Source organism: Mesoplodon bidens (genome assembly GCF_964165515.1).
Source record: "Mesoplodon bidens genome assembly, contig: HAP1_SCAFFOLD_1105, whole genome shotgun sequence".
In the NCBI taxonomy this organism is placed as follows: domain Eukaryota; kingdom Metazoa; phylum Chordata; class Mammalia; order Artiodactyla; family Ziphiidae; genus Mesoplodon; species Mesoplodon bidens.
In genome coordinates this window covers 2,308-74,396 of record NW_027672212.1, presented here as the reverse complement: position 1 = coordinate 74,396, position 72,089 = coordinate 2,308, and the positions used below count along the sequence as shown (strand labels likewise).

The 72,089-nt window shown below is 40.5% G+C and overlaps 1 protein-coding gene across 1 annotated transcript; it reads left to right on the top strand.

Moving 5' to 3' along the window:
- Nucleotides 1–14,498: 14,498 nt before the first annotated feature.
- LOC308610469 (dual specificity protein kinase CLK4-like) lies at nt 14,499–31,420 on the top strand. The gene is made up of 9 exons (XM_081259595.1): nt 14,499–14,552; nt 17,500–17,616; nt 17,709–17,875; nt 18,082–18,176; nt 18,427–18,556; nt 21,331–21,413; nt 30,297–30,376; nt 31,099–31,189; nt 31,270–31,420. Coding segments are annotated over exons 1-9 (906 nt in total). The 5' UTR covers nt 14,499–14,550; the 3' UTR covers nt 31,411–31,420.
- Nucleotides 31,421–72,089: the final 40,669 nt, after the last annotated feature.

Genomic DNA, 72,089 nt, shown 5'->3' with positions numbered 1-72,089 from the left:
ACTCCTGGCACCCCTCCATTCCCCACCTTTGATACACTGCAAAGTGCACTGTGTATCAGGGAATGTTTCTGGCACTGTTTGATGATTAGATCCTGCTTCATGGTGTGCTGTGTGACTCTCCTCACAACCAGTCTCAGGAAATATTGGAGAAACCTGGGATGTTATCCATCTTAGGCAGCATGGGATGCATGGGAGACCCTTTGTGACTTGCTGTTGAACAGTGAATAAGGCACCCTGGGACCTTTGATGACCTTGGTGTGCTGGAGATAAACTGAGTCATTGTTTCATCATGAGGAGCCCTTGATGATATATCACCTTGAAAAGTGCTTTTTTTAAGACGAACTCCTTTGATCTTGCTGAAAGATGAACTCAGCCTGGTTTCCCTAATGACTAAGTAAAGTAAGTTGCTTTGTACTTTGCTGTATGAGTTGAAGCAGCCAGTAGAACGGGTTAAACACAAGAGCTTTGGAGCAAGTAAGTCCTGAGATTGAATCTCGGTTCTGGTACTTGATAACTTGACTGCAAGCAAGTAACCAATGATCACTTTACAGTGTTGTTTAGATTATTAAATGAGATCATGTATACAAAGTAGTTAGCACATCATGAGTATTTAATTGATAGCTAAAAACACAAAAAATCTAATTAAATACAGATTGGTAATTATCAGTAATAGCAACTTAGAAATTATAAACCCATAAAGGTTTATACCTTTGTAAAGATTTCTCCATATAGCTGACAGTCTTTTGTTAAACGTAATTTACACAACAATTTAGACTTTTACTCTGGAACTCTGCTTTCAGAGATGACTGTTTCCTATATCTGAAGTTAAACTTGTAGAATGTCTGTGCTAGAATATATGATAAGAATATTCCTCTGGTTGCTCTTCAAAGCTAAGATTTTCTTTATATATGGTTTAACTTAAGGATTTCTTAGACATACTTGTTCTTGTGTTAAGACAAAGTTACCAGATTAGACAGTTTTTAGGGTGTTAGTAGTAGATTCTGAGAAATTAGACAGACTTTTTATTAAATCCTCTGATACAAGGTATTCATTTTCCAGGTAACTGACTTAATAGAAAGGGTTAAGGTGCCAGGTAAGATTATTAAGCCAACTGGCCCAGGGATTCTGGGAGTAAATTTCAACCTTTGATTTAATCCAACTTAACCCAACTGAGCAAAACAACCAAAAGCAGCTTCCATAAACAACCTACAAATATGTACTGGGTTGTACCACTGAGATACCAAAGAGAGTATAAATCAGGTCCTTGTCTCCAGTCAAAGCACATAAGCCACAGAGAGTAAATAGGAGCACCATACATGTCGACCTCCTCCTGATCATGACACACTTTCAAATATTAGACCTTAATATTTAAGTGGCAGACAAACTTGAATATTCAAAATGACACTAAAATAAGATAGCAGCAACTACAAAGCAGACTCCACTACTGGGTAACGTTGTTTTGTGATGTCTATAAATCCCTCTGTAGGGGGCCTTTCCACTTGGCTGTCTTTTAACTTTATATTGTTGTTTGAGCAAAACTGTGCACTGTCCTGACCACATTCTCTTTTAGCCTCACAAGACAAAGATCCTTCATGTGCCAGGAAAAAAGGGGAACTTTTCTTTGCTGCCAGCTTAATTTATGCCTCTATATGCCTCAAGCTGAGTCCCACTTTACCTCGCAAGATGGCCCAGTCTACTCAGATAAACATTCCAACTGATAGATGTCCCTGAAATAGTAGGTGTAATCAACTGTAGAACCAATACATTTCACACTATGGGCAAAATTGGTCATCATATTTTGGTGGTTCCAGGCACACCAGTGTGCCTTGGCCAACTGATTAAGGACCTCATCTCTAACCAGAGTAGTCAAGAGCAGGGAGATGGGTGGGAACTCATGTAGTCAGAGATAGCATCTTAGAGACAGACCTCAAAGGATGGGTAAGATTTACAATTGTAGATGCATAAATGGTGGCTATTCCAGGTGAGGAGAATAACGTCTGTTTCATTTACAGCATAAAGGATTTTCACTTCCAATTTTCCAATTATCTTTTCAACTTCACTTCTTCACTTCTTAACATGGGGTACAATCTCCATAACAATTCAATTTATCCAAAGTAGGTGGCACAAGTTTTCTACAATATTAGATCATGAAATGACAGGGCCCTCCTTTCACCTAACAAGGTACAAGGTACAAACCCACATGCTATTGGATTTATGCCTGCAAGAGTCCAACCGTGCCCTCCCAAATCTGATTTCTGACTTTCTCTTTTATCCATTGAATGTTTGTCAGAACACAAAATCCCCTTGACACTTTTCAGGACCAACCCTACCTGACTCCTTCCCAGCATTTGTCACTGTCAGCCTTTCCCTCATTTAAACCCTTCTCTCGCTTACTCTGACACCAAACTCTTGGTTCTCCTCTCCTTCTGATCATTCCTTCTCAGGCTCTTTTCCTCTGTCCCTTAAGTGCTCCCCAGGGCTCAGATTTTGGCCCTCTTCTCTCTTCTCACTCTACACGCTCACAAAGGGAAACTGTCTGGGGATCCTTAGAACTGTGAAATACCTTATTTGAGGTAAGCAAGCCCCTTAACGGGGCTCACTAGCTCTCAGACATTACTCTGCATTGGTTAAATAAAACTGACTCACAGGAATAAATAATGGGGAAAAGTTTGTTAGGGAAACTTCCAGCTACCGAATCTGCCCAGGAGGCAGGGACCACAACAGGAAAAATTTTGTAAGGAGTCTCAACTGAAACTTATTTTTTTGTTTTTATCAGGAACACAGGCCTTAAAAAGATAAGCACCTCTGAGCTTGTTTCCTAAGACATCTTATTTATCAGAATCCATTTTTAGACAGGACGTTCCAAGCGGGCTGGACTACACAATCGCGTTCACTGAGCTAACCCCAGCACCAGCCTGGGCATAGCACCGAGCCGGTTAGGGGTTTGTCTATTGCACGGTGGCTCTGCCTGACAGTTCAGCCGTGCTGCGGCCCACTGGGGCGGGAGAGCAGGGAACGGAGCTAAGGTTGGCTCTGCTGAGAGGTGCTGCATTCAGAGTAACTCCTCGAGTAGCAGCAGACACCTGCCACAGGCTTAAGTCGTCTCCTCCTGACTTCACCCAGGTTCTCCTGCAACGAAAACAATCTAAGGAGTCGCCTCAGCCACAGCACATCTCGGGGCCGGGACTGCTCTGCCCACGCAGCAGCGCGGTGGAGGGCCGGGTGCGGCCCTGACGTCACGCTTGACCCCGCCCCTTAGGGGAGGGGCGTGAGCGCGGGAGCTCTGTTACATAGGCGCCTTCGTCCTATATAAGTGGCGCTAGAGGCCGACGGTGGGGTTTTGGGGAGATGGTTTTGCCGCCATTTTGTAGGGTGTTTGTTGCAGCGACAGGGAGAGAAGACGGCGGTTTGGTGACAGTTTACCAAAGGGCCTTTTGCTTTTGAGGAGGTAAGGTTTCGGATAGGGTGTTCTGGGCTGGGCGGTTTCCCAGTCTTTTAGGTCTCGAAAGCTAGGTGTCAGAAAAACGACGGGATTCGGGGCCTCGGCGACCGGGGTTTCTTCGGGGCACAGCTCTGCTCGTGGCATTTGAAACCTAAAGTTGCCCCGGTGTCATGGTAGATTTAAAATCCAAGGGCGGAAAGGCCTCGGCTCTGCCGTTGACTCGTCTCAGAGAGGCCAGGCCACTCATATCACGGCTCCTTAGGCCCGTGACCCGTCCCGCCGATCAGAGTGAGACCCTGCAAGAGCCTCCTGGGGCAAGTGTTGTCCTAGATCAAGCCTTACTCTGGGTCCCTGGCCTCGGCCGTTTGTAGCATTCTGGGATTTTCCGAGGTCAGACTTCTGCCTCTGAGTGCGCCAAAGGCCCTGGCCAGGTGCCCTGGTGGAGAGGCAGGGGGTGGGGACTGGGCGTCTGAGGAACTGCTAGTTTGCAAGTCCAGGTGGTGGAATTTAGCTTGTGCTTGTGAGAGGTCAATACGGAGAGGCTCATCCTTTGTGCAAACTGTTTTTTTTCCTAAAGTGGAGCATAGTATTGTTGCATCAGATGTGCATTTCTGATACTTTTGGATCACCCTGTCCTTGATTACTTAAGTAACCATGAAATGCTTATACTATTCTTAGGAAACAGCGCTCCAAACTGACCACGTCAACCACCTGGTCTTATTTTATAGGTATCTTTGTATGATTGTGCTCCATACATACACCCACAGGCTTCTTGTTATCCATTACATACAGTACTCTTGGAGCCATCTAATCATAACTTTAACCTATATAGATATTTTTATATAGATAACGTCAAATTGTTGGGTAATATAGGATGTTAAAGGGCAGTAGAGAATCAGGTTTCTAAGATGGATATAAACATCTGATGTTTATTGTATCTGATGTTTTTATTGAAGGACGTCCAATGATTCTAACATGTAGGATTCTTTGTTACTAAGAAATAGTGTGATAATTCTAGATAGTTTTTCTTTTTTTTGTATGCGAAGGAACCTAATCTGTATAACCTGGATCTGGGATTCTTCTCTTGGCCCCCTGAGAAAATATCTCTGAACAGTAGTGGTGGTGGTGGGGGGACAGCTTCCTAACAGCTGAATTAAATTTAAAGTAATGAACTTGGCTAGAGAAATAAAAACCTTTGGCTCTCCCAAGATGCTTATTTTAATACTTGCATATTGATAACTGTGGTTATTTAAGAATTCTGCCTTGGTGAGCTAGTTATGGCCTACTGATAGTAGAAGGAAAAAAACAAAACTGAAGCAGACACACGTGTTTTGCAAGAAATGCATTATAATAATCATAGTAATAAACCTCAGTCATCAGATGTTGTAATTTTGCTTGCTATGATTTAAGAATGCTTAACTAAACATTTTTAAAGAGTTCCTATGTGGTTAAAATATAATTTGGGTAATTGAAGGGTTAGAAGAATTCCACTAGAAATATAATTTTTTTGATGGCTTTTCTGATGGTCTTTTGGCTCAGGTTAATTTGTAATGTCATTTATTTCAGTTTCCCATATTCAAATGACTATGTAAATCAGAATGCTCACTTATCAATTTCCAGTGAGAACCCTGACTAGAGTTTTAGGATTTTTGTTGGACCTAAGAATCAACAAGAGAAGTGAGTTAAAAGATCTAAATATTTGGTGGCTTCGGTCCCTGATGGCATGATACCTACATTTTCTTAGGGAATACCTCCCAGGAGATGCCTCATTTTAAAGTCTTTTAATTCATTTGAAATCTTTTAAATTTTTTACTTGAATTTGTTTGCTTGTTACTGAGTCATTTGGGCTAACTGAAGGAGGTTAACTAAGTTGGTTTTGCTCCATTTTACCTGTTTTCAGCTCCTTGCTGAGTTGTGAACCTCACCCTCTTCAACAGTTTGGACATCACTGTTAAAAACTTGACTGCTTTGTGAAAGAATTAAGATTTGAAGAGGCAGAATGGGATGACATTGTTAGAACACAGATCCTGATCCTGAATGGAACCTGTGAGGATGTAGTTGGAGCCAAGGAATTGTCACAATTATCTGATTTCAGTGTGACCATATTCATCCTTATAGGTTCATTTCTTCAGTCACCCCAGATCTACAACAAATATGTTTAATTTTAAGAATGGTTGCAGGATGATCTGAAAATAAACAGTCATCTCCTATATTATATCCCTAAGTGTTTCTCTGACTTCAGTTATTTGTATCACAGTATTTCAACAAAGCTGCATGACACTTGCGATATTTGTTTTAAATTAGTTCACATTTAAAGTTAACATCAATAACTTAATAATTTGACTATATCAATAACTTAAGAGATTAGTAATAATTTACCATAGAAAGAAGGTAATGATAAAAATAAAACCAAAAAAGTTATTAATTTCTAGCTAGATATTGTTGTCTACTGAAGGCTGTAAGCCTGAAACCTGACTCTTTTTTTAAAAATGGCAGTTAGCAAGTGTTAGTTGAAGATATGCACCAAGCTGAGAATTTATCCAGAAGAATGAAAAGAAAATGCATTAAGGTCTCACAGTGTTATCATTTAGTACTAGGTGTGTATGCCACTTAGAATCATCTGACATACCAGTGGGATAGTGCCTCCATGCCTTGGGAACCATTACCTATGAAGATTTTAGAACCTGTATGACCCCATGTGCTGGTTTTTTTCTATTTAATTAATATTAATGTGAAATATTTTATTTACTAAATATAACCATCTGTAAATTCCACAACTCACTTTTCATTTCCATTAACAGATGAGGCATTCCAGAAGAACTCACTGCCCTGACTGGGATAACAGAGAAAGCTGGGGACATGAAAGCTACAGTGGAAGTCACAAACGGAAAAGGAGATCCCACAGTAGTACACAAGAGAACAGACATTGTAAACCACATCACCAGCTTAAAGAATCTTATTGGTAAATTACGCTTGAACTAGTACCATTTTAACACTAATAGTTGTAATGACTTGTCATTAGCTTATATAGCTTTCATCTGTCAGATTGTTTTATAAATCAGTCAACAAATACTCATTCAGAAAATATTTACTGAGTGCCTCTTATATGCTAGACACTGCTGTGAATAGAACAGAGTTCCTACTCTCACATATCTGTGTACATTTGGGAGCTGTAGGAAACAGTTGCTGGAGTCCCAGCTGCCAGTAATATAGTTGTGGGAAATGAGACACACGAAAGTTAAGTAAGTGATTAAAGGACCAGTGTGTGCCTTTAACTTGTATGTAGTAGGGAGAGCTGTACATTGGGGCACTTATTTAGGGTTCCACAAATGAGAGCTAATGAAGGGTCAGGAGGAGTTCATCCAGATGGAAAAATAGCATGTGGTGTGTGAGAATGTTAAAGTGTGTTGGGGATTAGTTGCTTATACTGTATTCTACAGGTTATATTTGTAGATAAGGCCAGTGGATATGTTTGGGATTTTTAGAAGCTTGGCTGTTGTAAGAAGGACCTCATTAAAAATTTCCAATGGCATGTGTCCTGTTCTGTTGTATTCTTACCAGTGTAAAATTTGGAGGTACTACGTTTATATAGAATTGAAGGAATTTTTCAAGTTCCTAAATGATTAAACAAAGCCTAGGTGAATAGAGTTTCTTTCATTCTGTCCTCCGTTAATTTCCCTTTCTCATTTGTTTTTGGTGGTTCTATGTTTTCTCCTTGTTTTGTGCAGATGTTCCACTGGGACTGTTTGCCAGATTGCTTTCTAAATTAGCCAACTGGCGTTATTTAAAAAACAGTATGCAATTTTTTTCCTTCTCCATGCCAAAACAGACTTGTTCTGTAGAACAGTGAGCTTGTTGTTAATCAGTGCAGACTAATCATTCTTCACACACTATCATATGGAGGGAAGAGGGAGAATCTATGCCAGGATTTCAATGACCTGAGCTAATTAATGTATTATACAAGAATATCTGTACCCTATATTATGATAACTACAAAATACTCTGTAAGCCTTAACATATAGTACTAACCATTCATGGATTTATTATGCATTGTATGTGTCGAAAGGAAGTGATATGAATGATGAACAGTTATTCATATTCACAATTAACCACATCAAGATGATACTGAGTCAGTGCAATAACCACTAGGCCAATAGTTTCTTCTTTGATATTGGCACCAGAGATGTCTGGTGGTAATTGCTCTCCGTAATCTGGAGTAATCTAATAGTCTTTTTCAAGATTCAAATCTTCATAAGAGTTTTTCTTTTGTAAAATTATTGGAAAAAAAATGAAAAATACAGAAGCATATAAAGAAGGTACTCTTGGTAGGATGCTAGTCCCTCATTTGGATGTAAAGTTATTTCTTCTGAAAAATATCTTTGTATACAAATCTTTGCCTCTGAATATTTCCTGAAAATAGGTTCTAAGAAGGGACAGTTTCAAGTGAAAGGGTGTGACCTCTTATAAGGCTCTTGCTACATATTCACATATTTTTCCACATATTTTTCTAGAAAGTTTGTACCAAGTTACACTCCCTACGACATGCTGTCACTAGTCTTGTGTATTTTGAAATGCCAAGAATAGTGTTTTCTTTTCATTTGAATGTTTAAATTTCTGCTGAATTTGTCCTCTGTCATGTGCTTATTGAACACTTGAATATTTTTTTAATTGAAGTCTAGTTGATTGTGAACATTATTTTTGTATTCTTAGCCTATTTTTTCTATTAAAGCATATTTTTCTTATGATTTATCAGCGCTTTTATTGTATATCAATTATCTTACCTTTTTTCCTATATATTTCAGAGTGTCTTTTCTTTCTGATTTGTAAGTAGCCTGTGAATTGCTCCCTTCCTACAAGCTTAATCAATTAATTCTACACAGGAAGACTGATGTGGCTGTGAACACTGTGAACACATTTTATATCCTTAAATGTCTTGTTGTAACATAGAGTATCAAGCCTTAAACCGGTGATTCTCAAACTTTAGTGTGAATAGAATCACTTTGGAGGTATGTTTAAAATGCATATTACCAGATTATTCAGTGAGTCTGACCTGGGGTCCAGGGATCTTCATTTTTAAAAATTCAGTATTTCGATATTGTTAATAAACAGACCACCCTTTGAGAAACACTGTTTTAAGCCCTTTAGCCTGGCATGCAAGATTTTGGATGATCTGTTCCCAGCTTATTTATTTGCCTATGTTCCCCTATGTGAAAATTGCTCTTGCTGAAATTGTCTACTTACTATTTCCTAAGTAACATGTAGACAAACTCATCTCTAAACCATTCTGGCTAAAAGTACTCTATAAATGTAAGATGGTCATATGCCATTTTTCTTTCCTGGTACTTCTTCTACTTCCTACTTTATCCAAATCCTGATGTCCCTATAAGATGCAACTCTTCCCTTCTTTTTCACGAAATCTTCCCTGACCATTTTAAGCATTATGAGCTTTTTCTCCTAAGCACTCATATCCAGGCTTTCGGCATTTCCTGCATGGTTGAGTTTTGTTTTATTTTTGTGTGAGTAATCTCAAATTGAACAGTTATTTGTTGGCAGGGATTTTGCCTCATATATTTTTTATCTTCCACAGGACCTGTGTGGAAATAGAAACGAATGCCCATAGCCTCATTAGTCTTGGCTGTTTTAAAGAACTACAGTGAAATATTCACTGGACATTCAGTGACTATTTTTAGAAATTCAATCAGTCTGTTCATCCTATTCACTCTGTCCATATAGCCTTTATAATTCTGTAGACTTTGTTTATATAATCTCTAAGGCTCGGTTGTTGTAGGCTGAAGAGGTCCTCATCTTTTTAGTTTATCCTCATAGTATTACTTCACTCCATGTTTGTTATTCTATAGATTATTTATGGATTATCAGCAGCTCTAATTTCATGCACTAGTCCCGCTAAGGATTATTAGTGTTAGAGTTTTCCGATACATTTTAGACTTTTATGGGAAGGATGTCTTACAGAATTAAACAGATGCCCTTTAGAGTATGGTAATTTCTAGTTTGACGTATTGTAGGTCTCTCCCTTAACGGTTCCAAGCAACTGATCAGATCCCTGACTTAGACCCAGATTTAGACCCTAATATCCTGAGTTGTTTCTCCAATGGCTAGAACTTAAGGCTGACACTGGGGAAAGGGGGTTTCTGCATCTCCCCAGCCTGGATTTGATGCCAGCCCTGTTGAGTAGCAGTTTTAGAGATGCTTCTCCTTTATTTTTGCATAAACCAGCCTCCTGAGAAAAAAGAATGACAACATATTCTGGGAAAAAGAACGAGGTTAGTGAGGGCAGTCTAGTTAACATCTGTCACTCCATTACTTGTCAGGATTATTTTAGCTGGTGTGTGTGACTGGGCAGGTGTCCCCTCTCTCCCTCAGTGCTCCACGTGCATCCCTCTTGAAGCTTCCCACTGTTGGAAAGGATACTCATCCCAGGTAGAGAGGGGGACAGGAAACTGGGTCAGTTGACTCTGTCTTTTTCTTTCCATCAAATCAAGGCTGCTTAACTGGAATCCATTGACTTCCTGAGGTCCATGATCTCTGAAATTCCTTGCCAAGTTTTGTTTACGCATTTGTGTGTTTCTTAGGGAAGAGGGTCCATACCTCTCAATTAGATTTTCAAAGGGATCTGTAGATTCAGCAGTTAAGCACTATGGGGCTTACCTGGTGGTGCAGTGGTTGACAGTCCGCCTGCTGATGCAGGGGACACAGGTTCGTGTCCCGGTCCGGGAGGATCCCACATGCCACGGAGCGGCTAGGCCCATGAGCCATGGATGCTGGGCCTGCGCATCCGGAGCCTGTGCTCCACAACGGGAGAGGCCACAACTGTGAGAGGCCTGCGTACCGCAAAAAAATTAAAAAAAATAAAAAAAGAAGGTAAGCACTATGGCACCAGATGATGCTGTTTTCCCTGAATTCTTGTTTATTTCACAAGCAGGAGTGACAGGAAATTCAAAATGCAAAGGGAAGTAGGGGGTTGGGAAATCCTAAGCAAGCAATGACAAGAACCTTTTCTCATTTGAGGGGCATATATTTTGGATATTTTTGGCACATGAAGCAGCCTTCAAAAACTGTGTTGCCTATTTCTCAGAAAGATACAGGAAGCTCGAAATAGAGGAGAGGAGATGGAATAGGTGGTGTGTATAATAATACTGGCACATACAATAGGATTTAGAATGTGCTCTACAACCATGGCAAATCGTTTTCCTTCTAGGGATCTCAGTGTAGTCATCTGTAAAATGAAAGGCCTGAAATATATTTAAGATTCCTTTTAGCTCTAATACACCTTTTGTGAAAGAACTCTGTGTGCCAGAGATACCTAACTTACATTAAGAAGGAAAGGAATCCTGTTTTGCCTGCCTCATGTTGTGTGTGGCTCTGCAAAAAGGAAGAGAGCTTAGTTACAGATGCATATATCATAAGATTGATGAATTTCAGAAGAGCAGTTTTGTGAATTTTTGGTCTTAACTTTCACCAGAAGGTAAAGGGACACTTAATCAAGTAAACACTGAATATGTTGAATGATTTGACCCAAGGTTTGTTCCTTCATAGCAGTATATATTAATAGAGATATATGTACCCATTTGCTTGTTGGTTAAAGTAAAATTATTTAAGTTTTGTGAGTTAAGTATAAATTCTAATACATCAATTTGTATTTTTTTCTTTTATTGAGTTAGCTGTTGAAACCAGGAATTCTTGAGAGAATGTTTTATTTTAACCACATTAAAATGTGGTTAAACGTTAAAGCATTCTAGAATGAAAAGAGTAATTTTAAATCCTTTAATGTGTTTGCAGTCATTATTTAGAAGCAAGGTTCTTGATTGAGAGATATTATCGGGACCGGAGATACATTGATGAATACAGAACTGACTGCTGCAAAAGATACGTTCTTAACATTGATGAATACAGAAGTGACTGCTGCAAAGGATACCTTCCTAACATTGATGAATACAGAAGTGACTGCTGCAAAGGATACGTTCCTAACATTGATGAATACAGAAGTGACTGCTGCAAAGGATACGTTCCTAACATTGATGAATACAGAAGTGACTGCTGCAAAGGATACGTTCCTAACATTGATGAATACAGAAGTGACTGCTGCAAAGGATACGTTCCTAACATTGATGAATACAGAAGTGACTGCTGCAAAGGATACGTTCCTAACATTGATGAATACAGAAGTGACTGCTGCAAAGGATACGTTCCTAACATTGATGAATACAGAAGTGACTGCTGCAAAGGATACGTTCCTAACATTGATGAATACAGAAGTGACTGCTGCAAAGGATACGTTCCTAACATTGATGAATACAGAAGTGACTGCTGCAAAGGATACGTTCCTAACATTGATGAATACAGAAGTGACTGCTGCAAAGGATACGTTCCTAACATTGATGAATACAGAAGTGACTGCTGCAAAGGATACGTTCCTAACATTGATGAATACAGAAGTGACTGCTGCAAAGGATACGTTCCTAACATTGATGAATACAGAAGTGACTGCTGCAAAGGATACGTTCCTAACATTGATGAATACAGAAGTGACTGCTGCAAAGGATACGTTCCTAACATTGATGAATACAGAAGTGACTGCTGCAAAGGATACGTTCCTAACATTGATGAATACAGAAGTGACTGCTGCAAAGGATACGTTCCTAACATTGATGAATACAGAAGTGACTGCTGCAAAGGATACGTTCCTAACATTGATGAATACAGAAGTGACTGCTGCAAAGGATACGTTCCTAACATTGATGAATACAGAAGTGACTGCTGCAAAGGATACGTTCCTAACATTGATGAATACAGAAGTGACTGCTGCAAAGGATACGTTCCTAACATTGATGAATACAGAAGTGACTGCTGCAAAGGATACGTTCCTAACATTGATGAATACAGAAGTGACTGCTGCAAAGGATACGTTCCTAACATTGATGAATACAGAAGTGACTGCTGCAAAGGATACGTTCCTAACATTGATGAATACAGAAGTGACTGCTGCAAAGGATACGTTCCTAACATTGATGAATACAGAAGTGACTGCTGCAAAGGATACGTTCCTAACATTGATGAATACAGAAGTGACTGCTGCAAAGGATACGTTCCTAACATTGATGAATACAGAAGTGACTGCTGCAAAGGATACGTTCCTAACATTGATGAATACAGAAGTGACTGCTGCAAAGGATACGTTCCTAACATTGATGAATACAGAAGTGACTGCTGCAAAGGATACGTTCCTAACATTGATGAATACAGAAGTGACTGCTGCAAAGGATACGTTCCTAACATTGATGAATACAGAAGTGACTGCTGCAAAGGATACGTTCCTAACATTGATGAATACAGAAATGACTACTGCAAAGGATATGTTCCTAGACGTTATCACACAGATGTTGAAAGCAGTTATCGAATTCACTGCAGTAAATCTTCAGTCCGAAGCTGGAGAAGCAGTCCTAAAAGGAAGTGTAATAGACACTGTTCAAGTAATCAGTCACTTTCGGTATGATTGATTTTGTTTTTATTTTGGGTGGATACTTATTTGTGTGTAAAAGCTCTTACTGAGCCAATAAGTTTGAAAAAGTTTATAATACTATATGAATATAATTGTGTTTATATTACTTGAATCCTTAAAGGAAACTTCCAAATTCTTACAACTTATCTGCATTTATTAGTAAGTCCTCATTTGCCCACATTTACTCATTTTCTGCAGACCAGATCATGAGGTTCTTGATTTTAATGTTAAAAATATTTTTATCTTTTATAACATAATCATATGAAAAGATGAAGCACCCATCTTTTCTTTCATCTTAAACATTTTTTACTTTAAAAGAAACCCCTTTTCCAGTACTTGGAGACAAATGTAGAAAGTTGCACTGGTGGATACTTACCCTGTGTATAGCACAATCTGCAATTAGTTCCATTGGAGTTCTGAAAGTGGGTGCTGAAGGGGAAATTATTGTCCAGAAAGCCTGCCCTTTTTTTTTACACTCATGAATCTTCACTTGTTTGCAGTAAACTATGAATTATTATTTTCCTCCCCAAGTTTTCTTCACTAGAACTATCATTGATTAGATCAAACATTGACATTAGCCTTTATTTTCCCCTTTTATTTTAATAAGTATGTTTAAAAATATTGCTCAGTATCAATTTGTACTAATCTTGACATTTTAAAACATTTTCCTGCCAAACTAGACATTTCAACTCACAGCATAGGCTATTTTATAACGAGATTAATAGATCATGACATTGCATTCTTTAAATTTCAGACTTCAATTAAGTCAGTATTTTAGAGACAATTGTGTTGTTTTTTCTATTGCCACTTTAAGTAACTTATCTGAAAATCTTGCCATGTTTTTCTTCTGTAACATAAACTGTGTCCTGTGAATTTCTGGGGACTGAATTTGAAATTGCTCCTGCCAACTGTTCGTGGCCTGGTTCTTATCTGAATGCCTGAATATCTGCCCGCTGAATGAATTGCGTATTCTGCCCTGAATTCACTCTGCTATATTGATTGGCAGGACGATCTTGGTGCTGCCCACTTGCCGTTCCAGAAGAGCCACCAAAGGAAAAGATCCAGGAGTATAGAAGATGATGAAGAGGGTTACCTTATCTGTCAAAGTGGAGACGTTCTAAAAGCAAGATGTATAGAATATTTTTCAACACTTTTTAAACTTTGCAGACAGAATAATCTTTTTATGAATAGTTTGTCAGCGGGGGGCTAAAGAACTCTTCATTGTTTTTTTGTTTTTTTTTGTGGGTTTGTTTGTTGTTCTTTTGTATTTCTTCTTTTCTATAGAGTTTAAATATTTCTACTCTAAAGTTCCAAAATAATCAGTGGAATTTGAGATTAGAGCAAGAAAGATAGCTCTATCTAAATTATTTTTGTAGCAGCTGAAAATAAAATAATTTGAGTGCTGGAACCTTAATTATGCTTTAATAGAGAGCATTTGAAAAAATTCCACACTTAAGCATTCATTATTTGAATAACTGATAATTTGTACTCATGTACTTACACTTCTTTCTCCCCCCTCACTTTAGATGAAATCGTGAACACTTTGGGAGAAGGGACCTTTGGCAGAGTTGTAGAGTGCATTGATCATGGCATGTAAGTTTGTTGTTTTTCTTTTTTGAACATTCTGATATTTTTGGTGGAGAAGGATCCATAATTTAGATGAAATGGAATTTAAGTGGTAGCTATGTGTTTTCCTGGGAGGTATAAGTATTCAAAAGTTCTTGGACTGTGTATGATTTATTTACCATAAGTATGGATTTTGACCAAGAATGTTGAAAATTTTTATCAGATGGAGTTCATTGAAATTAATGTCTGTGTTCAAGTGAAGACTTTCCCAGAACTTAGGTCCTTAGCTTTCTATAAGAGATTTGGAGTGCTTTACCCTACTTTTGAATTGCAGAGACAATAAATTAGCATGTCTAATCTTCTTGGTTCAAAAACTTTTATTTCCAAAGGATAATATTTGCACGTTAGGGTTAGCTTCTCAAACTATAAATAAATTATATTACTTGAAGCCTACAGAATAAAGTCCAGATTCTTTAACGAGTTATACTAAACTTTTTGTTATTTGACCCTCTCTGCTTCATTTTCACGTTTTCCTCTAGGATCTCTATTCTGCAGTTGCAAATTTTTTTGTAAGTGAACGTCTTACAACAGTTTAGTGGAAACTGCACATTTCTAAATTGACATCTCAACTTTTCATCATAAAATAGTTGAGGATGTAATTTCCAGCTTATTGTAAAAGGAGATTTTTTTTAAAAAAAACATATTTCTCTTTCTAAATATGTTTGGGGGACTCTAAATACAGTAGCTTGATACCTCCTGTCATCCATGAACAAACTTTTCTTGAATACTTAGAAATGCTTTATCTTGAACTTAAATTTTACTTCTCTTTTCATAAAGAATATTATCATAAGTGTCTTTTATTATCACCCTTTCCTCTCTATGACAAAAATGTGACCATAAAGTAAAATTTTAAGATATTTTGAAATACTTTGACTTAGGAAAGTTGCTAAGAATTCCCATATATTCTTCACCCAGATTCCACAAATGTTAACATTTTACAGTGTTTAATCATTCTCTATATTTACATGTTATATGCATTTTCAAGTTTTGCCAGCTTATCTTCAACCTGGTTCACATTTCACTAGTTGTCCCATTTAGGTCTTTTAAAAATTTCTTGAAGTTCCAAGACTTGAGTATTTGAGATATTCCAATGAATAGTATTCAATTGATCAAGTAAAAATCTGTTACAAATTTTGATACTTATTAGACCTAAAATATACAATGTAATTGAAAATATATCTTTTATTGAGATGGTTGGGGCCTTTGAAAAATGAGTTCCTGTGTCCATAGATAAATCTTACTGTTTTAACATTAAGTTTCCATTTTTCTTTTTTTTAATTGACAAGTAATATGAAAGCTTATAAGTTTAAGGTGTATAATGTTGGTTTGAACATTTATATACTGCAATATGATTACTATAGTAGCATTAGCTAACACCATTATCCATTTTTCATTTTTATAGCTATTAGCACTGTTCATTTTTATAGCTTATTAGCAGTTAGAAAACTTGTCCATATGATGAAGTAGATGAGACTAGAAGAAGTTTTGTCACAGCAGTTTTATAGTAATTCTTTTAAGTCTTGACATATATGCTATACATCATAGGGAGATAAATCATTAAAAATTTGTTTTGATGATTATATATCAGACCACAACTTCATTGGGACCTTGTCAAAAGAAATGAGTTTGGAATCGGTTTGCTATCCAGCAACTAGAAAAATTTTTGCCTCAAAGAATTTTTTCTTTCTTTTTTATAAACAGCCTGGGGCACAAACCTTGCCATATTAATTTCACGTGCATGGGGTTCTCTTTTGTAATGTGGGAAGGCCATAGTGAAAAATGCAGGGTTGACTGCTGGCTTGTATTCAAGAAGATCAGGTTTAGAAAAGAGGACCGAAGGAAGCTGAAGATTTGGAAATCCTTTTCCTCAAAATCATTTACGGCTTTTTTTTTTTGGCCATGCCACATGGCTTGCGGGATCTCAGCTCCTCGACCAGGGATTGAACCTGGGCCCACGGCAGTGAAAGCTCATGTCTTAAGCCACTGGACCACCAGGGAATTCCCTCTGTACTTTTTAGGAAGTACTACAGATGCCCCGGTCTAAAACACGCTACCCTACATTGTTGCTATTTATACCTATTCGCATCCGTGAATGCACTAAACATTTTTTTGGCTTGATGACTTATTGCTGGTGTCTCCTTTGCCAGAATTATCTAACAAACTGATAGTTGTCTTTCTTCTCTGAAGAAGTCTGAGCTCCCCTAACTCTGATGGTTAGGTTCTTTCTTCTCTCTATTCCTTATACCAGGCACTTCTAACCTAATGATAAGTTGTTCAAGTGTCTGTCTTTTCCATTAGACTGTGAGGTACATGGAACAAGCTCTTTCTAACAGTGATTCCAATGCAACATCTGGCACATTCGGTGCAGCCTGGCGAATGAGTGAATGTTTTCAGCAGTAGTATGTTCAAGGTTTATATTTTTATCCTTTTTTTAAAAAAAACTACTTATAATATCTAGGTAAATTTTAACTTTTGGAAACAAACATTAACGTTCATAAGTATTAAGAGAAATCATCACTCTGTATAATGTATATTTTGTCAAAATGTTTTGAAAAAAATGTTTATAGATCTGCTATAATATACCCTGAAAGATTATTTTAGGAAAATAGCATAGAGTGATTGGTACTTAACAAGATGATGCTTTAGAGCAGGGGTCCCCAACCCCTGGGCCGTGGACTGGTAGGAACTGGGCCTAACAGCAGGAGGTGAGCAGTGGGCGAGTGAGTGAAACTTCATCTGCTGCTCACCATAGCTTGCATTACCACCTGAACCATCACACCCTCCCCTCAACCTTGGAAAAATTGTCTTCCATTTAACCGGTCCCTGGTGCCAAAAAGGTTGGTGACAGCTGCTCTAGAGGATACATGTCTTCAACGCGCTTCTGTACATTTACCATTTTCATTTTGTTTTTAAGGGGTGGCATACATGTCGCAATGAAAATCATAAAAAATGTGGGACAATATCGTGAAGCAGCTCATTCAGAAATCGAAGTATTGGAACATTTAAATAGTACTGATCCCAATAATGTCTTGTAAGTAAGAAACTTGGAACTGTGATCCATTATGTTACATGAAATAATCAGAATTCTGTGAACTGAATTATTTGTATTCTGATCTGTTTCAGCCGATGTGTCCAGATGCTAGAATGGTTTGATCATCATGGTCATATTTGTATTGTGTTCGAACTCCTGGGACTTAGTACCTATGATTTCATTAAAGAAAATAGCTTTCTGCCATTTCAAATTGACCATATCAGGCAAATGGCATATCAGATCTGTCAGTCAATAAATTGTAAGTATACTTGTTAAATTTTTAAATACCAGTAAATTAAAGGTTTTATTGGACAAGCAACATATCAAACCATTGTCACTAAAAATGCACGTTGCAAGTAAAGATGAAACCACTTTTGATCCCTACCTCTACTACTAATTCTCCTTTCCCCCGGTACAGATTAAATTTGTAAGTGAAACTAATAATGTCTTTTTGTTCTTTTGTAGTTTTGCATCATAATAAATTAACCCATACAGATCTGAAGCCTGAAAATATTTTATTTGTGGAGTCTGACTATGTAGTCAAGTATAATTCAAAAATGGTAAGTTACACTTGTTTTAATTTTGGTAGTTGTCTTTAAAATTAATTTAACTTGGTGATCCTTGGATGAGGAATTTTACCTTTGAGGCTTATTATATCCTGACGTTTAACCCAAAAAGGGTAATCCTTTGCCTTTCTCATGGGGTTATTTTGAAAATCAAAAAGAGAATTCATGTGCAAGCCTTTTGGATAGTGCTATAAAATATTTCATATCTTTATTGATCTTTCTGTTTACTTAACTGTATCTCTAGAAACGTGATGAACGCACACTGCAAAACACAGATATCAAAATTATTGACTTAGGAAGTGCAACGTACGATGATGAACATCATAGCACTTTGGTATCTACACGGCATTACAGAGCTCCAGAGGTCATTTTGGGTTAGTAGATACCAGACTTCCTGATATTTTAATTGAAAAAGAGATTTTTTGTTCTCTATAGCTTTTATTGGGGGGCAGATAGTTGGGAGATAGCTGTAATTTTCTCAGCAGTGTACAGAAAATGTTTTCTGTTTTCATAAAAGCTGTCTGGACATTGCTATAAATATTTTTCCTGAGTGGGAAAAATGTGATATCATCTGTAAGGATATTCCAGGTGGTGGTTCTTTTTGAACAAGTCAGTCTTACAAGATCATAAGAGAACAAGCTGTATTGGCTAAGTCCATGACAGCAGTGTGATTTTGAAGCGATGTGGGCACCTCTTTTCGTCTCATCACAAAGCATGGTGCTGGGGAAAATGCTAAAGATTTGGCTGGCAGACGTCTAGATGTAGGGTGGATGGAGGTTAAGAGGAGAAGAAAGAGGGGCTAGTCTATGAGGAGAGCTTCTTTGATCATCTTTGACATGGGACAGCATGGAAAGGAAAATTAGTTAAGGTGCAGCGTTTTTCAATATTAATAAAAGGGAACTCAGTGAGGGAGAGCACATCTTATGCCTCAAAATTTAAAAGTTCGAGACCGAGTCATGTTGATAGAGCAAGGAAGTCAGGGATGGATTTGGGGGCTTGGAGACAGTGGGAAAAATTCAGATCAGGTGATATTGGGAGATAGTTAAATGGTATAAGCATATTACTTTGCCAAAAGTAAGTTTCAACCGAGGTTGATAGTAAAACATCTTTGTGGAATCAGTCTTTTCCACTTTTTACCTTTTGTCTAAGAGGACTTGGTAGTTGAGAATATGAGTGTGAGAGCAAACTAATGATGTTTACCTAGAGTAAAGAATTAGTAAAAGGGACAGGAAATTAAGAATAGTTTGTAGTGCTGGCTAGTAGAACTTTCCATGATGATAGAAATGTTGTATATCTGCACTATCCAACATGGTAGCCATTAGTAGCCACACGTAGACTACTGTGTACTTTCAGTATAGCCAGTGTGACTGAGGAACTGAATTTTAAATTAATTAAACTTTTCGATTTAAATAACCACATGTGGCTAGTGGCTACCACATAGGATAGCACAGGTTTGGAGCTCATCTTTGAGAGTGATGTTACTAGGATTTCTGCTTAGTATGGTCTGAAAGAAGCTGCTGTGTTGCAGTAGTTTAGAAAGTGTATTCATGGTTGAGGACTGAAGCCTGCAATGAAGGTAAAAGAAAAGAGTGTGGGAGGAGATTGTGGACAGATAGGTATTTTCAGAGCTTAAAAAGAGATAACTTGCTGTGTTTTATCAATTTTAAGAAGAAGATTTTTCTCCACATTTTAACATGTGAGGAAACATAAGACAAAACGGCATTTTTTCTTGGTTATTGGTTCATAAAACAGTGGTGTATCTTACAGTTAGTTAATGGCCTCCTCCTAGATTGTGTAAGATACAGTGATTCCTAGTAATAATACAGTCCCATGTGTGGCCAGGCTGGGGATAGTTGATATAAATCTGAAATTGGGGTTATTGGTGTTTAGGAAAAGAAATGAACAGATGGGAAGATTAGAAGGGTTCTTTGTGTGTTTGTGAAGTGTTACTCCTGAGGATTAAGGCAGAATTAGGTTGAAGAGGAAGATGTTGTCAGGTGCCACCACTGAGGAGGGCAGTTGGTCTCATGTCTTGGGTGTTGGTAGTAAACAGAAGTTGGTAAAAGTGAATGATGTGAAATTCCAAAGAGTATGAGAGCTGAGCCATAAGAGAATGAGGTAGTTTACAGTCACTTGGGAGAAAGCTGGACTGGGAGACAGGAGTGGCTGGAAAAGAAAACTTTCATCTTAGATCCAAGCTCTATCATTTGCAGATTTTGTATGTGTTACTGTAAGTAGAAACCATGCTCCATTATCCTTTTGTTCAAGTGATAAGTACCATGAGGGTTAACAAAAATGGCTAAATCATAGTCAAGTTCCTTGAATATATTGTTTCTTCCTTTGTCTTTAAATTCAGTAATGTTACTGAAAGTAATTGAAATGTCTTTTAAAGTAGGTTTTATTTGTACATTATTTTTTTATTAAAAACTTAATCTATAAAAGGTTAAAACATCTGTATGGTTTAGGTTTACTCTTTTCCTTTCTAAATAGATAGAGACTTAAGGCTAGGTGTTTTTTTCTTTTCTGAATAATGTTACTATTGAGAATTCTGAAGGAGAAAATATATGATCATGTATAGACAACCTGAAAGTACATATATAGGTACCTCTCTATGTGAACTTTAAATATCTGTATAATTCTGCTTATGGGTGACACTGCTTATAATATCCATTATAATTCTTACATAATTTATGTGACACTACTATTTCTTTTAATGGAAGAAATAAACTCAGATATCAAGCTGATGGTAATTGATAAGGGGTTAGTAATTACACTCTGAGGATAATTATTGACCTATGTTTGCACTAATAAAATGTAAAATTTCATAGAACAACCGTTAAGTGGGTATAACAGTGCTCCTCATTGCACAAGCAATTCAGAGACTATGGAATATTTGCTAACCCCTCTTACTTTCCATAAAATGCCTCCTCCCCCAGGTTAAAATACTGTAAGTTGATACAAGGATATGGAGGACTCTGAAAGCATACTGAATAATGTTTGGTAGAAAACTAAAAATGTAAACCCTGAATTTACTATCATATTCTCCTAAATGGGCTATATAAAGAGAGCACCCACATAGGAAAAGATATTGTGTATTGGCAATTAAAAATGGTTGCATAATAAAATGTTTGGTTTTGTTTTTAAATAGCTTTAGGTTGGTCTCAGCCATGTGATGTTTGGAGCATAGGTTGCATTCTTATTGAATATTACCTTGGTTTCACAGTCTTTCAGGTATGTATTTAGTAAATGTTACTTACTGATTCATAATGAGCTTTAATGTTAAAGGCATGTTAAAGTTTTTGTTTCCATATTGGAAAGTTGCCATAGTGTCATTATTCTTAAGATGTAAACTTCCATGTGCAAAATAGTCATCCTTTTCTAAAACCATAGTCGAATGAAATACTCTCAGTGAATGGTCATAATTCATTCTGCATGTGGAGCTTTTAAACACGTGGTTCATATTGACTTCATATGATCCATTTTATTGTGATGCTCTTTCATAAATTTACATTAGTGTTACTATGGTCAGTTTTAATTCAGCTCTGGTTATGTTGCACTTTTATTAAAAGAATTCAGAAACAGTAAGTTGTATTAAGCATGTATGACACCCTAGGCACATTTCTAAGCACTGTGTGTATAAAAATGAAAAGACAGCATCTCTCTCCTCAAGGAAGACATACACAGGATAGACATGGGAAAACGTACAGTACAATGTGATACTTGCTATAATGGAACAATGTAGAAGGGAACCCAGAAAAGGTGAACAGTTAAGTTTCCTTCGAGAAGGCATCACTGAGGAATAGGGAGTTTAATCCAAGCTATAAGGAAGAGTAAGAGTTTGTCAGAAAACTAGAGTGTGTGATGGCCATATCAGGAAGAAATGGTATTCATAAATGCAAGAGGCATAAAGGAAGCTACTCTAGTTGAGGAAGGATGAATAGTGCTGCCGGAGTGTCTTGGATAAATAGGAAAATGGTGTCAGTAGGCAAGTACTGATTCATAGTGGACTTGTTTGCCATAGAAAGGTATTTGTTTTATCCTAGGAGTCAGTGGTTTCCAAATGTAGACCGGTCTAAAATGAAAATGATTTTGTAGGGTTGCCATTCTGGCTTTCATTTAGAAATTATCTCTCCTCTTTTTTTTTGGTATTAAAATGTTCTTTCTATGAAATGATAATAGTTATTGGCTTACTTGGCAGAACAAAAAGGAGAAAATATTATTTAGGTCTCTACTTGTTTTGCTCATAATTTTGCTTATGTCGGAAAACTAAAAGTCTTGAAAGCTTCAAGTGGTGTAACCATTGGAGAACTTTAAGAGGGTTGTGATTTGATCAAGGTGTGTTGTTGGATGGGGTGAGGGTGGTAAGGAAGTTCCTGGCTAATACTGTCAAGGTTGCTTTGAGGTTATGGCAATGCAGGATGAGGAGGGAGGAAGCTGTGATGAATTATAAGTCACTTAGGTGGCTGTTGCAGAATATATGTGTTCACTGCTATGGGGCACCTCACCAAACTTCTGTCTACTCCGTAGAGATCTGTTAAAAGTACTCTGAGTTTGTAGACAAGTTTGATATCTAGAACGTAGCTGTCGGACATTTCTCGGGGGTGGTGTCTGGTTTTGTGGTAGTAAGCTATAGGGTCAAGGAAAAAGTTGAGCACAGTGCATGCTTTCTTCATTCTGACACATATAAAATCCTTCAGATGGTTTTATGATTGTAAATCATTCTGAGATCTTAAGCGTCGATTATTAACTTTGGTGTGAGATGTGGTTTATATTTTAATTCCACCCTCCAAAATAGTCTTCAACTAAGGAACTTTTTGAAGATAATGGAGCTTGTATTATTTATTCCTGTCATGACTTAAGAACATTTTGAAAGCAGTGTGCTAGGCACAGTAGTTAATGGATTTAAAAAGCATTGCACATAGACTCTGCTCTTCAGAGCAAGGATTGGCAAACTATATCCTATCTGATGCCTGCTTTAAAAAATGAAAAAGGGACGCGGAGATCACCTTCCTCCCCACGGATACACCAGAAATACAGCTACACGTGGAACAACTCCTACAGAACACCTACTGAACGCTGGTAGAAGACCCCAGACCTCCCAAAAGGCAAGAAACTCCCCACATACCTGGGTAGGGCAAAGCGGAGAGATTCCCGCACAGAGGATCGGTGCCGAGTGGCACTCACCCGCCCGAGAGGCTTGTCTGCTCGGCCGCCAGGGCGGGCGGTGCTGGAAGCTGAGGCTCGGGCTTCGGTCAGAGCACAGGGAAAGGACTGCGGCTGGCGGCGAGAACTCAGCCTGAAGGGGGCTAATGTGCCACAGCTAGCCGGCAGGGAGTCCGGGAAAACTCTGGAGCTGCCGAAGAGGCAAGAGACTTTTTCTTCCCTCTTGGTTTCCTGGTGCGCGAGGAGAGGAGCGCTGCTTAAAGGGGCTCCACAGACGGGCGCGAGTCACGACTGAAAGCGCGGAGCCCAGTGACGGGCGTGGGACGCTGGGGCTGCTGCTGCCGCCGCCAAGAAGCCTGTGTGCGAGCGCAGGTCACTGTCCACAACGCCCTTCCGGTAGCCTGTGCAGCCCGCCACTGCCGGGGTCCCGGGATCCAGGGGCAGCTTCCCTGGGAGAACGCACGGCGCGCCTCGGGCTGGTGCAACGTCACGCCGAACTCTGCCGCTGCAGGCTCGCCCCGCACTCCGTGCCCCTCCCTCCCGCCCGGCCTGAGTGAGCCAGAGTCCCCGAAGAGGCTGCTCCTTTAACCCTGTCCTGTCTGAGCGAAGAACAGACGCCCTCCGGCGACCTACACGCAGAGGCGGGGCCAAATCCAAAGCTGAGACCCAGGAGCTGTGAGAACAAAGAAGAGAAAGGGAAACCTCTCCCAGCAGCCTCAGAAGCAGCGGATTAAAGCTCCACAATCAACTTGATGTACCCTGCATCTGTGGAATACATGAATAGACAACACATCATCCCAAATTGAGGAGCCAGGAGTCAGTGCTGTGCCTCTGAGGTGGGAGAGCCAACTTCAGGACACTGGTCCACAAGAGACCTCCCAGCTCCACATAATATCAAACGGCGAAAATCTTCCAGAGATCTCCATCTCAACACCAGCACCCAGCTTCACTCAACGACCAGCAAGCTACAGTTCTGGACACCCTATGCCAAACAACTAGCAAGACAGGAACACAACGCCACCCATTAGCAGAGAGGTGGCCTAAAATCATAAAAAGTCCGCAGACACCCCAAAACACACCACCAGACGTGGACCTGCCCACAAGAAAGACAAGATCCAGCCTCATTCACCAAAACACAGGCACTACTACCTTCCACCAGGAAGCCTACACAACCCACTAAACCAACCTTAGCCACTGGGGACAGACACCAAAAACAACGGGAACTACGAACCTGCAGCCTGCAAAAAGGAGACCCCAAACACAGTAACATAAGCAAAATGAGAAGACAGAAAAACACACAGCAGGAGAAGGAACAAGATAAAAACCCACCAGACCTAACAAATGAAGACGTAATAGGCAGTCTACCTGAAAAAGAATTCAGAATAATGATGGTAAAGATGATCCAAGATTCTATTTCCCAGATCCAAAATCTTGGAAATAGAATAGACAAAATGCAAGAAACAGTTAACAAGGACCTAGAAGAACTAAAGATGAATCAAGCATCGATTAAAAACACAATACATGAAATAAAAATTACTCTAGAGGGGATCACTAGCAGAATAACTGAGGCAGAAGAACGGATAAGTGAGGTGGAAGATAAAATAGTGGAAATAACTGATGCAGAGCAAAATAAAGAAAAAAGAATGAAAAGAACAGAGGACAGTCTCAGAGACCTCTGGGACAACATTAAACGCACCAACATTCGAATTATAGGTGTTCCAGAAGAAGAAGAGAAAAAGAAAGGGACTGAGAAAATATTTGAAGAGATTATAGTTGAAAACTTCCCTAATATGGGAAAGGAAATAGTTAATCAAGTCCAGGAGGCACAGAGAGCCCCATACAGAATAAATCCAAGGAGAAATACGCCAAGACACATTTTAATCAAACTGTCAAAAATGAAACACAAAGAAATCATATTAAAAGCAGCAAGGCAAAAACAACAAATAACACACAAGGGAATCCCCATCAGGATAACAGCTGATCTCTCAGCAGAAACTCTACAAGCCAGAAGGGAGTGGCAGGACATAATTAAAGTGATGAAGGAGAAAAACCTGCAACCAAGATTACTCTACCCAGCAAGGATCTCATTCAGATTTGATGGAGAAATTAAAAGGTTTACAGACAAGCAAAAGCTGAGAGAGTTCAGCACCACCAAACCAGCTTTACAACAAATGCTAAAGGAACTTCTCTAGGCAAGAAACACAAGAGAAGGAAAAGACCTACAATAACGAACCCAAAACAATTAAGAAAATGGGAATAGGAACATACATATCGATAATTACCTTAAATGTAAATGGACTAAATGCTCCCACCAAAAGACACAGATTGGCTGAATGGATACAAAAACAAGACCCATATATATGCTGTCTACAAGAGACCCACTTCAGACCTAGAGACACATACAGACTGAAAGTAAGGGGATGGAAAAAGATATTCCATGCAAATGGAAACCAAAAGAAAGCTGGAGTAGCAATTCTCATATCAGACAAAATAGACTTTAAAATAAAGACTACTAGAAGAGACAAAGAAGGACACTACATAATGATCAAGGGATCGATCCAAGAAGAAGATATAACAATTGTAAATATTTATGCACCAAACATAGGAGCACCTCAATACATAAGGCAAATACTAACAGCCATAAAAGGAGAAATGGACAGTAACACAATCATAGTAGGGGACTTTAACACCCCACTTTCACCAATGGACAGATCTTCCAAAATGAAAATAAATAAGGAAACACAAGCTTTAAATGATACATTAAACAAGATGGACTTAATTGATATTTATAGGACATTCCATCCAAAAACAACAGAATACACATTTTTCTCAAGTGCTCATGGAACATTCTCCAGGATAGATCATATCTTGGGTCACAAATCAAGCCTTGGTAAATTGAAGAAAATTGAAATTGTATCAAGTGTCTTTTCTGACCACAATGCTATGAGGCTAGATATCAATTACAGGAAAACAGCTGTAAAAAATACAAACACATGGAGGCTAAACAATACACTACTTAATAACGAAGTGATCACTGAAGAAATCAAAGAGGAAATTAAAAAATACCTAGAAACAAATGACAATGGAGACACGACGACCCAAAACCTATGGGATGCAGCAAAAGCAGTTCTAAGAGGGAAGTTTATAGCAATACAATCCCACCTTAAGAAACAGGAAACATCTCGAATAAACAACCTAACCTTGCACCTAAAGCAATTAGAGAAAGAAGAACAAAAACACCGCAAAGTTAGCAGAAGGAAAGAAATCATAAAAATCAGATCAGAAATAAATGAAAAAGAAATGAAGGAAACCATAGCAAAGATCAATAAAACTAAAAGCTGATTCTTTGAGAAGATAAACAAAATTGATAAACCATTAGCCAGACTCATCAAGAAAAGAAGGGAGAAGACTCAAATCAATAGAATTAGAAATGAAAAGGGAGAAGTAAAAACTGACACTGCAGAAATACAAAAGATCATGAGAGATTACTACAAGCAACTCTATGCCCATAAAATGGACAACCTGGCAGAGATGGACAAATTCTTAGAAATGCACAACCTGCCAAGACTGACTCAGGAAGAAATAGAAAATATGTATAGACCAATCACAAGCACTGAAATTGAAACTGTGATTAAAAATCTTCCATCAAACAAAAGCCCAGGACCAGATGGCTTCACAGGCGAATTCTATCAAACATTTAGAGAAGAGCTAACACCCATCCTTCTCAAACTCTTCCAAACAATATCAGAGGAAGGAACACTCCCAAACTCATTCTACGAGGCCACCATCACGTTGATACCAAAACCAGGCAAGGATGTCACAAAGAAAGAAAACTACAGGCCAATATCACTGATGAACATAGATGCAAAAATCCTCAACAAAATACTAGCAAACAGAATCCAACAGCACATTAAAAGGATCATACACCATGATCAAGTGGGGTTTATTCCAGGAATGCAAGGATTCTCCAATATACGCAAATCAATCAATGTGATACACCATATTAACAAGTTGAAGGAGAATAACCATATGATCATCTCAATAGATGCAGAGAAAGCTTTCGACAAAATTCAACACCCGTTTATGATAAAAACCCTGCAGAAAGTAGGCATAGAGGGAACTTTCCTCAACATCATAAAGGCCATATATGACAAACCCACAGCCAACATTGTCCTCAATGGTTAAAAACTGAAACCATTTCCACTAAGATCAGGAACAAGACAAGGCTGCCCACTCTCACCACTCTTATTCAACATAGTTTTGGAAGTTTTAGCCACAGCAATCAGAGAAGAAAAGGAAATAAAAGGAATCCAAATTGGAAAAGAAGAAGTAAAGCTGTCACTGTTTGCAGATGACATGATACTATACATAGAGAATCCTAAAGATGCTACCGAAAAACTACTAGAACTAATCAATGAATTTGGTAAAGTAGCAGGATACAAAATTAATGTACAGAAATCTCTGGCATTCCTGTACACTAATGATGAAAAATCTGAAAATGAAATCAAGAAAACACTCCCATTTACCATTGCAACAAAAAGAATAAAATATCTAGGAATAAACCTACCTAAGGAGACAAAAGACCTGTATGCAGAAAATTATAAGACACTGATGAAAGAAATTAAAGATGATACAAATAGATGGAGAGATATACCATGCTCCTGGATTGGAAGAATCAATATTGTGAAAATGACTCTACTACCCAAAGCAATCTACAGATTCAATGCAATCCCTATCAAACTACCACTGGCATTTTTCAGAGAACTAGAACAAAAAATTTCAAAATTTGTTTGGAAAAACAAAAGACCCCGAATAGCCAAAGCAATCTTGAGAACGAAAAACGGAGCTGGAGGAATCAGGCTCCCTGACTTCAGACTATACTACAAAGCTACAGTAATCAAGACAGTGTGGTACTGGCATAAAAACAGAAAGATCGATCAGTGGATCAGGATAGAAAGCCCAGAGATAAACCCACGCACATATGGCCAACTTATCTTTGATAAAGGAGGCAGGAATGTACAGTGGAGAAAGGACAGCCTCTTCAATAAGTGGTGCTGGGAAAACTGGACAGGGACATGTAAAATTTGAGATTAGATCATTCCCTAACACCATACACAAAAATAAGCTCAAAATGGATTAAAGACTTAAATGTAAGGCCAGAAACTATCAAACTCTTAGAGGAAAACATAGGTAGAACACTCTATGACATAAATCACAGCAAGATCCTTTTGGACCCACCTCCTAGAGAAATGGAAATAAAAACAAAGATAAACAAATGGGACCTAATGAAACTTCAAAGCTTTTGCACAGCAAAGGAAACCATAAACAAGACCAAAAGACAACCCTCAGAATGTGAGAAAATATTTGCAAATGAAGCAACTGACAAAGGATTAATCTCCAAAATTTATAAACAGCTCATGCAGCTCAATAGCAAAAAAACAAACAACCCAATCCAAAAATGGGCAGAAGACTTAAATAGGCATTTCTCCAAAGAAGATATACAGACTGCCAACAAACACATGAAAGAATGCTCAACATCATTAATCATTAGAGAAATGCAAATCAAAACTACAATGAGATATCATCTCACACCAGTCAGAATGGCCATCATCAAGAAATCTAGAAACAATAAATGCTGGAGAGGGTGTGGAAAAAAGGGAACACTCTTGCACTGCTGGTGGGAATGTGAATTGGTACAGGCACTATGGAGAGCAGTATGGAGGTTCCTTAAAAAACTAAAAATAGAACTACCATATGACCCAGCAATCCCACTACTAGGCATATACCCTGAGAAAACCATAATTCCAAAAGAGACATGTACCAAAATGTTCATTGCCGCTCTATTCACAATAGCCCGGAGCTGGAAACAACCTAAGTGTCCATCATCGGATGAATGGATAAAGAAGATATGGCACATATATACAATGGAATATTACTCAGCCATAAAAAGAAACGAAGCTGAGCTATTTGTAATGAGGTGGATAGACCTAGAGTCTGTCATACAGAGTGAAGTTAGTCAGAAAGAGAAAGACAAATACCGTATGCTAACACATATATACGGAATTTAGAAAAAAATGTCATGAAGGACCTAGGGGCAAAACGGGAATGAAGACGCAGACCTACTTGAGAATGGACTTGAGGATATGGGGAGGGGGAAGGGTGGTCTGTGACAAGGCGAAAGAGAGGCATGGACGTGTATACACTACCAAACGTAAGGTAGATAGATAGTGGGAAGCAGCCGCAGAGCACAGGGAGATCAGCTCGGTGCTTTGTGACCGCCTGGAGTGGTGGGATGGGGAGGGTGGGAGGGAGGGAGATGCATGAGGGAAGGGATGTGGGAACAGATGTATATGTATGACTGATTCACTTTGTTATAAAGCAGAAACTAATTAAAAAAAAATCTAGAAACAAAAAAAAAAAAAAAAGTTGTTCCTCAATCAGCTATACAAACCTTACCAATTCATTTCAGAAATCAGACAGTGTAGCTCATTCAGTTTTATTCCATCTTTGAAGTAGAGTGTAATATAAATTGTACAGATGTCTAATCTAGTCCTTTTATGGAAACACTATTTTCTTTTTTTTTTTCTTAACATTTATTTATTTACTTTTTTGGGGGGTTTACATTGGGTCTTCATTCCAGCACGTGGGCTTCTCTCTTGTTGCGGTACGTTGGTTTTCTCTCTCCACTTGTGGTGTGTGGGTTCCAGAGTGTGTGGGCTCTGTAGTTTGTGGCTCGTGGGCTCTCTTGTGGTGGGCAGGCTTAGTTGCCCCGCAGCGTGTGGGATCTTAGTTCCCCGACCAGGGAGCGAACCCACGTCCCCCGCATTGGAAGGTGTATTCTCTACCACTGGACCACCAGGGAAGTCCCGGACACACTGTTTTCTTGTGTTATCCTTTTATGTGCATGTAGGGAAATGGAAAGTGCTAAGTTTCTTTTTCCTATTTTTTTAGACTAATGATGATAAAGAACACCTGGTAATGATGGAACGTATATTAGGACCCATACCAACACACATGATTCAGAAAACAAGGTATGCTTTTTAAGATTAAAGTCCTTATTGTGTACATGCAGTGGCCTATATTCAAACTATAGAAAACCCATCTTTGTTGTTATTGCTTATTCCAAAGACTGTAGATTTTGAATTATTTTTCATGAAGTCAAGTTTTTGAAAAGTAATGCAATATTTACTTTGTGATCCAGTAAATAAAGTGGTGTTTTTATACTCAGGTTAACCTTTGCATAAATGTTTTCCTAGGTTGATTTAAAAATAATACATAGAGTAGTAAAACGAGCTTGATTTTGGAGTCCTATCTAAATTTGAATTCCAGACTGTTGCAAACCACATGTACGTCTTTGGACAAGAATACTATAAGTGGTTTCAAAACATAGCTTCACCGCAGAAGTCATCCAGGGAATTGTTAACGATTTCTAGCCCCATTCCAGATCTAGTGAAATCAGAATTTACAGGAATGGATCTAGGAACCTCTGTTTTTGAAGCTGGCATTGTTTCACATATGGTACAACTTAGGTGGGATACTAAAACTTCAGAGGGTACAAGATTAGGAAAAATACCATATAAGGTATCCAATATAATTATTGCTGAGATTTTTAGAAATTGTATGTTTATGTATATATAGAGAGATGTCTATGGTTCCATATTTTCCCCCAATCCCCTGTTTGGGGCAGGGTAAGAATGTGGGTTTGGGGTTTCTTTTTTTCTTAAAATTTAATCCAGACTTCTCTTTCCTATAGGAAACAGAAGTATTTTCATCATAATCAGCTAGATTGGGAGGAACATAGTTCTGCTGGTAGATATGTTACGAGACACTGCAAACCATTAAAGGTAAAACAAAAAAACCCCAAAAAAACCTGTTTTAACTATTTTTTATTGTCTTTCTTAAACAAAGTCATTTCTCCCCTCAGGAATTTATGCTCTGTCATGATGAAGAACATGAGAAACTGTTTGACCTGATTCAAAGAATGTTAGAATATGATCCAGTGAAAAGAATTACCTTGGATGAAGCATTGCAGCATCCTTTCTTTGACTTATTAAAAAAGAAATAAAATGGAAATCAGTGGTTTTACTATACTTCTCTAGAAGAGATTATTTAAGACTGTGTCAGTCAACTCTAAACATTCTAATATTTTTATAAACCTTAAATTATTTTGTACAGTTAAGTGTAAATGCTGTATGTTTTGTATCAATTGCATAATTATCTTGTTAAGCAAATATGGTCTTGATAATGAATGAAATATAAAAGCTAAAATTAATTTTCCTTTTTTGAGATTAATTACCATTTTTAAAGACCTTTGGAATATCCTTTGTGTCTAGTGATTGATCTTGCTTTTTTGTACATGGAGGTTGACTCTTGGAAGTGATTTTTGTGTTTTGTTTTTTGTTTTTTTTGAGTAAAAGGAAATCTTGACTACTTCATTCTTAAATGAATATTCTTTATTTACCTCAAACTTTCCTTAACTTTAAAAGATTTTTCTGTAATTGTTGAACAGGTAATAAGTATTATTAACTTTAGGTAGGCAGGTATTAGAAACCAAAACCCATAGGAACTGTTTGCTGTTGGAATTTCATTAAATTGTAAGTATTGTGTTCTGTTTCATTGGTTGATGTCAGTGGTGGTAAGTAGCATTCATGGAAAGACATCCAACTTGTGCATCGTAATAGATTAATAAAACCACATACACACTTCGTTTAAGATTAAAGTCTAACTGGAAAGTTAGCTTGGAAAGTCCTGTTTTCCAATGGTTATTTATGTAGTTAGTCACAAACGTAGAACTAGGAATTCTGATGACTGAGGTTTTTGTTTTTAATGCCAAATCTTCAGGAGTCTAGAAATTGTCCAATATCTGTCTCCTTACCATATGAAGTATAAATACTTAAACCTCAGCCTTTGAGACTTTATGGTTATTATTAAACAATTTGTATTTATGTTACTGTTTACAGGAAAACAAAAAAAAAGATGATTTGATCGGAGAACACTTGGGAAGAAAACTGCAGAAGTTTCCAGGCCCTGATTGGTTAACATAATGAACTTTTTGTTTGTCTGTAGGTATTTTTTTCTGCTTACCTATTTACACATGAAAAACTAAGTGGTAGGGGCTTCCCTAGTGGCACAGTGGTTGAGAGTCCGCCTGCCGATGCAGGGGACACGGGTTCGTGCGCCGGTCCAGGAAGATCCCATATGCCGCGGAGCGGCTAGTCCTGTGAGCCATGACCTCTGAGCCTGCGCGTCTGAAGCCTGTGCTCCGCAACGGGAGAGGCCACAACAGTGAGAGGCCCGTGTACCACAAAAAACAAAAAACAAACAAACAAACAAAACTACATGGTAAATGTTAATTTAGTAAAAAAACCCCCAAAACTATTGATCAGTCTGCCAGGTAAAAATATTTTTTGTTGTAGAATTCATCATTGCTTATCCAGATAAAGTTTTTTGTTAAAAGTATTCCCATTTCTGAAGTGCATTACCAAAAATTTGAGTTTCATCTGCATTCTGAACATAAGATGCATGTAATTTTTTGGTATGACAAATGGTGATACCAAGTGGGTTTCTCTACATGATCCGCTGGTAGCATTTGCACATATAGTAAAGCTATGTTCCTGACGTTGACTAGGAATTTAAGAAAGCTGAAATAAGTTTTGCCATAGAATCACTGCCTAAATTATTCTTAGGCCTCTGATGCAGTCCACATATAGTTCAACTATGTTATATGTTATAAGGTTTTTTTTTAAAGGAGCATTTGATGTAAAGGAAAGGTTTTTCCTTAACACAGCAATCTCGTTATAGAGATTAAGAAGTCAGCCATCCTTTATTTTCCTCTCCATTTCCATACTGCTAGTGCCACTGTACTACCGAAGCCTCCTGACCTTTCCCTACAAGTGCTCCAGGTTCCCAAATTAATGTTTACTTTCTCCCCCATCAGAAACTCATTCCTTTGGAGTAGCTGATCTCAGGATATAGGAGGAAAGAAAACTATCCACACTCTTTCTTACTAAGAAGTTAATGATTGCTAACCCCTTTCCCTGCTGAAAAGTATTTACATTCTTCACTAAGGGCATTTGCTAGTTCCCAGGCCCAATTCATGGAAGTTTAGGAATTAAAGTGAAACTTCAGTGAATTAGGTAGGATAGAAGAAAAGTTTAGTGGTGAGGATGGTACCTCTGGTATCATATGAGTGTCTCCTGCTAATCTTCCTTCCCATCTTCTGTGAACTCTCAGGTTCCTACTCTTATTTGCCTTTTTCCTTGTACTTCTGGACTCAATTTCTGAAAGCACCAGGTTTTTATTTGACAGTGTTGGGAGCTACAGCACTAACAGGAAAGGTTTAGAATGGCCAGTGTATAAATATGGATCATTTGTAACTGGGTATTTTCCCTCATGATTTGATGTCTCATAGTTTACTATTTCTAGAAATTCCATTGACGTCAAACCTAGTTTTAAAAGTGCAGCTAAATAGGTTATTTCCAGTGTTTTCTGCTACTGCTTATTTGCTCAGGTGTTCTCATCCATGCATTCATCAAAATTTTTGGAGTAGACGAATAAAATTCACTTATGCAGTTGACAGTAGAAAAATACGCAGTGGAGTTTTGTAGTTCGTACAGCTGAAAACTATTCCTCTGAATAATCTTGAAGGGCTTGATGCTAGAGAAATTAGAAATGACTCAGCCACGACTCCTAATAATTGCGGCTGAATTGTGACTTAAACTCAGGTATCCTAGATTCTAGCATTGTGCCTTCTTGTGATAATACACCTTACTGAGTTAAAAACTTCAGTTTGATTCTTGTTCATGGTTCTGTGAAATGGGATGAAATGAATGTAATGGCTAATAGTTTAATTACTTGGATTCCATTTTTCTCACGTTTTTCTTTAGTAGTTGATACATAGCTTCAACCATCAAAATGGTTAAAATGGTATGATAATTTGAAAATATACTCTATTTTAAGTAGATAGGCAGATAACCTATATTTAAACTTACCTTGACATCCTGGAATGAAGAAACACTTTGTCAGTTAGTGGCCTGGCTTTTTAACTCATTTCCAGTTTGAAATTTCTGATTCCCACAAAATTTGGTGCAAGTAAGGTATTTTAAATTTAAACATCCAGGGACTTCCAGGGTGGTGCAGTGGTTAAGAATCCACCTGCCAATGCAGATGACGCAGGTTTGAGCCCCAGTCCACGAAGATTCCACATGGCAGAAGCACCTAAGTTAGTGTGCCACAACTGCTGAGCCTGAGCTCTAGAGCCCGAGAGCCACAACTACTGAGCCTATGTGCTGCAAGTACTGAAGACCGCATGCCCATGTGCTGCAAGTCCTGAAGACCGCATGCCTAGAGCCTGTGCTCCTCAAGAGGAGCCACCGCAATGAGAATCCTGCGCACCACAACGAAGAGTAGCCCCCACTCACCGCAACTAGAGAAAGCCCACACGCAGCAATGAAGACCCAACACAGCCAAAAATAAATAAGTTTTAAAAAATTTGTAAATGTGAACATCTAGTACATTGTTTAACAAGCTGCATTTTCAGGGAATTCCCTAGTGGTCCAGTGATTATGACTCTGCTTCCACTGCAGGGGGCACTTGTTCAATCACTGGTCAGGGAACTAAGATCCCACATGCCAAGCAGCCAACAACAAAAAAAGGCAACCTTTCCAAATAGAACAGAAAAATTCATGAGTCATTAACAGTATTAATAGCATCAGTAATTGTTGGCTTAGTAGATTGCACGTTTGCAAATATATAGGTAGAAACAATTTTAATTTTTAAAAGAGTTGATCCAATTAGTTGGTTAATTGGTTTTATTTTTTCAATATTTTCATAGAGGGAAGGTAAAGTTTTAAGTCGGGTTGGCTTTACAACTCCTTGGCCAGTCTAGCCTTTGTGGCCAGTTTTATGTTAGAGATTTTTAAAAATAAAATGCAAAAGTTGAATAATGAACCTCTAAATATATATAGCCCAGCTTAAAAAATCAAAAGCATTTTGCAAATTTTGTTTCATCAGTTCCCCAACTTATTTTCCTGTTGCATTTAAGTACAAATGTCATTTACCATTTCATCCATATTTCTGTACTGTATATCTTTTACCATGAGTTTCTAATGCGAGTATCACACCTAACAAAATAATTCCTTATCTGGTAGGGTCTATAAAGTTTCATGATTGTCTAAAGAGTTATTTTAAGTTAGTTTGAATCAGTACCGAGTCAGGGTCCACACATAGCTAATTTGTCTCAGATCTCTTAATCACTATGTGCCTTTTTCTCCTCTTTTTATTTCTTTGCTAATTGAAACTTGGTCATTTGTCTTTAGAGAATTTCCCATATTCAATATTTCATTGCAGTGGTGTCCTTTCCTCTAGTCCCCACTTATCCTGTAAACTGATAGTGAAGTTTTTTTATAGTATTCCTTCTGATAAATACAGAAGGGATGTTAGAAATACACTGTGTTGCTACTCTTTATGAAATACTATATTTGGGCACCAATCATCAGTGGATGCTAAAACCATGAGGGGAAAACTGATGGAGAACTTTAAAATGAAGGGATCAGGCTGAACCTCAGGTTGGCAACCAGATAGATGTGTTGATATGCGTCTGAGGTGGTGCAATAGGAAATACACAGCACCTGTGGGGTATCACTGCCTTTAAAACAAAAAAAAATGAACTTGGATCTAGTCAAGCCTGTAGATTGAAATTGAAATACAAAGAAGCATCCCGATTCTTTTTGTTCATTTCTTACCTGTCTGTAAATTCTTTGCGGTAGCAGGTCAATGAATTAAAAGAGCTCAGACTTCTTACTAGCATGGTTTCAACTTTAGTCCTAGGTCTTCTCTGTGTTTGGAGGAGTAAGTTACTTTAAAGTAACTGTACTTCCTTACTTGGAATTACTGAGGGATAATATCTGTTATCTAATAGCCAATGCAGGGGACACAGTTTCAATCCCTGGTCTGGGAAAATCCCACATGCCACGGAGCAACTAAGCCCGTACGCCACAACTACTGAGCCCACGCACTGCAACTACTGAAGCCCATGCACCTAGAGGCCGTGCTCTGCAACAAGAGAAGCCACAACAGTGAGAAGCCGGTGCACCACAACTAGAGAAAGCACGCACTCAGCAACAAAGACCCAACACAGCCAAAAATTTAAATTTTTTTTAATCTAGCAGATTACCTGGCTTTTAGTTGACCCACTAGTAAATAGCAGTTATGTACTTTGTTTTCTATAAATGCTTTAACCCCTAGTAAATAGCAGTTACTTTGCTTTCTATAAATGCTTTAACCCAGGTGACTTCATGTTGTTTTAATTTTCCCAGTAATGTTGGTTGTTCCTCTTTAGGGCACCGGGAATTACAAAACTATCAAGAATTCTACTTTTTTTTTCTCTTTTTTTTTTTGTGGTACGCGGGCCTCTCACTATTGTGGCCTCTCCCGTTGCAGAGCACAGGCTCCGGACACACAGGCTCAGTGGCCATGGCTCACGGGCCTAGCCGCTCCACGGCATGTGGGATCTTCCTGGACTGGGGCACAAACCCACGTCCCCTGCATCGACAGGTGGACTCTCAACCACTGCACCGCCAGGGAAGCCCAAGAATTCTACTTTTGACTCTCTATCATAGCAGTTTTTATTGTGACATTTCACTGAAACTGGAAGGGGGAATAGAATTTTCAAAGAATTTTCAAAGAATTTTTCTTTTTTTAACCAATCAAGAATGGTCAACTATTCAGATATATTTTCTTATATTCACTCCTTTCCTGGTTTTAGTTTGTTTTTAAATGTTGCAAGTCTGGGGAGAAGTTATATATAATTAAAAGACTTTAGCATAGATTTAATTGTAAAGGGACACTTTGTTGTCCCTTTGGGATATTTAATCCTAAATCCTAAATATCCCAAAGGAGCAGACACCTCATAGGTCCAGTTCTTTAGATACTATCAACAGCAGTTACATGTAATGAGATTAAAGATTAATTGTAGATTTGGAGGAGTTCCCATGCACCCCTTCCTCCCAGTGGCTTAAAATGTTTCCCATTACAAATATAAATGAAAATTAAGGTTTTTTAACTTAAAAAAAACAGTGCTCCTTTTTTTATCATGAGGTTTGAATTTTATTTTTATTGAAGTATTAGTTTCAAGTATACAGCAAAGTGATTCAGTAATATATATACATATATATGTATATATATATATATATATATATATATATATATATATATATATATATATTCCTTTTCAGATTCTTTTCCATTATAGGTTACTACAAGATATTGAATATAGTTCGCAGTGCTATACAGTAGGTCTTTGTCATTTATTTTATATATAGTAGTGTGTATCTGTGAATCCCAAACTCCTAATTTATCCCTACCCCACTTACCCTTTGGTAACCATTTATTTTCTATGTCTGTAAGTCTATTTCTGTTTTGTACATAAGTTCATTTGTATCATCTTTTTAGATTCCACATATAAGTGATATCAAGATATTTTTCTTTGACTTATTCACTGAGTATGATAACCTCTAGGTCCATCCATGTTGCTGCAAATGCCATTTTTCACTCCTTTTTCATGGCTGAGTAATATTCTAGTGTGTGTGTGTGTGTGTGTGTGTGTGTGTGTGTCTGTGTGTATCCACTCATCTGTCGATGGACACTTTGGTTGCTTCCATGTCTTGGCTATTGTAAATAGTGATGCTATGAACATTGGGGTGCATGTATCCTTTCAAAGTAGAATTCATTTTCATCTTTTCTGGGTATATGCCCAGGAGTGGGATTGCTGGATCATATGGTAGTTCTAGTTTAGTTTTTTGAGAAACCTCCATGCTGATTTCCATAGTGGTTGCACCAAATTATGTTCCCACCAACAGTGTAGGAGGGTTCCCTTTTCTCCACACCCTCTCCAGCATTTATTTTTTGTAAACTTTTTGATGATGGCAATTCTGACTGGTGGAGGTGATACCTCAGTAGTTTTGATTTGCGTTTCTCTAATAATTAGCAATGCTGAGCATCTTTGTGTGTGTCTGTTGGCCATCTGGATGTCTTCTTTGGAGAAATGTCTATGTAGGTCCATTTTTTGATTGGGTAGTTGGGTTTTTTGTTATTGAGTTGTACGAGCTGTTTGTATATTTTGAAAATTAAGCCCTTGTTGGTCACATCATTTGCAAATATTTTCTCCTAGTCCATAGGTTGTAGTTTTGTTTTGTTTATGGTTTCCTTTGCTGTGCAAAAGCTTATAAGTTTGATGAGGTCCCATTTGTTTATTTTTGCTTTTATTTCTTTTGCCTTGGGAGGCTGTCCTAAGAAAACATTGCTATGATTTATGTCAGAGAATGTTTTGCCTATGTTCTCTTGTAGGAGTTTTATGGTGTCATGTCTTATATTTAAGTCTTTAAGCTATTTTGAGTTTATTTTTTTGTATAGTGTGAGGGAGTGTTCTAACTTCATTGATTTACATGCAGCTGACTGTCCAGCTTTCCCAACACCACTTGCTGAAGAGACTGCCTTTTCTCCATTGTATATTCTTGCCTCCTTTGTCGAAGATTAATTGACCATAAGAGGGTGGGTTTATTTCTGGGCTCTGTATTCTGTTCCATCGATCCATGTCGATTTTTGTGCCCATACCACACTGTTTGGATTGCTGTAGCTTTTGTAGTATTGTCTGAATTCTGGGAGGGTTATGCCTCCAGCTTTGTTCTTTTCCTTCAGGATTGCTTTGGCAAATCTGGGTCTTTTGTGGTTCTGTATAAATTGTAGGATTATTTATTCTAATTCTGTGAAAACTGTCATGGGTAATTTGATAGGGCTCACATTAAATCTGTAGATTGGTTTGGTTAGTATGGACATTTGAACAATGTTAATTCTTCCACTTTGAGAACATGGGATATCTTTCCATTTCTTTGAGTCATCTTCAGTTTCTTTTATCAATGTTTCACAGTTCTCAGCAAATACGTTTTTCACCTCCTTGGTCAGGTTTATTCCTAGGTTTTTTGTTTTTTCTTTTTGATGTGATTATAAAATGAATTGTTTTTTTACTTACTCTTTCTGATATGTCATTATTACTGTAAAGAAGTGCAACAGGTTTCTGTATGTTAATCTTATATCCTGCTACCTTGCTGAATTCATTTATCAGTTCTAATAGCATTTGTGTGGAGTCTTTATGGTTTTCTATATAGAGTATCATTGTCATCTGCATATAATGACAGTTTTCCCTCTTCCCTTCCAATTTAGATACCTTATAAAAAAAAACCCAGTGCTTTTCAACACTGCTGGATTTACTCTTAACTAAAGGCAACATGAGTAGGTACAGTTTTGAGAATGATTGATAATAACAGGCCTAAATGATTAGAGTATGTCATTAATAGAGGAGTTTAATTTTTAAAGATCTTGCTATTAATTTTTAATATTTTTTCAAATTATTTTCAGGAACATTTAAGTTATGTTGTGTGTCCTCACAATAATTGCACACGTGAGAACAATATGACTTGTGTGACAATGCTTACCTGCAGAGTCAGATTGAATTTAGACCCTGGGATTCCCTGTATAGGTAGACAAATTAGGTATTCTCTGTAGTCTCATCTATGAGTTGAAATACTAATACCTAACTTCCCGAGTGGTTGTGAGGATTAAATAAGGTAATTTATATAAAGTAGCTGTTATTTTCACCATTTCTTGATTTATACCCTATATTCTTGATTTATACAGTATTGTATAGTCTATAAATGATTTTCTTATCCTTTTGGTTTTAGTCCTATTGGAGCTATATGAAATGACCACAAATAGATACTATTTCCATTTTTATGTTACCATGGTACATCTTTTTTCCATCCATTTATTTATTTATTTATCTATGAAGTGTTTTATGTAGGAAGTATATATTTGGGTCTTGCATTTTTATCTAATCTGACAATCTTTTTTTTAAAAAACATCTTTATTGGAGTATAATTGCTTTACAATGGTGTGTTAGTTTCTGCTGTATAACAAAGTGAATCAGTTATACATATACATACATCCCCATACCTCTTCCCTCTTGCGTCTCCCTCCCTCCCAACCTCCCTATCCCACCCCTCTAGGTGGTCACAAAGCACTGATCTGATCTCCCTGTGCTATGTGGCTGTTTCCCACTAGCTATCTATTTTACATTTGGTAGTGTATATATGTCCATGCCACTCTCTCACTCTGTCCCAGCTTACCCTTCCCCCTCCCCATATCCTCAAGTCCATTCTCAAGTAGGTCTGCATCTTTATTCCCATCTTGCCAATAGGTTCTTCATGATCATTTTTTATGTTTTTTTAGATTCCATATATATGTGTTAGCATATGGTATTTGTTTTATCCTTCTGACTTACTTCACTCTGTATGACAGACTCTAGGTCCATCCACCTCACTACAAATAACTCAATTTCGTTTCTTTTTATGGCTAAGTAATATTCCATTGTATATATGTGCCACAATCTTTGCCTGTTAGTTGTGTTTAGACCATTTATATTTAATGGGATTTTTGATATTTTGGGGTTTAGATTACCATCTTCCTATTTTTTTATTTTTCCCATTTCTTCCCATTTTCCTTTTTCTGCTTTATTTTGAACTGAGTATTTTTCATAATTCTACTTTATTAGCTGGTTTATTAGCTAAACCGTGTGTATGTGTTTGTGTGTGTGCGTGTGTGTGTGTGTTTAGCATGTGCTTTAGAGTTTGTAGTATACATCCTTATCACAGTATGCTTGTAATTGACATCATACTATGTCACATACAGTAAAAGAATCTTGTAACAGTAAACTACCATTTTCCCCTCCTGGGCTTTATACCATTTTGCCATACATTTTACTTAGCCATATGTTAAAACCCTGCAATACATTGTTATTTTTGCCTTAAGCCATCTAATATCTTTTAAAGAGATAATACATGTTCTTTTTTTTTCTTTTTTTTCAAGCTTTTTCCTTCTGTTACATTTTAGATAGTTTCTACTGCTATATTTTCCTTTTTTAAAAAATATATTTATTTATTTATTTGGCTGTGTTGGATCTCCATTGCTGTGCATGGGCTTTCTCTATTTGCCATGAGCGGGGGTTACTCTTCGTTGCAGTGTGCGGGCTTCTCATTGCGGTGGCTTCTCTTGTTGCAGAGCATGGGCTCTAGGTGCACGGGCTTCAGTAGTTGTGGCTCATGGGCTCTAGAGCGCAGGCTCAGGAGTTGTGATGCACGGGTTTAGTTGCTCCATGGCATGTGGGATCTTCCCGGACTAGGGCTTGAACCTGTGTCCCCTGCATTGGCAGGTGGATTCTTAGTCACTGAGCCACCAGGGAAGTCCCATCTACTGCAACTTTGTTAACCTCCTGCCGTGTCTAACCTACCTTTAATCCCATAGAGTTTAATTTTCATCTCAACATTGTCATTTTAGCCTCTAGATTAGACTTTTAACAAAAATCTTGTGTCTCTACTTAACATGTTCAGTCTCTCCTCTTAGTTCCTTGAACATATAGAATACAGGTATAACCTTTAATATCCTTATCTGCTAATGCTATCATCTCTTTCATTTCTGAGGTGGTTTTGATTGATTGCTGTCTCTCCTATCATGGGTCATATTTTCTTGCTGTTTTGTGTGCCTGGTAATTTTGGCTTTTTGTTTTACCTTGTTGGTTATTGGGTATTTTTATATTCACTTGAGCTTTATTATGGAACATGATTAAATTACTTGAATCATTTTGATCTTTTCAGGTTTGGGGTTTAAGCTTTATTAGGCAGGACGAGAGCAGCATTTAGTCTAGGGCTAGTTTATGCCCACTATTGATGCAAAATCTTTTGAGTACTCTACCCAATGCCCTCTGAATTATAAGGTTTTCCATGCTGGCTGGTGGGAAGAAGAGCTCTCCCTGGCCTGTGGGCTGTGGGGATTGCTTCCTCTCTAATTAGAGTCTCATCCTTTTGAGTGGTTCTGTCCTGGCCCCAGTAGTTTCCTCACAAATGTGATGACCTCAGGCGGAGAGTTCTCTTTCTGTGTGCAGCTCTGCTCTCCAGTCCTCTACCCTGCAAATTCTAACTGCCTCATCTTCTTTGGACTTGCAGCTCCTTCACCTTAGGGTGGCTCTGCCTGGGTCCCCCTTCCTGCACTGTGGCCTGAAAACATCTCTCCATAGAGTAAGGTGGGACAATCCTTGGGCTCACTTCATTTTTCCCCCATCTCCCAAGGGTCACTGTCCCTCATTGCCTGATGTCCAGTATCTTGAAAACTGCCGTTTCATATAGTTTGTTTAGTTTTCTAGTTTCAGATTGAGTAAGTCTAGTCCCTGTTGGTATATCCATTTTGCAAACTAGAAAACTGGGGGTCTGAAATAGTAAGTAGCTGTGAGCTATTAGTGGAACCAGAACTGGAATTTACGAATTATACATCAATACCTGATGCTTTTTCCACAATATCATACTGCCTTTTCTAAGTAACAATTTCCTCATGTATTTGAAACTTATCCTTTTAAGACTTAAATCTTAATTTCAACCATTTTGTTGGAAATTTAAAAAAAAATGTTTAAGTACCCCTGCTTTCTTAAACAGAGCATTTTGAATATATCTGAACCTCTTCATTATCAACATTATTTATAATCTTATACAGTGCTTATCAACCCTATCTGACCCAAGTAATCCCTTTTGAATAAAATATTTTATAATGCCCTTTTATTCTGAAGAGTCTGAGCCCTTGACAATCATCAGGCTGGGTTGCTGCACTTGCTATTTACAGTTAGGAAGGGCAAAGGAGTGCCAGAAGGTGCCTGGCATATTCCTCCCTGTCCCCACTGTGTAAAACTTGGCTCCTCTCCCTACTGTTGGGGGTCAGTTACTCCTGCCAAAATGGTGACTCTTAGACTTCAGGTCCCTGGACACAGAGTTCAAAGTGCCCTGTGGGGCAGCCATAGCTTGTAGTTGAAAGGATCCTTGTTGTGTGCCCATGCAAGTGTAACACTCTTGAGAAGTAGGACCTCCAATCCTGCAGGGCCCAACTTTGTGAGGACAGCAAGCACAAAATCCCCCAGTGAGTCACGGGACGTGATGGTGAGTGAAGCTACACTTGCTTCTACCCGTTGGTTCCTGGACCCATGCATTATTGGAAAAAAAGGGTCATGTAGAGGTCCCTCTTTTTTTTTTGTGGTTCGCGGGCCTCTCACTGCTTTGGCCTCTCCCACTGTGGAGCACAGGCTCCGGACGCGCAGGCTCAGTGGCCATGGCTCAGGGGCCCAGCCGCTCTGCGGCATGTGGGATCTTTCCAGAGCGGGGCACGAACCTGTGTCCCCTGGATCGGCAGGCAGTCTCTCAACCACTGCACCACGAGGGAAGCCCGGGGTCCCTCATTTAATGCGTATTCCACATCCTGAAAGATGGCACTGCAGTCTTTTAGCATATTGTCTCTGAATACTCTGAGTTGGTGGTTCACTTGTGCCTTCAAAAGGCAGTTCCAGTGTTCTGTGAGGCTGGCTGCTTCTGGCTGGTGCAGGATGTAATACAACCAGTGGATTCCATGGTCATGGGCTCACTGCCCCTCTTCCTCTGCTGTAAAGTGGGTTCCCTGGTCAGATGCTCTGTTATATAGGACTCCACACCTGTGGAATGGGGAATCTGTATGGATAGTGGTGCTGCCTGAGGCTCTGCAAACAGGGAAGACAATCTCATACCTAGTATAGCTATCCACCCCTGTGAGGGACAAATTGCTGGCCCTTCTGGGATGAAGGGAGTCCAAAGTAGTTGATTTGCCACCAAGTAGCCAGTTGGTCTCCCTGAGGACTAGTGCCTATCGCTGACAGGTTAGCCATTTCAGAGGCAGCAGTAGCTAGATTGACCTTGGTAATCTATATGCATCTTAGGGATGGCAGTGGACTCCTGCCGACCCCCCAGATCTGCTCTCCACCACTCTGACTCAGCTCTCTGCCCTTAGGAGGCTGACCTCTTTGCATTGCATCATCTGGGCTCCCTTGCCCTGTAGGTTTGGTCAGTGGGAGGCCCAGCAGATCAGAGAGTAAGAGGAGAGAGAGATTATCCCCCAGCTCCTTACCTTCCAAGCCATGGTTTTGCAGAGGTGGTATCCCTTGACCAAAGGCCACAGCTCCTGTTGAGCTGACCTTTGTTGAGCTCCGAGCATTCACAGGGTTCCCACACACTTCCTTCTTCTCCCCCCTGTAGCTAGAGATGGTAATGGCCTCCCACTGTTTATACTCCAGAGTGCTTCTTCAACATCCCCTGTTGGCTTCCCTTTATCTGCCCCACCATGTAGACAGTCTCTACAATCAGACTGTCTTCAGTCTGAGGATGCCATCTGTTCCTTCCAGGACCCCAGCTTACAAAATAGAGTATTTTCTGCCTTGTCTTTTAAATTAAGCTGTAGACAGTAAACCTATTTTCGCCTTTCCTTAATTCACTTGACAAATATTTGCCAGATCCTGTACTGCTCTTTGAGAAAACAGGGGTGAACAAGACAAATGGATAACTTTGTCTTGTTAATAAAAAGGTAACTTCAAACAGTCTTAAATGATCTTCCTGAGTAATCCTTCTGAGGACTGCGAGTGAAGCCTCCTTAGATTGGACAGTCTGGGTAGGTCTTTTGGAGATAGTGAGGTTTAAGGACCTGAGGACCTTGACCTAAAGGAGGAACTTGCTCAAAGATCGAGAGCAGGATATTCCAGATAGTGAGGCTGTAGGCAAGGGCAGAGGTCAAAGGGACCAGTGAGCTTGGCTTGTTTAATACACAGAAGCTTCTGGAATATGGTGAACAATACATGCAGGTGATGGGCAATTTGCCTATGTGTTTGTAGCAAGAATGATGTGCCCACTTGTAACATGGTGTTGGCCTCTTTTCAAAGAAGACAATCCAGTTTGCTGAGCAAGTACTTTTCAGACAATTTATTGGGCATACGCTAGATCTTAGCAAGATCTATCTCTGTATAACTACTTAACTGTGACCCCAAGTTACCTAAGGTCACAGCTACAAAGTTGCAGAGGTGAGATGCCAGCCATTTGTTTTATTCCAATCTTGGAGGTAACTTTCCCCTCCAAATTCAGGAGTTAACTAGGAATATGTCAGCTGAATGTCCTCAACAGCGTTAAGTGATAAGTAATCTATCCAAAGACGCTAATAAATCCAAAGATACCCAGAGAGTGGGAAGATATAACAGGTCTTGTTTTCAAAAACGGCTGTGGATTTGCCCAAATTACAAAGGTCCAAGCAAGTCTGTTGTTTTTATTTGATTATTACTGGAGTTAGTGGGAGAGTTATGTGGGACCCATTTTAGGATACAATATGGCTGGTAGGAATCTGAGCCAGCAGAGAATGTGCTTGACTTCCAGCCTTGCCCCCCTTTCTTGAAAAAGACAGTTCCGGCCATTTGATTCTCATTCAGGCTTTCCTACTTTACCCCTGGGGTGTGCATTTGCATCAGAATCGCAGTATAGGTTAAATGTGGTGCATACTAGATGATTATTTTTGGCCAAGTGGTGTTTCCACTACAGAATTAAGCCATCAGCTCATCAAAAGTTGGAGTTCTTTTCCCCTATCTTTTGCATTTGTTAAAGCCTAAATTTTCTCAAATGAAAGACTTCTCTAGGTCAGGAACAAGGTCTTACAATTTGTTTCCAGCACCGCATGTCTGGCACATAAAAAATGGTGAGAGTATTAAATATTCTAAGAGGCATCCTTCCACTGGGCTCAATCCCGACCCTGACTGTGTCTGTAAATATGAATGCACAAGAGGTCGCTTTCCACCACCAAGCGGCGCTAGGGCACCATCTAGAAAGGATTCACTAAGTTTTCCACAGGGTTTGAAGTTTCGTACTTCAAAACTTCTGACACTTCAAAGTGTCAGGTTAATTCACAAGTCGAGGGGAATTTTCCCAACAAATGAATGATGTCGCAGCCAGGGGTAGGCTGCAGAAGGCGCTCTGAGTCTCTGGGTGCACCACAGACCTTTGGGATCACAGCTGGAACTCGGGCTGTGGAGTCGCAGAGGTGCATGTGCGGGAGTGGGTGCAGCCCAACGTCCAGGTGAGGGCGGAGGTGCGTGCTGCGCGCGGGGTCAGCCAGGTACGCGCTGTGGGTCTCCGAGGAGCCAGCTCCGTTTCCAACCCCGCCCCCTCGCCGCACAGTGCCGGCCTGGCCGCTCCTCCCCTGGGTGGGTCCCGGCTCCTCTTCTGGCAGGGTCTATTTGCATAGAGGAAACTGCCCAAAGAGGCCGCTGTGGAGGAGCTGGCGGCAGGGAAGGGGGCGTGCGCCGAAGTCCGCTGCTGCCCAGAGGCCAAGCCCCGTGCCGGGCCGACCTCATGCCTCAGGCTCTCCAGCACGCTCAGACAACGTCCCCGGCTCTGTGCACCGTCCTCTCTGAGAGTCCACCCGCGATGAGCACACCGTGAGTCCAGGCCAGGGCGCCGGCGGCAACGCGCAGAAGGGCTGCCAGATGGGCAGCGGCGGTGCGCGGCTCCCCGCGACAGCAGCCGGGACCTGGGCGGTGAGCGCGCTTTGCCTGCTGCTCTCCACCGGCTCGGCGGTCGCCTGCCTGCTGCTGGGTGTCCAGGCTGCCGCGCTGCAGGGCCGGGTGGCGGCACTCGAGGAAGAGCGGGAGCTGCTGTGGCGCGCGGGGTCGCCGGACACCCAGGTCGCCTGGGCCGAGCCACAACTGGAGCACCTGCTGCGCAAGGTAAGTCGCCGAGCCCGGGGCTGGGAGTGTCCGTGGGCTGGGAGCTGTCGCGGTGAGGAGCGGTCGCCCGCCAGCCGTGAGCGCCCAAGTCCGTCCGAACAGCCTGCGCGGGGTTGGGGGTGGGGTGGGGTGGGGAGGGAGGCTGGGATGCTAGTGGCCGAGGGGTCCTGCTGTTCCCGCTCCAGCCTCAGGGTCGGCCTGCGTGAAAAACGACCTAGAAGGGCTGTTTCGTGGACGAGCAGAGGGAGGAAGAGGAAAGACTGCGGGCTTTGAAATAACTGATTTGGGGGCGAGTCTCCACGGGTGTGTGAGCTCGGACCGGTGGCTTCCCGCCTGCATTAAGGGCCTGCCTTCCTACCTGTGCCGGGATAATGAAGAAGCTCTTGAGGGAAGTGTGTGGTGACTTCTGTCACTGGTAGCAGCTACTGTTCCCAACGCTTATATACCTGCAGAGGTGTGTGGCCCCCAGCAGACCGGAGGTTTCCTGGTGGCAGGAAACCTCAGTCAGAACCTGGACGGGGCCCTTGGAGGGACATGGTCAATCCAACCTGCCCTGTCCACCCTACGGCCCCTCAGGAAAGTGTTTCAGAACAGCTCCATCTTGGAGATGCTGTGCTGTGCCTGGGGTTGCTTGGGCTCAGTGCTCACCCAGGGCAACCCAGACCTGAGGGGGTGCCAACATCAGCTTGGCAGGGTGAGGGGAATAAAAAACAGTCCGGGCCAAAAAATACAGACTCTGGATTCGGTCGAAGCCACCTAGGCGATGCCACCTGGGCATTGTGGACCCAGCAGATGCTGAGTTTCCTTGCTGGAAGCATCATATGAGACTCTCTGACACTTCTGTTAAGGTTGCTGCTATGTGTCTTCAAAGCAGGAGCCACATTTGGGACTTCAAATCTCTCACCCATCATGCTGATCAAAACCTCCAGCAGGGCACCTCCCCATAGAACAGTGGTGGTAGACTGGCCAGAGTGCCCCTGTTTGTGCTGGCCTCCCTTGCCTGAGCCATCCTCTTCTTCCTAGGAAAGGCAGCTACCCCAAGGTCGCAAGCATACTCCCCAAAGGTGTATCCTCAACTGTAGTATGAATAGCACCACAGTGTTTCAAGGTAGAGGAGAGGATGGGCAGGGTTGTTACTACCATTTCCCCTGAACTGTGCCCAGCTGTGATCTTTATTAATGTAGCTGTGTATCCATTTTTGAGTTAATTTGGATTCTTTAAGGTGAACGGGAGAAGACTGTACCATGCCTTTGTGTTCACCATACCTATTTCTTAGTCACTTTAATTTAAGCCAGTATTACATCTCTTCTAACTTGGTTTTGGGCAAAATTGCTGCTTCATGAAATGATTTCCTATGTTCCTCTTGAAAGTGCCTGCAGACTTTAGAAATCTCTCTGCAGCCCTGCTGGCAACTCCTGGTGATGTTTTCATAATTGCAGCCCATTACCTTTTTGCAGATCCTTAGAGACAAGGATGTTGAATTGATTTATGGAGGGCCAGTAAAATTTCTCCCTGTTAGTGCTATAACTGTGGCTGTTCTTTCGAATGGGGGTCCCCCTTTTACTTAATAAAAAATAAACTGCAAGCTTTGATTGAGTAAATCAGAAATCGCAGTAAAACCTTTTAGAAGGAACTTGCAAATTGTGTCCATTCTAATAGGGAGGGCAGTCCTGGGAAAGCAGCCACTGATGAGATTTTCAAGTCCTGAACTATGCAGATCATAGGAGGCTTCATCCTGCTTTCAAGGAGTTACTGGGCAGAGTATTCCCCCTCTCTCTCCCTCTCTGTTTCTCTCTCACCCTCTCTGTTTCTCTCTCTCTCTCTCTCTCTCTCGCTCCATACCACCCTCCCCCCCCCCACTTTCCTCTTCATTAGTGAGGGGAAGGGAAAATTTGAAATACTGGGATTTCCACTTGAAATTTGCTATAGCATTCTGCAGGCTATACCATTAGCATAGGACACATCTTAACACTTCGTGCTACTAGCTAACCAAATTTGGTGTTGAGGAGTCTCTACTTGGAGCATCTGAGATGCCACACTATGAATGCAGTTGGGGTTCAGCTTCTGGCTGTTTGAGTGTCCCTCTGAAAAGGCATCTCTTTCCCAGGGCACCAGTCTGTTCCTGCTCCTAGCCATTCTTCTTACAAATGTCACTGGATGCGAAATGTACATGGCCTGGCCAGGGACCCTGAGAGTCCCTGGCTGAGATGAGGGGACACATGGCAGGTGCATAGTGGGAGTCGGTAATTGGGTTTAAATAGATGTGAAGATAATTTAGAAAAACTCCTCGATATGAAGGACAAATAAATAATGAACTGAAAATCTCTTAAAGAAAGAACCTTTGTACTTGAACATGTTTTTCAGTTCTAATTTGTTCTCAGTGAAGCATCCTTTCAGCCTGTGCTGAAGTAGTTGTGTATGTGAGGATGCCTGCAGCTTGTCCTTTACCAACAAGCTTGTTTTCAGAGAATAGAAATCCTTACCAACCATACACAACTTTAATGTCAGAAAAAAATAAGGAAACAATAAGCCAACAGAAGCCACTGTTAATATGGGACCCACTGTCTTTGTTCCCTTGGGAACAGAACTGTGAAATAACTTCTTTGGGACTGGCTGATGTGCCTGATAATGTAGATATAGAAGCTACAAAAAAGGGATATTCATGATAACTCATCATTATTAAAGACCCTTCCCATGGTACAAAATAAAGAAATGGTTTTCAGAAAATAAAGCAAGATTATTGAGCAAGAGTCATTAACAATAGTATCTTCAGTATGACCCCAAAATATAAATGCAAAACAAGCATATGATATTATGCTTTTAAAGTGCTTTAAAGAGCTTGCCTCGGTAATCAACCCCCCCATTAGTTATACCTATAGTTACAGTATTATAAAGCTTAAATTTTAGAGTATATAAAATAGCTGCTATACTACAGCAAAAATTTTAATGCAAGAATTAAAGAAATATTTAGTTGTATTCAGAGGAAACTATTTTCAGCTTACGAGTGATTTATTGTTGGCTGTTGGTCTTCCATTCTCCAGACCAATCAGTTTGAAAACAAGAAAAACCCAGAGACTCAGGGTAAAATTCAAGCCCTTTCCTTCCCTACCATCAACTATATATATTGGTTAAGTTACCATAAAACCCAGAATCAAATGTAGCTTTTTTTGGCCTCTGTGGCAGCTTTTCACTTATCAGGACTGCTCTAAGGTGTATGCTTTAATAAAAATGCCAATTTTTGAATCCCATGGCACAATTGGAGATGGAGTATAAATCATAGCTACATTTGTTTCCTTGACATTTCCTAGCTGCCAAACCAAAGAAGTTTATAGTTACTTCCTGGCATGCTCACTTTATCTCTCCACTCTTTTTTTTTCTTGTTTTTTTTGCAGAAGTTTAGGAGAACTTTATAATAATAGCAGCACATTTAGAATGAGCCAACTGTTGGGACATTCCTTTCACAGATATATTTTGGAATTGTTGAATTGGACTTTTACACATTAACTTTGAAGATTTGCAACATCGCTCCTGAAGTTCGGGGATCTGAAAGCTGAATGAATTTACACCAGCAGGCAGAGAGGGGTAGATGATAAATGGGGTTTCAGTCCCACTATTTACTAGTCCTGGCATCTAACCTCTTCAACTTCCTGAGCTCCTGCTTCCTCTTCCCTAATACGATGGTCGCAACTACCTGTGTACTGATGAGCAAATAAGATAATGTAGAGGAAAGTGGTGGTCAGTAAGTCTTTGATGGTCAGTACCAAAATCCCCAAGTGTGATTCCTTAAACAGTACAGTCATTGAATTATCTTGCATAACCTGAGAATCCTGGAAGTCAGCCTGCAGATCCTGGGTTAGTTCAATAACTTGGCCATGACTGGGTGCCAGGTGATTCTCTGCCATTCTCTCTCTTTTTTTTTTTTTTTTTTGGTTTGGTTTTGTTTACCCTGTCACTTTATTTTTATTTCTTTTTGGTTTTTTTTCCTCTCAACTTTACATATAATTTCTTTTTTCTTAACATCTTTATTGGAGTATAATTGCTTTACAATGGTGTGCTAGTTTCTGCTTTATAACAAAGTGAATCAGTTATACATATACATATGTTCCGATATCTTCTGCCTCTTGCATCTCCCTCCCAATCCCACCCATCCAGGTGGTCACAAAGCACCGAGCTGATCTCTCTGTGCCATGCGGCTGCTTCCCAGTAGCTATCTATTTTACATTTGGTAGTGCATATATGTCCATGCCACTCTCTCATTTTCTTACAGCTTACCCTTCCCCCTCCCCATATCCTCAAGTCCATTCTCTAGTAGGTCTGTGTCTTTATTCCCATCTTACCCCTAGGTATTTCATGACATGTTTTTTTCTTATATTCCATTATATATGTGTTAGCATATGGTATTTTTCTTTCTCTTTCTGACTTACTTCACTCTGTATGACAGACTCTAGGTCCATCCACCTCACAACAAATAACTCAATTTCACTTCTTTTTATGGCTGAGTAATATTCCATTGTAAATATGTGCCACATCTTCTTTATCCATTCCTCCGATGATGAACACTTAGGTTGCTTCCATCTCTGGGCTATTGTAAATAGAAATTCAGTGAACATTTTGGTACATGACTCTCTTTGAATTATGGTTTTCTCAGGTTATATGCCCAGTAGTGGGATTGCTGGGTCATATGGTAGTTCTATTTGTAGTTTTTAAAGGAACCTCCATACTGTTCTCCATAGTGGCTGTACCAAATTACATTCCCACCAGCTGTGCAAGAGTGTTCCCTTTTCTGCACACCCTCTCCAGCATTTATTGTTTGTAGATGTTTTGATGATGGCCATTCTGAGTGGTGTGAGATGATATCTCATTGTAGTTTTGATTTGCATTTCTCTAATGATTAATGATGTTGAGCATTCTTTCATGTGTTTGTTGGCAGTCTGTGTATCTTCCTTGGAGAAATGTCTGTTTAGGTCTTTTGCCCATTTTTGGATTGTGTTGCATGAGCTGCTGGTAAATTTTGGAGACTAATCCTTTGTCAGTTGCTTCATTTGCAAATATTTTCTCCCATTCTGAGGGTTGTCTTTTGGTCTTGTTTATGGTTTCCTTTGCTGTGCAAAAGCTTTGAAGTTTCATTAGGTCACATTTGTTTATTTTTGTTTTTTTATCCATTTCTCTATGAGGTGGGTCCAAAAGGATCTTGCTGTGATTTATGTCATAGAGTGTTCTACCTATGTTTTCCTCTAAGAGTTTGATAGTTTCTGGCCTTACATTTAGGTCTTTAATCCATTTTGAGCTTATTTTACTGTATGGTGTTAGGGAGTGATCTAATCTCATACTTATACATGTACCTGTCCAGTTTTCCCAGCACCAATTATTGAAGAGGCTGTCCTTTCTCCACTGTACATTCCTGCCTCCTTTACCAAAGATAAGGTGACCATATGTGCGTGTGTTTATCTCTGGGCTTTCTATCCTTTTCCATTGATCTCTCTTTCTGTTTTTGTGCCAGTACCATACTGTCTTGATTACTGTAGCTTTGTCGTATAGTCTGAAGTCAGGGAGCCTGGTTCCTCCAGTTCCTTTTTCTTTCTCAAGATTGCTTTGGCTATTCGGGGTCTTTTGTGTTTCCATACAAATTGTGAAATTTTTTGTTCTAGTTCTGTGAAAAATGCCAGTGGTAGTTTGAAAGGGATTGCATTGAATCTGTAGATTGCTTTGGGTAGAAGAGTCATTTTCACAATGTTGATTCTCCCAATCCAAGAACATGGTATATCTCTCCATCTATTTGTATCATCTTTAATTTCTTTCATCAGTCTTATAATTTTCTGCTTACAGGTCTTTTGTCTCCTTAGGTAGGTTTATTCCTACCTATTTTATTCTTTTTCTTGCAGCGGTAGTTGGGAGTGTTTTGTTGATTTCACTTTCAGCTTTTTCATCATTAGTGTACAGGAATGCCAGATATTTCTGTGCATTAATTTTGTATCCTGCTACTTTACCAAATTCATTGATTAGCTCTAGTAGTTTTCTGGTAGCGTCTTTAGGATTCTCTATGTATAGTATCATGTCATCTGCAAACAGTGACAGCTTTACTTCTTCTTTTCCAATTTGGATTCCTTATATTTCCTTTTCTTCTCTGATTGCTGTGGCTAAAACTTCCAAAACTATGTTGAATAAGAGCGGTGAGTGTGGGCAACCTAGTTTTGTTCCTGATCTTAGTGGAAATGCTTTCAGTTTTTCACCATTGAGGATGATGTTGGCTGTGGATTTGTCATATATGCCCTTTATTATATTGAGGAAAGTTCCCTCTATGCCTACTTTCTGCAGGGTTATTATCATAAATAGGTGTTAAGTTTTGTCGAAAGCTTTCTCTGCATCTATTGAGATGATCATATGGTTTTTCTCCTTCAATTGGTAAATATGGTTTATCATGTTGATTGTTTTGCATATATTGAAGAATCCTTGCATTCCTGGAATGAACCCCACTTGATCATGGTGTATGATCCTTTTAATGTGCTGTTGGATTCTGTTTGCTAGTATTTTGTTGAGGATTTTGGCATCTATATTCATCGGTGATATTGGCCTGTAACTCTTTCTTTGTGACATCCTTGTCTGGTCTTGGTATCAGGGTGATTGTGGCCTCGTAGAATGAGTTTGGGAGTTTTCCTCCCTCTGCTATATTTTGAAAGAGTTTGAGAAGCATCACTGTTACCTCTTCTCTAAATGTTAGATAGAATTCCCCTGTGAAGCCATCTGGTCCTGGGCTTTTGATTGTTGGAAGATTTTAATCACATTTTTAATTTCTGTGCTTGTGATTGGTCTGTTCATATTTTCTATTTCTTCCTGATTCAGTCTCGGAAGGTTGTGCATTTCTAAGAATTTGTACATTTCTTCCAGGTTGTCCATTTTATTGACGTAGAGTTGCTTGTAGTAATCTCTCATGATCTTTTGTATTTCTGCAGTGTCAGTTGTTACTTCTCCTTTTTCATTTCTAATTCTATTGATTTGAGTCTTCTCCCTTTTTTTCTTGATGAGTCTGGCTAATGGTTTTTCAATTTTGTTTATCTTCTCAAAGAACCAGCTTTTAGTTTTATTGATCTTTGCTATGGTTTCCTTCATTTCTTTTTCATTTATTTCTGATCTGATCTTTATGATTTATTTCCTTCCGCTAACTTTGGGGGTTTTTGTTCTTCTTGCTCTAATTGCTTTAGGTGCAAGTTTCGGTTGTTTATTTGAGATGTTTCCTGTTTCTTAAGGTAGGATTGTGTTGCTATAAACTTCCCTCTTAGAACTGCTTTTGCTGCATCCCATAGGTTTTGGGTCGCCCTGTCTCCATTGTCATTTGTTTCTAGGTATTTTTTGATTTCCTCTTTGACTTCTTCAGTGATCACTTCGTTATTAAATAGTGTATTGTTTAGCCTCCATGTGTTTGTATTTTTTACAGAGCTTTTCCTGTAATTGATATCTAGTCTTATAGCATTGTGGTCAGAAAAGATACTTGATACAATTTCAATTTTCTTCAATTTACCAAGGCTTGATTTGTGACCCAAGATATGATCTATCCTGGAGAATGTTCCATGAGCACTTGAGGAAAATGTGTATTCTGTTGTTTTTGCATGGAATGTCCTATAAATATCCATTAAGTCCATCTTGTTTAATGTATCATTTCAAGCTTGTGTTTCCTTATTTATTTTCATTTTGGATTATCTGTCCATTGGTGAAAGTGTGGTGTTAAAGTCCCCTACTATGAATGTGTTACTGTTGACTTCCCCTTTTATGGCTGTTAGTATTTGCCTTATGTATTGAGGTGCTTCTATGTTGGGTGCATAAATATTTTCAATTGTTAGATCTTCTTCTTGGATCGATCCCTTGATCATTATGTAGTGTCCTTTTTGTCTCTTCTAATAGTCTTTATTTTAAAGTCTATTTTGTCTGATATGAGAATTGCTACTCCAGCTTTCTTTTGATTTCCATTTGCATGGGATATCATTTTTCCATTCTCTCACTTTCAGTCTGTATGTGTCTCTGGATCTGAAGTGGGTCTCTTGTAGACAGCATATATATGGGTCTTGTTTTTGTATCCATTCAGCCAGTCTGTGTCTTTTGGTGGGAGCATTTAATCCATTTACATTTAAGGTAATTATCGATATGTATGTTCCTATTCCCATTTTCTTAATTTTTTTGTGTTTGTTATTATAGGTATATTCCTTCTCTTGTGTTTCTTGCCTAGAGAAGATCCTTTAGCATGTGTTGTGAAGCTGGTTTTGTGGTGCTGAGCTCTCTCAGCTTTTGCTTGCCTGTAAAGATTTTAATTTCTCCATCAAATCTGAATGAGATCCTTGCTGGGTAGAGTAATCTTGGTTGCACTTTTTTCTCCTTCATCACTTTAAATATGTCCTGCCAGTCCCTTCTGGCTTGCAGAGTTTCTGCTGAAAGATCAGCTGTTAACCTGATGGGGATTCCCTTGTGTGTTATTTGTTGTTTTTCCCTTGCTGCTTTTAATATGTTTTCTTTGCATGTAATTTTTGACAGTTTGATTAATATATGTCTTGGCAGGGTTTCTCCTTGGATTTATCCTGTATGGGACTCTGTGCTTCCTGGACTTGATTAACTATTTCCTTCCCCATATTAGGGAAGTTTTCAACTATAAGCTCTTCAAATATTTTCTCAGTCCCTTTCTTTTTCTCTTCTTCTTCTGGAACCCCTAAAATTCGGATGTTGGTGCCTTTAATGTTGTCCTAGAGGTTTTTTTCTTTATTCTGCTCTGAAGTAGTTATTTCCACTATTTTATCTTCCAGCTCACTTATCCGTTCTTCTGCCTCAGTTATTCTGCTGTTGATCCCATCTAGAGTATTTTTAATTTCATTTATTTTGTTTTTCATCATTGCTTGTTTCATCTTTAGTTCTTCTAGGTCCTTGTTAAATGCTTCTTGCATTTTCTCTATTCTGTTTCCAAGATTTGGGACCTTATATACTATCATTATTCTGAATTCTTTTCCAGGTAGACTGCCTATTTCCTCTTCATTTGTTAGGTCTGGTGGGTTTTTATCTTGCTCCTTCATCTGCTGTGTGATTTTCTGTCTTCTCATTTTGCTTATCTTACTGTGTTTGGGGTCTCCTTTTCTCAGGCTGCAGGTTCATACTTCCCTTTGGTTTTGGTGTCTGTCCCCAGTGGCTAAAGTTTGTTCAGCGGGTTGTGTAAGCTTCCTGGTGGAGGGGACTAGTGCCTGTGTTCTGGTGGATGAAGCTGGATCTTGTCTTTGTGGTGGGCAGGTCCACGTCTGGTGGTTTGTTTTGGGGTGTCTGTGGACTTACTATGATTTTAGGCAGCCTCTCTGCTAATGGGTGGGGTTGTGTTCCTGTCTTTCTAGTTGTTTGGCATAGCGTGTCCAGCACTGTAGCTTGCTGGTCGTTGAGTGAAGCTGGGTGCTGGTGTTGAGATGGAGAACTCTGTGAGATTTTCGCCATTTGATATTATGTGGAGCTGGGAGGTCTCTTGTGGACCCGTGTCCTGAGGTTGGCTCTACCACCTCAGAGGCACAGCACTGACTCCTGGCTGCAGCACCAAGAGCCTTTCATCCACACGGCTCAGAATAAAAGGGAGAAAAAGTAGAATGAAATAAATAAATAATTAATTAAAGAAACAAAGAAAGAAAAGAGGAAGGACGAAAGAAAGAAAGAAAGAAAGATGATAAAATAAAACAAAATAATATAAAATAAAATAGAGTTATTAAAATAAAAATAATTACTAAGAAAAAGAATTTTTTTAAGTAAAAAAAAAAGGACGGATAGAACCCTAGGACAAATGGTGAAAGCAAAGCTATACAGACAAAATCTCACACAGAAGCATACACATACACACTCTCAAAAAGAGGAAAGGTGGAAAAAATAATAAATCTTGCACTCAAAGTCCACCTCCTCAATTTGGGATGATTTGTTGTCTATTCATGTGTTCCACAGATGCAGGGTACATCAAGTTGATTGTGGAGTTTTAATCCACTTCTCCTGAGGCTGCTGGGAGAGATTTCCCTTTGTCTTCTTTGTTCTAACAGCTCCCAGGGCTCCCCTTTGTATTTGGCCCCGCCTCTGTGTGTAGGTCGCCAGAGGGCGTCTGTTCTTCGCTCAGACAGGATGTGGTTAAAGGAGCAGCTGCCTGGGGGGCTCTGCCTCACTCAGCCCTGGGGAGGGAGGGGTGCGGATGCAGAGTGAGCCTGCGGTGGCAGAGGCCAGCGGGACGTTGCAGCAGCCTGAGGCGCAACGTGCGTTCTCCCAGGTAAGTTGTCCTTGGATCCCGGGACCCTGGCAGTGGCAGGCTGCCTAAGCTCCCAGGAGGGGAGGTGTGGATAGTGCCCTGTGCTCACTCACAGGCTTCTTGTTGGTGGCAGCAGTAGCCTTAGCATCTCATGCCCATCTCTGTGGTCCACGCTGTTAGCCGTGACTCACGCCCGTCTCTGGAGCTCCTTTAAGCAGCACTTTTAATCTCGTCTCCTCACACACCAAAGAGGCCAGAAAAAGTCTCATGCCTCTTCGGCAGGTCCAGAATTTTCCCCGGACTCCCTCCCAGGTAGCAGTGGTGCACTAAGCCCTGCAGGCTGTGTTCACGCCGCCAACCCCAGTCCTCTCCCTGAGCTCCAACCAAAGCCAGAGCCTCGGCTCCCAGCCCCGCCCACCCCGGCGGGTGAGCAGACAAGCCTCTCGGGCTGGTGAGTGCTGGTCGGCACCGATCCTCTGTGCGGGAATCTCTGCGCTTTGCCCTCTGCACCCCTGGTGCTGTGCTCTCCTCCACGGCTCCGAAGCTTCCCCCCTCTGCCACCCGCAGTCTCCGCCCACGAAGGGGCTTCCTGGTGTGTGGAAACTTTTCCTCCTTCACAGCTCCCTCCCACTGGTTTAAGTCCCATCCCTATTTTTTTGTCTCTGTTTATTATTTTTTCTTTTGCCTACCCAGGTACGTTTGGAGTTTCTTGCCTTTTGGGAGGTCTGAGGTCTTCTGCCAGTGTTCAGTAGGTGTTCTGTAGGAGTTGTTCCACGTGTAGATGTATTTCTGGTGTATCGTGAGCCCCAGGAGTGGCTTAGGGGGTGCTGGGCGATCAAGGGGAACTGACTCTGTGTCTCAGGCTGGCCCAAGGGTGCCGCACATGGATCTAGGTCCTCCTGACGCCTCGACACAGACAAAATGCTGCCACTCACTTGGTCTTTCCTCATGGTCACAAGATGGCTGCTGCAGCTCCAAGCACATGTCTTCACACAAAAATAGCCAAGGTAGAAGGGAAGAGGGCAGGAAAAAGCTATCTTCTCGAGAGGCTTTCTTTTTTATTTGAGTTAGGGAACTTTCCTTTATAGCCACCAGCCAGAACCAGGGCCAGTGATCACCATCATCCTGTCAAGGGTGATGGGGTTGCCACAGGAGACTTTGGCCAAGCTTGGTGAATCCTCTGAGTCTGGGCATGTTGCCAGAGGAACAAAATTGTAGTTTTGTGAGAAAGGGAGCCTAGGAATGGCTATTGTGGAGCAACCAACAGTGTCAGATAGGTGCCCTAGAACATTACCCTAGAGGAGGACAGGGCGGGGGTGGAGGGAGGGGGAAGTCATCCAAACTGCTGCAGTTTTCATGACCATGCCCCCTTCACTGCTCTGCACTTTGGGAACACTCTCCAGCTGCAAAATTTCTGTTTCTCTCAGGGTCCTGCTCTCCAGCCCTGCATCTAGCCATAGTAGTCAAAGGCAAGGTTGATGCATTTGGGGTTCTCTCTGGCTCAGTCCCATGCTTTGTAGTTTGTGGTCTTTAACCCTTAAGTGCATGCTGTTCTGATCCCAAAGTGACTGACTGGAGGGGCCTCCTCACTGGTGATGGCACTGTAGGGTCTTGCTTTCCAGCTCTTTCCAAATCGTGGCATACACAAAAAATGAGGACACCTGCATATCACCCTTCAGTAAGTGGAAGAGGCTGCTCGGGCTGGAGGGAACTGGCTCAGCCACTCCGAGGACCAAGGAGATCAGTGTACCTGAAAAGGTGTGTGGTGCCCTATACACATCAGGTGTGCCTAGGCAGCTCTGCTTCCCCTCCTCACCCCAATCCCAGCCATAGGTCCCCTTGGCTTTTTCAACAGCCATATCTCACTGTGGCCTCCAAATCCCCTTCCAGAGATCATGGAAGAATTATGGTCCCCAGAGCAGGTTGTCTCTTTTACCTTCATTGAGCATCATCTCCTTAGATTCCACCTTTCTAGTTGTCTTTGGATCCTTATACTTTCAAATAACAACGTGACAGGACCCCAGCTCAGACTGACTTAATTAAAAAGGGAATTTAACTGTAATGTCCAGGGAAATGTCTGCTCAGGCACAGCTAGAGGTGCCTTGATTTTGTGTTTCCTTGTGTTGGCTCCATATTTGTCAAGGATGCCCTCACTCTTTCCCATGAAGTGGGAAGGCAACTGTCAGCAGCTCCAGGTCCATATACTCAGCATTAGAGTTTCTCTTTCCCAATAGTCCCACTGATTCACACCAAATGTCAATATGGATAACCTGCACCAGTCACTGAGATGAGCCAGGCAGCATCTCTGATCTGTGTGTGTGTGGCGGGGGTTGTGTGCAACTGTGCACATCTGTGCGTACCCCACTGGAGATGAAAGGACCAGGAGTGGAGGATGGTCCCCAAAGGACAATTTGGAGTGTTGTTATTAGGACGGGAAGAAGACAGGGGCCTGGTAAAATCAAGTAGATGACCATCCAAGGAATAACAAGAGAGAGGCTTGGGCAGCAAGCTGGAGCCACATTCTGGAGAAATTCTTCCTCAATGGCTTGAAATCCAGCTAAAGGATTTTTGATCTAATGGGCTAGGCAGTAGGTTGGTAGGTGTTTGTTCTGCAGGTGTTTATGTATATTGATAAATTTTAATTTATCTGTAGGATCAAAATCTGTATTTCTCTCTGACTATAATGCAATCACAAAATGTGAGCTTAACAAGTTATAGGATAACTTAAAATCTTAAAACTTTCCCACAACAGCATGATGAATTGTGGAAGACAGAGGTTATTGTCATTGTTTTACAAGGGAGAAATGTCACTAAGAGGGAGGCCATGACCTGTTCCAGGCACAGAGGCCAGGCCTGAGCTCCCTCAGGTCAGCAGGAGGCCTTGGAAAGAGGAGTGATAAGGACGGGTGTGTTCTCTCCACCCTTTAAATGAGTTTCATGTCCAGCCGAGGGCAGTCAGGGCCGCCTGCTGCTGGGGTCCACCTTCCTTGGCCCACTTTCTTTTCTTTTCTTTTTTAAGTCTTTATTGAATTTGTTACAATATTGCTTCTACTTTATGTTTTGTTTTTTTGGCTGTGGGGCATGTGGTATCTTAGCTCCCCCAGCAGGGATAGAACCCATACCCCCTGCATTGGAAGGTGAAGTGTTAACCACTGGACCACCAGGGAAATCCCCCTTCAGCCCATTTTCATCTCCTTCCCAGGGAGTGTTCTCCCCATAGGAGTATACTCATGAGAAAGGAGGCTCCTCTCCGGACTGGTGGAGGAATCTGTTGGGGTGCCCTGAGTCCCAGTGACCAGGAACAGTGAGGCCAGGAGGTTGCCCAGCTTTGCCTGGTGCTGTGTGTCATGGTGGCCTTGAGGGGCCTGAGTTTGAAGAGGAAGCACTCTGGACAAGGAATCAGAAGGCCACTGTCTTTAGTCTGTTCATGCTGCTGTTACAAAATATCACAGACTGGGTGGCTTAAACAACAGATATTTATTTCTCACAGTTGTGGAGGCTAGGAAGTCCAAGACCAAGGCGCCATCAGATTTGGTGTCTGGTGTAGACCCACTTCCTGGTACATAGGCGGTCTTCTCTCTGTGTCCTCTCATGGCAGACAGAAGGCTTGAGGGAGCTTTCTGGGTTCTCTTTTATAAGAACACTAATCCCATTTATGAGGGCTCTACTCTCATGTCCTAATCACCTCTCAAAGACCCCATCACCTAATCCCATTACAGGGGGGCGTGGGGCTGAATGATTCAGTCTGTAGCAGCCACCACCACCTGCTGGCTGTGTGGCCCAGGTTGGTCCAGAGCTTCAGTTCTCTATGCATGAGGCAGGGCTGAGAGCACTGCTCAGCCTGTGGGGAGGGGCCATGGTGATTCAGGAAGAGAAGAGAGGGCTGGACAGAGTAGCTTTTACAGCCCAGGGTGAGCTCTGAGCACTAGATCCTGCTGTTCTTCAGTGTCAGGGTCCCAAAGGCCTTTGGTGTAATCCTACACCTTCAGGGAACCCTCTCCTTCACCACAGATTTCTACACATTTCCCCCTTTTCCCTTAATTATTCTGGCCCCTGCCCCCCACTAAGCATTGTTAGGTGTTGGTGGGAGACAGAGTTCTTTCAAACCCATTTCTCTTTGCTCAGCAGCTCCCCAGCTCCCACTGCTCCTGGGCTGTGGCCACCTCCTTTTGGATGTTAGACCCAGTGTTGGGAAATAGCACACCTGCTTGGCAGCCCTTCCCCTTCCTCCCTTTTAAACATTTAAATAACCAAGATGTATGTCGATTTAACATGATTAATATTATTGATAATCCCACCACCCTAAAACAAGAACATTTAACCTTTTGCATGATCCCTTCCAATTCTTATATGGATGGACAGATTTATGTGTACCTAAGTGCACACACCATTTACACCTTGCGTCTGTGTATTCCAACCTTTTATCAAAAACATTTTTCCAGGTGCTGCACAGTCTTTATGGTCATGTTGCATGACCACATAAGATTCCATCAGTGGAATCTGCATCATTCTATCAACACGGCATCTAGGCCTCTCCACATCTTCGTTGGCACAGTACAGCTGATGGTTTTATGGGGAAAGTTTCTTACTTCTGTTATTTTTTATGATGTAGAGTACCTGCCTAAAGAGGATCATTTTTAGGGCTTTGTGTTTTATCTTGATTTTGGACCATCCAAGTTTGTCCATGACATACATGTTCATCCTCCTGTGGAATTCCAAAACTGTTACACCACTGTGAAATCATGCTTCAAGTTTTATGATGGGAAAAGTGGATGCAATCTGTCTTTAGGTTGAACTTTCATTTCAGTTGGGTCTCTTGCTGTTTTTGAAAGCAAAAGCAAAAAGCAAAAACAAATGATAAAGAAGTCTTAAAATAAGATTTGGAAGAACTCTGAAATTTTCATCTCGGAATTAGGCTCGTTTGTTGGTTTGGTGCAGAACCCTCCGTGAGTAGTGTTTTGCAGTACCAGGCATTGCACTTGGTCTGCTCTGCGACTTCTAATTTTTTGAGCAAATGTAACTCTGTTCAGTAAACTTCTATGTAGGCTACACATGACCTCCAGCTCCTCCCCAATCGATTTTCTTCATGTGTAGGATCAGGATTAATCTTTAATTATTGACACAGACACTTAGAAAACATCCCTTCATCATGTCTGGAAACATATTTCAGTACTAAGCACCAACCACTGGGAGAAAACATAAGGTTGCAGATACAGTTTTTTAAAAAAATATTATGTCTCCCCTACCAGATTTTATTTTACGTATTATTATTATTTTTTGCACTGCATGGCATGTGGTACCTTAATTTCCTGACCAGGAATTGAATCCGGGTGCTCGGCAGTGAAAGTGTGGAGTCCTAACCACCGGACCACCAGGGAATTCCCTGCAGATATAGTTTTAAAGAAAGGCATGTCACTGTTCTCCTGGAGACTACAGGGGAAACAGTTGAGGGCCTCCCAAGTGCCCGCCCTGGACAGAAGGTTCACGTATTCTTCCTTGTGGTGTTTCTTAACAGCCCCATCCCAACCCCTGAGAGATAGGCTTCAACCTCCCAGAAGTGACAGTGACCAGCCCCAGGTGGCAGCGTGCGCCCGAGCCTGGGTGACCTCACTCCTAGCTCTGAGCCCTTTCTGCAGCCTCACAGCAGCCCCCCATGGAAACAATACTTTAGCTTGGAGCAGTGGCAGCTTTTTCTGCCAGTGTGGACATCCTCCACAGGTGTCCGATATGGAGGGTGATGGGGAAGACTTTAGCTTTAAGCAGAACTGGGTTCACATCCCAGCTCTGTCATTTCTCAGCTGTGTAGCTTCAGGTAAATGGCTGTTTTTTCCAAACCTCAGTTTGCTCATCCGTTAAATGGGGATTATAGTACTTGCGTTATAAGGTTTCTGTGGGGATTAAACAAGTTGATATGTGCGAAGAGCTCAGTGGATCAAACACATCCTGAAAATCGTTCTTCTTGTTGGAATTCTTCTTTGACTGAATCCAGAAGGAATGTCTCTGTTTGCTAATTGGACAGGAGGTCCTGTGGTTACAAGGATGATCTTAAGATCTTTTTACCACTGGGGTTCTGCCATCCTGTTAAGGCCATACAGAAGCAAAAAAGGTATTAGCATATGTCCAGTCTCTGAGTCAATGATGGAGAAATGTGACTTGGTTGTTGAAGAAAGCCAAAGACTGCATTAGCTACATAGCCACGTTTTTTCAGTCTCTCATTTGAGCAGAATGAGATTTTCCACTTAGATAAAAAATTGCAGCTTTGACCAAAATAAAAATCTAATTTTTCACAAAAATTATTATATGGGTTTTCAAACAGCCAATAAATTTGCTTTAATTAATGTTAGTCTGTTTTTGTGGTTATACAATATGGCACAAATACTCCCAAATGCTCATGATTAAGCTAATGAATCAGAGGCCTCACACACATCTGCTTCGATTCATATTGGTAAATGAGAAAACCTTTATTTTTCTGATGTAGCCACAAAACCTTGGGTGGGGAAAGTGCCTTCCAATGGGTAATATGAACTTATAAAACAGAATGTCCTTCCAACTTTATGTTGTGAAACAAATCATAAAGTAGTTAGAAAGAATTCTGGTGTTTTCAGAAGACAATTTAAATAAAATCTACTTAACTTGGGCCTCCAAGGAGATCATCACACAAAAACCAAGGTCTGTCCATTTATTTAACTGTGCCTTTTTGTGTGATGTATGGGCTGTTATCACCTACAGCATCTTGTTTTCAGACCCATCTTGTGGTTCAGACGAACAAAGGACAAGTTCACATGGCAATGGGATTGGAGTATGTGTGTGTGAGGGTGAACCAGTGTGAGGGCTGGGAGAGCACAAGGGTGTGCATGTGTGTGGGTGTTTATGCGTGTGAGAGCAAGTATGCACACATGTGAGCATGCTGCCTGTATGTGAGTGAGTATATACATGTGAGAGCACATATGTGTCTAAGTGTGTATATGAATATAAGTGTGTGCTGTGTGGGGGTGTGTATGAGCGTCTGCATGCACACATACACACTTATGTGCACACAGGAGCTGGGAAGGAAGCGGGAAGGGTGAAACCAGCCTGACCTCTTTCCTCCCCACAGAAGTTGTCCCACATTGAAGACGCCCTGACTGGGCCTGGCACAGCTCTTGCTGTTGCTCCAGAGCTGGGAGACCTGGGTTTGAGCCTGGAGCTGCCTCTAAACTGGCCACCATGTCCTGGGATAAATTAGTTGGCTTTCCAAGCCTCAACTTCCTCCTCTGGAAAAAGGGGGATGGTGTCTGCTTCACTGCTTTTCTGTGAGGATGGAACAGTAAGGCCCCTTCCCAGGACTGCCCCAGAGAGTGAGGGGCTGGGAGTTCCCTCCTTAACCACTCCCCACTTGGCTAATCCTAGCTTCAAGGCTGCCGGGACTGCTAACATCAGTGCCAGGTCCTTCCTGGGGACAGTTCCTCCTCCTCCTTCCAGCTCCTGTGATGAAGCTCACACCTTAGGCGTGGCCTTGAATGAGTTGAGCTGGAAGAAGCACCATTGGATAACTCAGCCCAGCTGGTCCTGGTTCTGCTGATGATCTCTCCCTGGGCTGTTGTTCAGTTAGCGCTGCCTCTCTGAGTCCAAGCCATAGGCAGGTATGGCCACTATGCATTTTTCTCACTCATCTCGCTAAATATTCTCAGCGGTGTCTCCCTCTCCTCACCCCATCAACCCTCAGAGCCTCTTATCACCTGTGGGAGGGTAAGTTGAAAACTTCTCTGTCTGCCTGGCATCAAGGCCCCAGGTCCATTCAGCCTTCTCTCACTTCAGTTCACTTGGGGGTGGTGGGGAATCTGAAGGAGGCATGGGGCTGGGGTCGGGGTGTCTGAGGGACCCCATCTGTGTCAGTGTGCTGGTGCTGCCCGAACAAAGTACCACAGTCAGGGTGGCTTAAACAACAGATGTTTCTTTTCTCGTAATTCTAAATGCTAGAAGTCCAAAATCTAGGTGTCAGCAGGTTGGTTCCTCCTGAGGCCTCTCTCCTCGGCTTGCAGATGGCCATCTTCTCCCGGTGTCCTCACATGGTTTTCCTTCTGTGTGTATCTGCGTCTGAATCTCCTCTTTTTAAGAGGACACCATGGGCTTCCCTGGTGGCGCGCTGTTTGAGAGTCTGCCTGCCGATGCGGGGGATATGGGTTCGTGCCCCGGTCTAGAAGATCCCACATGCTGCGGAGCGGCTGGGCCCGTGAGCCATGGCCGCTGGGCCTGTGTGTCTGGAGCTTGTGCTCCACAACGGGAGAAGCCACAACAGTGAAAGGCCCACATAACACAAAAAAAAAGAAAAGAAAATAAAGAGGACAGCAGTCATATTGGATTAGGACCCACCCTAGTGACCTCAGTTTAACTTAATTACCTCTTTAAAAACCCTATCCCAAATACAGCCACATTCTGAAGGATCAGGGGTTAGGACTACAACACATGAATTTTGGCGGGGGACACGATTCAGCCCATACCACCATCTAATCGGACTTGACACATCAGGGAAACTCCAGACATTCACTGTGGTCAGGATGAAGAGGGCAGGGGTCAGCAGGAACAGGTGGAGCCCAGTGTGGGGATTCAAGCTGGCCTGACACGGCTGCTGGGCTGTTGCATGGACGAGGCTTGGAGGCCACACATGGGAGCAGCCTGAGGGCTCTCCTCAACGTGTCAGAAGCCATGCTGGAGGGAATTCCCTGGCAGTCCAGTGGTTAGGCCTCTACACTCTCACTGCTGAGGGCCCAGGTTCAATCCCTGGTTGGGGAACTAGGATCCCACAAGGCGCTCTGTATGGCTTTAAAAAAAAAAGAAGAAGCCATGATGGAAACTGTTCATTCCCCTCCCATGGCTGTTGATGGGATTTCTTTCTGTCAGGCCAGTGTGATGAACCTTAGAAAGCGGGTTCTGATGGGAAGTCATGTGTGTGTCCTTCAAAAATAATGAATGGGAACATGAATTAACGATTACGGAAGACTTGCATTTTGCTTGCAGACCAAACGTTTGAAAACACACTTCTGTATTTTGCGACTGAACAGGGACCTTTAAGGAAATGTTTGCCGATGTGGTTTAGAAGAGAGTCACTCAGCATGCCAATGGGAGTCACTGATTATACCCACATTCCTAAGAGAAAAGTTTCTGAGCTCCTGCCAAATGCCTGGTTTGGGCTAGCTGGTCTCACTGGTTGTCTTCACCTGGCTCAGCTGTGACGTTTACCTGACACCGAGGTGGAAGCTGAGGCTCAGAGTCGTGAACTGATGTTTTCTGAGCCCAGGATGCCTGCCCCACCAGCTGGCCAAGCCTGTGGGACCCAGGACCTGGGTGCCCTTGTCCTTTGGCTTTTGTTGGATTATACTTGAAGTTCACTGAACTCCACATATTTGAAATGTGTAATTTGCTACATTTTGACATGTGTACACCTGTGAAATCCCCACAGATGAACATGTCCATGACCCTCAAAACTTTCCTCTTCCCTCCTTGAATTCTCTCCCTTCCATTCTTTCCCACCTGCCATGCAAGTGTTGCTGATTCCTACACAATTAATTAGCGTTCCTCTTTTTAAGATTTTTGAAGGAATGGAATCACACAGTATGTATTCTTTGTGGGGGGAGGGGAGCCTGGTTTCCTTCACTCAGTATAATTATTGAGAGTTTCTTTGATTCTTTTGCATACATTGTTAGTTCATTCTTTTTCATTACTATTATTATATGGCTATACCACAATTTGTTTATCCATTCACCTGTTAATGGATATTTTTGTTATTTCCAGTTTGAGGCTGTTACAAATAAACATCCATGAACATTCATGTACAAGTTTTTGTATGGAATATACTTTCATTTCTCTTGGGTATAATACTTTGGAATGGGATGGTTGAGTAACTGATAGATGTGTGATTAACTTTTTAAGAAACTGCCAAACCATTGTTCAAAAACATTGTACCATTTTACGTTCCCATCAGCAGTGTATGCGAGTTTCATTTGTTCATATAATGTCTTTTTTCTTTGGCCGCTTTTAACATTTTCTCTTTATCCCTGGTTTTAAGCAATTCAATTATGATATGGCTTGGTGTAGTTTTCTTCATGTTTATTTTGCTTAAGTTTCATTAAGAGTCTTGAATCTGTGAGTTTATAGTTTTCATCAAAATTTGAAAAACTTCTTGGCCATTTCTTCTTCAAATATTTTTTTTCTGTTCTGCTCTTTTTCTCCTCTCCCTTGGGACTGCAATTACACATGTATTAGGCCACTTGAATCCCAATGTTCACTGACATGCTTTCTTTTTAAAATAATAATTTCCCTCTGTGTTCATTTTGGAGAGTTTCTATTGCTGTTTACTAATCTTTTCCTCTGCAATGTTTAATCTTCCATTGATCCTTTCTACCTTATTTTCCATCTCAGACATGATAGCTTTCATCTCTAGAATTTCAGTTCAGGTCATTTAATATCTTTGATCTCTCTACTTAACCTTTTGAGCATACACTATGCAGTTATATTTCTTTCTTTTTTTTTTTTTCTGTACGAGGGCCTCTCACTGTTGGGGCCCCTCCCGCTGTGGAGCACAGGCTCCGGATGCGCAAGCTCAGCGTCCACGGCTCACGGGCCCAGCCGCTCCACGGCACGTGGGATCCTCCCGGAACGGGGCACGAACCCGCATCCCCTGCATTGGCAGGCGGACTCTCAACCACTGCGCCACCAGGGAAGCCCCATATATTTCTTGTTTTAAGGTCCTCATGTGCTAATTCTAACACCTATGGCAGTTGTGGGTCATTTTCAGTTAATTGATTTTTCTGCTCATTATGGGGTCTATTTTCCTGCTGGTAATTTCTGATTATATGCCAGACATTTATGAATTTTACCTCTTTGGGTGCTGGATATTTTTATATTTCTATCAATATTCATGAGCTTTGTTATGTCGTAGATGTTACTTGTAAGAGTTTGATCCTTTTGGATCTTGTTTTTAGATGCATTAGGTGGAATCAGAGCTATATTTAATGTAGGGTTGCTTATTCCCTACCACTGAGGCAGGACCCTTCTTGGTACCCTACTCAGTGTCTGAACAGATGCTCTTCCCATCCCTGTGTGAGAGCTGGGCACTGTTCCCTCTAATCCTTTCCCTGGCTTCAGATTGTTTCTTCACACACGTGCTGATCAACCCTCTGTGGAATAGCCCGTGAGGACCCTTGAAGGTCTCCATGGTTGTCTGTGTGCAGCTCTCACCTACCAGGTCCTCTGCTCTGCAAACTCTAACTACCTTGGCATCCCTGCACTCACAGTTGCCAGTTTCCACCTGTATTTCCTCTCCCTGTGCCACATCCTGGAAACTCTCTCCAGGCAGGAAGCCAGAGTAGTCGTTTTCTGTGTCTCTGAGGATCAGTCTCTTTCCTTGCTTGATCCCTGTATCTTCAAAACCATTGCTTCATATATCTTATTTGTGGGCTTTCTATTTTTGTTTGGGTTTTTGATATTATTTGAGCAGGAGAGTAAATCTAGTTATTACTACTCCCACTTGCCTGGAAGTAGAAAACCATAATGTGACCTTTAAAATTTGGGGTAATAATTTTAGATTTATAGAAACACATTGTACCTATGTACCTATGTAAATCTAGTCATTGCTACTCCATCTTGCCTGAAAGTTGAAATCCATGATGTTGCCTTTTAAAGTTTTTGGAATAACTTTAGTTGTATAGAAACATATTATGTACCTATGTACATAACCATAGTATGTTTGTCAAAAGTAAAAAATTAACTGTGATACAATGCTCTGGCAGGTGGAATTCTAAGATCGTTCCCAAGATTACCACCCCTTGCTGTACACACCTTGCATAACTCCCTCCCCATGAGTGTAGGCAGAACCTGTGATTATGATGATATGATGGAGTTACTCAACCTATGATTGAGTTATGTTAAAAAGGTTATCCTTGGTGGGCCTGACTTAATTAGGTGAGTCCTTAAAAAAGACTGGACCCTTCCTTGAAGCATGAGAGGGTGTGTGGAGGGGACCACATGGCAAGGAACTGTGAATGGCCTCTGGCCAGCAGTTAGAAAGAGAATGGGAGCCTCAGACCACAGGAACCACATGGGTTTGAAAGAGGACCCAGAGCTCTAGAAACCCTCAGATGACACATTGACTTTAGCCTCATGAGAGTCTGAGCAGAGAACCAAGTTCATCTGTGTCTAGGCTTCTGATCACAAATACTGTAAGATAGTAAATTTGTGTTGTTTTAAACTGCTTATTTGGTGGAGATCTGTTATGCAACAATGGAAAATGAATATAATTACTATTAACTAAAAAGAACCAGGTCAAGTTCATGAGTAACAATAACCCACTATTCATCTAGCAAGATTTCAATAAAGGTTAACGTGAACAAAATAAGACTAGTGTGAAGACGAGCATGCAGCCATGGACACTCCCGTCACCTCCAGTTTTCAAGTTGATTTTCACACTCTCATATTGTGTGTCAGTTGGAGGTGGTTAGAATTCTGATCAAGAATGTATCTATTATATGAGAAAATATTTGCAAATCATATATCTGATGAGGATGTAATATCCAGATATATAAAGAACTCTTAGAGCTCATCAACAGATAGACAAACAATCCAATTTAACAATAGACAAGGGGCTTGAACAGACATTTCTTCAAACAAGATATACAGATGGTCAACAAGTACATGAAAATCTGCTCAGCATCATTCGACATTAGAGAAATGCAAGTCAAACCCATAATGAGATACAGCTTCACATCCAATAGGATCTGTTGGTGAGGATGGAGAGAAATTGGAACACTCATCCACTGCTGGTGGGGATGTCAAATGGTTCAGCCACTGTGGAAAATTTTGGTGGGTCTTCAAAATGTTCAATATGGAATTATCATATGACCCAACAATTCCACTCCTAGGTATATACACAAAAGAATTGAAAACAGGTATTAAAACAATGCATGCACGTCCACTTATGTTCATAGCAGCACTATTCACAATAGCCAGAAGGTGGAAACAGCCCACATGTTCGTCAAGGAATATATGGATAAACAAATTGTGGTATGTACATACAATGTAGTACTATTAAGCCGTAAAAAAGAATGAAATACTGATACATGATACAAAGTGAATGGATCTCAAAAACATTTTGCTAAGTGAAGGAAACCAGACACAAAAGGTCACATACTGTGTGATTCTACTTATATGAAATATCCAAAATAGGTTAATCCATAGAGACAGAAAGCAGATTGGTGGCTGGGAGGAGGGGGGAAAGGGAAGCTATTGCTTGATGGGTACAGGATTTCCTCTTGGAGTAAAGGTAATGTGTTGGAACTAGATAGAGGGAACTACATAAAAGGGGTGGTTGCCCAACATTATGAATCCCTAAAGGCCACTGAATTGTTCACTTTAAAATGGTTAATTTTATGCTATGTGAGTTTGACCTTAATTTTTTAAAAAAGAATAATCTGTTATACAAAAGAATAAAGTTATATCTTAATCAGTGGTAAATGACTTTGTAATTCTGCTATCCATTTTTTAATGTGAACTACAGACTTTATTTAGATCTTCTCACCAGTTTTTCTTCTAATGTCCTTTTCCTATTCCAGGATCCCACCCAGGAGACCACATTGTATTTAGTGGTCATGTCTCCTCCTCAGTCTTTCCTTGTGTTTTATGACTGACAATTTTAAGACATATTGGTCAGGTATTTTGTAGAATGTTGCTGAATTTGGGCTAGTCTGATGTTTCTCATGATTAGACTGGGTTACTAGTGTTTGGGAAGAATACCACTGAGGTGGATTGACACTATCATGACATCATGTCAGTGGTCTATGATGTCAACATGACCTATCACTGGTGACATTAACCTTGATCACTTGATTAAAGTGGTATCTGCTAGATTTCTCCATTATAAAGTTACTGTTTTCCCTTCCCTCCTCTACATTTTGGAAGTAGGTCACTAAGTCCAGGCCATACTCAAGGAGACGGGAATTTAGCTCCACCTCCTGGAGAGGGAAGTATCTACATATATTACTTGGAATTCTTCTGTAAGGAAGATTTGTCTCTTTTCCCTATTTATTTATTTATTTATCTAATCATTTATATCAGTATGCACTCATGGATATTTAATTTATTCTTTGGATTATAATTCAATACTACATCATTTATTTCGTTGCCTAAGTTGCTCCAGCTTTGACCATTCTGAAATCTTTTGCTTTGGTTTTGTTCCTTTGATGTACTGCCCCCCCGTTTTAAAGCACTTCCTTATTTTCTGGCACTGCAAGATACTCTAGGCTTATCTTGTATTTTTCCTGCCCTGGGTCTAGAATCAGTCATTTCTCAAAGGAGTCATGGTTCTTTTTATTGGAGAATGATATTTAGAAACCAAGATCTAGGTGCTGAACGTGCTTGTTGCTACGAGGGTGTCACTGGCTGTAGGTCTTCTCTGAAGGCAGCTAGGGTTATTATTCACTCTCTATTTACATAACTGTAATTATTCCTTTTTTTATATTTTATTAGTTTCTGCTTTATAACAAAGTGAATCAGTCATACATATACATCTGTTCCCACATCCCTTCCCTCATGCATCTCCCTCCCTCTCACCCTCCCCTTCCCACCACTCCAGGCGGTCACAAAGCACCGAGCTGATCTCCCTGTGCTCTGTGGCTGCTTCCCACTAGCTATCTAACTTACGTTTGGTAGTGTATATATGTCCATTCCTCTCTTTCACTTTGACACAGCTTACCCTTCCCCCTCCCCATATCCTCAAGTCCATTCTCAAGTAGGTCTGTGTCTTTATTCCCGTTTTACCCCTAGGTTCTTCATGACATTTTTTTAAAATTCCATATATATGTGTTAGCATACGGTA

Bases quoted from the DNA above. Each gene is read 5' to 3' on its own strand.
- LOC308610469 (XM_081259595.1), top strand. The intron at 17,617-17,708 runs GTAAGTAAGAAA...GATCTGTTTCAG, and splicing joins ACTGATCCCAATAATGTCTT to CCGATGTGTCCAGATGCTAG. The intron at 30,377-31,098 runs GTATGCTTTTTA...TCTTTCCTATAG, and splicing joins CACATGATTCAGAAAACAAG to GAAACAGAAGTATTTTCATC.